Genomic DNA, 63,903 nt, shown 5'->3' on the forward strand with positions numbered 1-63,903 from the left:
AAAAAGATGATACCTGGATCACCTGGACAGGATTGATATTTTGGTTTCTTTGCACAGAAATGGTGTCCTGGGTTCTCATCCTTCACTTTCTTTTATAACTGTGACTGTTCTTCATAGTCATAACATTTCAGTTGGAAGTGAACTCTGTGAGCTTTTATTAGCTGGGTATTTAAACTGGAATTTTTGCAGCATTTGGATCATTTGAAACATGTCTACAAGTGCTGTGATGGAAGATTCACTACCTGTCAAGGTAGATCATTGTGTTTTTGGACAATGCTAACTGTTAGAAAGCTTTTCTACACATTGATTCAAAGTAAGCTTCTTGGAGCAGAACCAAGAGAACATTGTGCAGAGTAATAACAACACTGTGAGATGATCAACTATGATGGATTCAGCTCTTCTCAGAAGTTCAGACAGCTAGGACATCCCTGAGAGATCTGCTATGGATAATCCATCCACAACCAGAGGGGAAAAAACCATGGAATCAGAATGTGTACAATGTTCATTTTTTTAAAAATAAAACTTCTCTTATGTTTTTCCTTCCTATCTCATGCTTTTTTCTTTACCCTTAGTTGTAATTCCTCTTACATAAAATGACTAATATGTAAATATGTTAAACAAAAATGTGCATGCACATTTTTCCTACTGTTCAGTGCCATGGGGAGGGGGCAGGGAAGGGAGGGTGATAGAAAAAGATGTAACTAATACATTTTCAAATGGAAGAATGCTGGAAAATTATTATAGTATGTAATTGGAAGAATAAAATAAAATTTCAATTAAAAAAATTCAAAATATGCTTCACAAAAACTTTCATTCCTTCCTTCGAGTTTGCTTGTGGGGACAAGACAAAACAAACCTAATCTCTCTTCTATGTGACAACCCTTCAAATGTTTAGAGGCATCTAATATAGGTTACATTTTCTTCACTCTAAACATCTCTATTTCATTCAAATGATTTTCATATGAAATGGTTTTTAATTCCATTATTAGTTAGGAAATCCCTCTCTTGGTGTCCTTCTTATCAATCAATCAATTTAGCATCTACCATGGTAGACCATTGCTAAGCCTTATGAAGTCCAAGGGATGAACCAAACCCTATTATTCAGGATTTTATCTGTGTAGTCCAAATTGAACTCTGGACTCCAGATATGAGCTCACCAGGGTAGTGAGATTGTCACCTTTAGAGGGAGGTCTTTGTCCTTTGCCATGATATCTCCCAACCCTTGATTCCTATAGTATATGCAAAGAAAAAACCAAATGAAAATAAAGCTTCAACTGCTCAGCCTCCCAAGAATGCACAGTTGTCTGTCTATTTGTCTCTGACATGGTGGCAGGGTACAAGTGTGCTAATGATTCCTAGGACATGGAAGATTCTAAGGTTATGTGATGCCAGTTGGGTTGTGGCTCAGTTGTATCAGCTTTGAGAGAGACTGCCTTTGGACCAGGGTTAGAGACTATTTGCCTGGATGACATGCAGTATAAGGGGACTGAACTGTCTCTATGGGATTGTCCTGCAGAGCCCTGAGAAAGCAATGACTGTGGTCACAAGGAAGATGCAACTGTGAATTGCTCTGGCGAGTGATAGGTCTTGAACAGAGTGTGGGTTGTGTAAAAGATGATCACTACAGAAGAGTTTAACTAGGGTGGGGAGACTGGAGTTTTGAACCAAGGTGGATACATATGGGGGAGATCCCAATATCATCTTGCAAGACTTTTAATTTTGCTTCTACTTGTAGCTCTACTCCAGGTAAGGGCCTCTTGACTGGACATCATCCTCAGTGATAGTGCCTTTATCCCTGGACAATTTCTTTTACCTCTTTCACCCTCCAGTTCCCATCGCTTAGGCAAAATCCTTATACTCCTCTCCCCACTAGTAGACATTTTTTTAAGAATGCAAAAGCAGTCACCTCTTCATCCTGTGCATAGATCTGAGTTCAGGGCAGCTAGGTGGCACAGTGGAGAAGCACTGACTTTTGATTAAGGAGGACAGGAGTTCGAATCCAGCCTCAGACATTTGCCACCTATTGGCTGTGTGACCTTAAGTCATCACTTAACCTTGATTGTCTCATATCCAGGGTCATCTCTAGTCATCCTGGTTGGATGGTCCAGGATGGACCCAGATGACTCTGGAGGAGAAAGTGAGGATGGTGACTTAGCCCAGCTCCCCTTCACTTAAATACAATTCATGTGCTTATCCATGGCATCACCTCCCTGATTGTCATTGTCTTCTTTGAAACTGAAGGGCAAAAAATCCCCCCTAATTCATAAGATGTTAGTTCAGCATCTCCATCCTTCTATTCTTCCTATTTATCAAGGTGAAAAATTACTGTTTACTTATTCCACAATGATTGCTGCTTTGGATGTCTATATATCCACAGAATTATAAACTTAGGAAAATCAATCATCATTTATATAGTAAATGTTAGGTACTAAGTACTGGGATTCAAAAAGATGCAAAAAGCAGTCCCTGGCCTCAAGGATCATGGCAGAAAAATCTAAAATGAATTATAGCATTAAAGGCAAAATCTGGGTGACAGAGGATACTATGGTAGCTTTCCATATAATTCTCAATAGAAAATGATAAAGGACTCTATTCAGTGAGAGGGATTACCTACTGAAAAGACCTTAATGAGGGCAGTCAGCCTTTTAAGATGATGATAATAATGCTATTTAGCTGCTTTAGACATTGTTTCTACTCTCTCCTGAAGCATATGATTTATATTGCATGTGCAATATTTTAATAAGAGGCTTAATACTGTAACAAACAACACGGGATTGCAGACTTCCCAGGAATGAAGGATCTGAGACTCATGGAGCCAAGAGAGGTTACTCACAGTGCATCAGCCTCATAGAAACCCTGCCTTATAATGGAAATAAAGGTGATTTGGAGAGTTACTTTGGTAGGTAGAAAGGGACCATTATTCTTGAACCAAGGGTCTCTCTTGGTACTTTCTCATCTCCCTTGGATAAATTTCTCATCTCATTCTTAGCCTGATGTCATATGAATATTGAACTTGGAGTCAGAAGATCTGGCTTCTAACTGTGGCACAGATACCCACTGACTATGCGACAATGGCCAAGTTCTTTAACTTCTCCAATTCTTAGTTTTCCCCTTATTAATGACAGATAGTAATTTTAATAATAGAAACTCTTTGAATTGTAAAAGAAGCATTTTATAAGCCTTAAAGTATGTTATATTGTATTACATTTCATTACATTACATCATATCATATTACGTTATATCAGTAATTATTTTATTTCCATATTCATTCTGTAGTTAATACAAGTTTGGCTCCAGTGTGTACATAAAAGATAGAAATGGGAAGCAAGGGACTCATTTTTAATGGACAAAATTGTCTACTATTTTGAAGATTTCTTTTATGATAACCCATATTTAGTTATTCCTTCCATCAAAAATTCTACAGAAGAATGAATCTGGGGGGGGTTGATACAATAATACAACTATTTATGTATTCACTTATTTCTCATTGCTGCATAAAAATCATTTTTATTAAAATAAATTCCAATAAAATTTGAGATATTTTTTTAAACCACAGAAAAGGTCACCTTCTTATAGTTTTATTCTACTCTTTAAAGCTTTCTGTTTTTTTTTTTGGTTGGGATCACTTAAGGGGTGGTTTCTAATATAATTTTCCTATATAAGACCTCCTTATGAAGGAAATTCTGGTAATCTGGAACCTGGAAATATTTATCTTCTTTGTTAGATCAGGTGAGTATGAAGCTTAGGATAGGAGTTATGATTGGTTCTGGCAGAAGCCAGTTGTGTGATCTTGGTCAAGTAATTTTGAAGCTTTTCCAGGACCCTATTCCCCATAGCCTTCAGACTTTCTTTTCAATATTCTCACCTTTTTATGTCTTATCCCAAAGTTTGCTTATGTTAGCAAGTTCCTTTTCTTCATGCCTCTTCCTTCTGATCAAGTCATCAGACCCTGCTAACAACAGAATGGAGAATAGGTGTTAGTAAGCAAAATATGAAAAGGGGCATTGATGGTAGAAGATATAAAAATATAAACAATATAAGACCTATACAAAATATAAGACCTATACATTCAGATTGAGACTGAAGGGAAATGCTAACAATAAGAAAGGAAGACCATTGTACAGGGGTATGAGTCAAAGGAGAAAGAAATGTAGGGACTACAAAGTGACTAAGCAAATGGAGGAGAAAGAAGGTCACTGAGATAGGAGACAAAAATGGACGATAGGCAAAGGAAAAGAAGAGAGAAAGGGATAGGCAAGGGAAGAGATGTAAAACTTCTTGTAATTTTGAAGCCATTCTATATAAAAGAATGAAGGGTATGAATTTAGCAGAAAATTGAATTATATATGGGGATAAAAGTAAAGTTTGCTTTACATGAAATATGAATCAGGATATGCAGAGGCAAAGGTTGAAGGGTCTTCCTGCTTTACCTATATGGGTAGAACAAACAACTTGGGGACGTGTGTGTCTAGGGTATAGACTTGTCCAGGACAGCTCAAATTGTAAGATCTACAGAACTTCCAATGTCTCCCTGGGGATAAATTGGTCTCTATTGCCACTGAGTGGCATAATTCTCCTATTTTCTGATCATTTTTTCTGCATCCCTTGTCTTTGCTTTTATTGTTGTCATTTATGTGAGGCTACTCTTAGTCTCTTGATTGGCAAATGGTTTTCTGTTGCTATCTGCAGGGCTTCAGTCATTCACTTTCTGTGGGAATTTCTCCTCTCCAGGTTTACCTGCTGTTTTTTTTTTTAATTTCATCTATTTGGATGTTCCTCTAGAAAAGTTCTTTCAGGCAGGCAAGACTGATGCCATCTTAGTACAGACAGTTCTATCAGCTGTCACACCTACCTAGATGGGCAAGAAAAAGTGAGCAGATTGCTTCAAGTAAAATTGAATGTTTTCTTTTAATGACCACTCTATTGCTGCTGACTTGTGATTTATGCCACCGGACATCTTTCTATCAGTATTAAAACACTGTTTTTAATCTAATTTAAATCTTAATTATGAATTTGCAACCCCCAAACCCATTTTGAGGACTTTTATCTGCCAAATCATTTTTTTATTATTCTGTAGACTTTCATATCTCTGAAGAGAAGAAACCAGATATCATAGTTCTATAAGCAAACCATTTCAACTTTTCTAAAACAACATAGTGATTTTATATCACATTTCTGGGACTCTTAATCAAAAACAAAAATGTCAAAGGGAGAGCAGCAAGGTTTGTGCCAGGAGATAGGATGCACAAACATCATCAGTAGGTATGCATATGTTGTTTTAGAAAAGTTAAAATGGTTTGCTTATAGAACTATGATATCTGGTTTCTTCTCTTCAGAGAAATGAAAGTCTACAGAATAATAAAAAATGATTTTTTTGATCAAAACCTTATATTTTCTTTTTTCCTATCAATATATTTTTTAAAGTTCTGAGGATTCCTTTTTTTCTATGTATATTTCTCCCTCTTTCCTTAATACTTTTGTCAGAAGTAGAAATATGAGAAACAGTGCCTAAGTTTAGAATCATGGCATAGAAGATTTTTTGGAGGCTATAACATCCACATACAGAAATAGAATGGGAAAGTTTTTTTAAAGTAAATTCTATTCTAATTCTTGAGTTAATTTTTGTCTAACATTTATGTTTCCTTATTTTACTATTAGTTCCAAAACAATAAGCTGCTCACTGATGTGATTATAGAAATTCTTGAGTATTCTCTCTATGAAACTTATCACAACTTTATCTCTTTAATACTTCAGGTTAGGTTCCATACCACATAAGAATCAATGGCTTGCCTTGGATGGAAGAAGGTGACTCTTAGATACAATGACATTGAATCAAATATTTTAGGGATACCATCATAGTAAAGCAAAATTCAAAATTAAACTTCCTTTGAGATTGAATGTTCTGAACAGTTCCCCTTCTCACTTGCATCTGACCCATTTTGGAGAGTCATGAAATAGTACATTTTTTCTACTTCTCTTTAAAATTAAACAGAACTGTAATTTTTAATGAGGACTGCCAAATTGATTGGAAAAAGGACCACCAAGTGCATAATCTCACCAACCATGATCTGATGGATCTGTTTCTTCACAGCATATCAAAACGTTTTTTTAGTTTTTAATCATGTTCGATGATTTGGACTCATAAACTGGTTCTTCAGATTGATTTGTATTTATATTCTTTGATTAAAAGTAAGTTTAGTATTTTTTCAATGGATGAATTAAAAAAGCATTATATTCATAATTTTTGTTTGTAATTTCTGGAAATTACATATCCATCCCCAATGAACCTTATATAAAAGAAATCCATATAAGCAAAACCAAATAACATGTGACCACGTCTAAAATTATATGCAAGTTGTCTTTGGTACATCACCACCATACAGAGGGACATACCTCTACATCTCTTTTGAGGGTCTAAGATTGGTCAATTCCTTTCAGTGCTCTTACCTGTATTATTGAAGTAATTATGTATATATTCCTCTTGGTTCTGCTTACACCATTCCTCTTATTCTGAATGCTTTCTGTTCATTTTTTTTATGGCACCACAAAAATGCTTTATGTCACAATACATAAATTGTTCAGTCATTCTTCAATCTTTGGGTTTCTATTTTGTTTCCAGATTTTTGCTAATGAAAGTGTTGATAAGGATATTTTGGAAACCATGGGACCTTTCTGTTTTTGACCTACTTAGTCTATATTCCCAGGAATAAGATTTCTTGGTCAAAGTAAACAAACAACTTAATGACTTTTCTTATGTAATTCCAAATATTTTTTAGAATGGTTAGTCCAATTCATAGCTCTGCAATCAGTTCACTTGTTTGCCTATCTTCTCACAAACTTTCCCATGTTTAATTATCACTGACTTTTGTCATATTTTCCAATTTTCAATCGCTTCATGGTTGCTTTAATTTTTAGTTTTATTATTATTAGTTTTATTTATTAATTTATTATTAACATTTCAAATGATCATTTACAATTTAATTCTTTAAAAATCTATTGATTCATCTGTATGGACTGGTTCAAGCCATAGTCCCTGGTACTGGAGAGGCTGAGGTTGGTGGATCACTTGAATTTGGGGATTCTGAGATTTAGTAGAGCCAAAACCAATAGCGTATCCACTCTGTTATCATGAGTCTATGGGAGTGAAGGGCTATCAGAAGAAGGAAGAAGTTAATCAACTCAAGTCAGAAAAACAAAGCATGCCAATTAATCAATAGACCCATATTAATTAATTAGTATCTATCTATCTATCTATCTATCTATCTATATATGTTCAACACTGTGCTGGATTATGAGGAGACACTGGAGTTTATTAAGTAAAAGAATGACATTGTCACTCCTAAGCTTTAGGAAAGTAGGTATAGCAGGTGACCAACCAGTAAATTAAAGCTTTGTACATTCCATTGCTATCATGAGTGACTGCTGCACATTCAGTCTGGAGGAGATAGGGAATTTGTGTTTCAAATACCACTATCACCACTGTCACCAGTACCATTGTCATCATCATACTGTTGAATCACATGATCAAAAAGATGATGGAATTGTTTTCTTCAGATACTTTTCTGATCTAGATGTCCCAATAGGAAGAAAATGCTATCTCTTTAGAAGGATTGAGGTTAAAATCATGACAAAATCTCCCTTAAATATAGTCAAGTCCCATGAAATAAAATAACATCAGAAAACTAAAGTACTTGGAGCCCTCAATCAGTATCTTTAAACTTGGTGTGTGTGTGTGTGTGTGTGTGTGTGTGTGTGTGTGTGTGTGTGTGTGTATTTGGTTTGGATTTGCAGTTTCAAAGGTACAAGAAACTTGTTTGGCAATTCCTTTTGTCAAAGATTATTGGAAGTTTAAACATTTTTTTAGTATTTTAAAGCAGCTTAGGGTATTGAAGCATGAAGTGACTTGCCTCTGTTCACAGATCTTCTATGTGTCACTGGTAATACTTGAACTCTGACTTTCTGACTCTAGGATTGTTGTGTTCCACTCTGGGCAGCTGGGACTCAGCCTGAATTTCCACAGCTCTTCGGGGTGCCCCGGACATGTCAGCACATTCAATAATGAAAGTCAGCCAGTGAGAGATAAGCAAGGAGTTTATTGCAGGTAAATGCTACATCTCTAACTCACATAGTTGAGTAAGGGCATATATATGAGTAAGGGGCATGCCACAATAGGTGTGTATCCTGGCTTAAAAGAATGAAAGGCAGAGAGATAAGGACCAAAGCTCCTTTCTGAGACACTTACACAAGATAAGGATGCAAAGCTCCTTCCTGAGAATCTTCAACAAGATAAGGATGAAAGGCAGAGAACAAACAGAGAGAGAAGGGCCAGAGCTCCTTCCTGAGTTCAGAGCACTCTAGTATGGACATTCCTGTTGTCCCTGGTCTCAATGACTCTCAGGATGACCTTCTCATGGCCACATACTCTATTAACCCCTTACATAGGATCAATCTCTATAAGTTTTGCCAACTTGCTTTTAAATGTTATTATAATAATCATCATGTTTTCTACTCATTTTTTTTAATGAGATTCAGATTGAAGTGATGTAAGGAAAAGTCACTATTATTTTGGCATTTATTTTTTTTTGTAGAGAGACAGTGTGGAATTCTTTTTGGAGAGAGCAGTAGACTTGGGGTCAAGAAGATATGAGTTTGGATCCTAAGTATGCCTTGAGAAAGTCACTAAACTCACAGTCTCAGTTTCTTCATCTTTAAACAGTGATAATAAAAAAATCTATCTCACTGGGTTGTTTTGAGGATCAATTGAGATGTAGTGTGGAATAGTAGATAAAGAGCTGTCCCTGTAGCCAGGAAGACCAGAGTTCAAGTCCTGCTCTTTATACACACTTCTTGCCAAGACAAATCCCTTGTTTTTCATTCTTGATTTCATGAAAGGATATGCGGTATGATTTTAGGAGTCTGGGAAAGTCTAAGATGGTATTGCTTTTTCACTTTGTATCTCTCCCCAGTTCCTACTTCTGTGCTAGTCTTACAGAAATAACTTAACAATTGTTTATTAAATGAATTACCAGCTCTTTCAACTTCCCTACTTGGACTTATTGCTATCTAGTTTTACTATTAGTGATTAATTCCTTTACTCTTTGTTAAAAATGTAATTACTCCTAGAATGAGTAAGTTATTAAACTTAATTATATAGAGTTTTAAGTATTTTTTCATCATGAGACCAAGTTTTATTAGCAAGAATTTAGAGAGAAGATGGTTGTAAAAAGGAGAAGGAAAGGATAAGTGTACACTTTATTTACTTTGAAATTTTTCTGACAATTCCTTTTCATCTGTTTCTGCAAATAGCTACTTTCAATGAATAAAATCCCCCTTTATACATATCCTCATGAATTCTATTTTTCCTAATCTTCAGTTCCACAGTAAGAAAATCTAAAGAGGGCTTTTGCATGAAAATATATTTATCTTTCATATTTTTTTGGCATTTAAATTTAAATAATCTTAGGATTTATATTCACAGACTCATGGATTCATAAGCCAAGAAAGATAGAATGTTAGGAATCTTTGAACACAAACCCCTTATTCTACAGATGAAGAAATGATGACCTATTAAGGCAAAGGAAGCTGCCTAAAAATGACAGAATGGAAGAGCTAATTTAGAAACCTGGAAATCTAAATCTAATTCAGAAATTCTGATTCCAATCCCAGTGTGCTTTCTTTTCAATTCAATTCAAACAAGATTTTTTTTAATACAGCACACTATGTTAGCTGATGAGGATATAAAGGGTGAAATTATATATGGTCTTTTAATTACTAGATTATAAAGCATTTATAGGCATTAATATAAGATGGTATAGTAGCATGATCAGAGGAATCAGAGGAGGAATTGGAACCTGGTTCTGCTCCTTATTACCTCTGTCACTTTAGAGAAATCACACCTTCTCTTCGATCTAGTTTATTTTTAATCTATAAAATTAGGGATTTAAATCAATCCAGTTTATTTTCCCACTTATAATCTCTGATCATTAAATTATGGAGTAGGAGCAATACTGTAGAACTAGAAAAAACAAAATATCTAATTTTTCCAAAAGGAAAGTAGAATGACATCTAAAAATCATAGACTAGTGAACTTAACTTCAATTACCAGCACAATTATAGAATGTACTATTGTAAAGATGTTTACTGGGGCGGCTAGGTGGCATAGTGGATAAAGCACTGGCCCTGCAGTCAGGAGTACCTGGGTTCAAATCCAGTCTCAGACACTTAATAATTACCTAGCTGTGTGGCCTTGGGCAAGCCACTTAACCCCATTTGCCTTGCAAAAAACTAAAAAAAAAAGATGTTTACTGAACAATTCTAAAAACAAGTGTTGACTAGAAAGAGCCAGTGTGGCACTATCAAGAAAAAAATCATATCAGATTATCCTCCCTTCTTCCCTTCCTCCCCTCCTCCCCTCCTCCCTCCCTTCCTTTTTCTTCCTTTCACAGTTTTATTGCCCTTTGAGATAAGTTCCAAATTGCTCTCCAGAATGATTGAATCAGTTCATAGCTTCACCAACAGAGCACTAGCGTCCCAATTTTCTCTCATCCTTTCCAACATTGATTATTTTGCTTTTTTGGTCATATTGGCCAACAAATAGACATGAAGTGATTCTCAGAATTATTTTAATTTGTATTTCTCTAATCAAAAGTGATTTAGAATACTTCATATGCCTCTATCTAACTTTGATATGTTCATCTCAAAACTGCCTCTTCATATCATTTGACCATTTATCAATTGGGGAATGATTTGTTTGTATTCTTATAAATCTGACTCCATTTCTAATATCTTTGGGAAATGAGGTCTTTATCAGAGACACTTGCTATAAAAGATTATTTCCCAGCTTTCTTCATTCCTTTTAATCTTGGCTGCATTGGTTTTGTTTGTACAAATGATGTTTATTTAACATAGCCAAAATGATCTATTTTATATATTGTAATACATTTGGTCATGAACCTATCACTCTGTTAAACTTCTTTAGGAATTTGGATACTGCACAATTTGGAGCATATCTGTTTTATATTGACATTTATTCATTGGTACCTTTTAACCAGATGTACTTTCCTTCTTTATTTCTTTTTATTAGGTCTATTTTTGCTCTTTCTCTGTCTTAGATCAAGATTATTATCCTTGCTTTGTTTTTTTAACTTCAGTTGATACATAAGAAATTCTATTCTATCCATTACCTTTACTCTATGCTTGTTTCTTTGATTCAAATGTGATTTTTGTAAAAAACATATTATAGGTTTTTGATTCATTCTGCTATTCACTTTCATTTTATGGGAGAATTCATTCCATTCACACTTACAGTTACTATTACTTCTTGTGTATTTCCCTTCATTGTATTTTTCTTTTTGTTTGTCCTTTGTCTTTTTTCACCTGTTTTCTCCTCAACAGTGATTTGTTTCTGTCTCCTGCCTCCTCTAGTCTGCCCTCTCTTCTCTCAGTTTCTCTATATTTAGCTGATTGCATATATTATTTTCTCTTTGAGTCAATGCTGATGAGACTGTTTCAAGTGATGTCTATTGCCTATCCTCGTATTTTTCCCTTTAATGTACCAGATTTTATATGATACTTCATGTGAAATAATTTATCCCACTCTACCTCTCCCTTCTTTATGTACCTCTTATTTTGTGTGTGTGCGTGTGTGTGTGTGTGTGTGTGTGTGTGTTTAGATTTTTTCCAAGGCAAATGGGGTTAAGTGGCTTGCCCAAGGCCACACAGCTAGGTAATCTGAGACCAGATTTGAACCCAGGTACTCCTGACTCCAAGGCTGGTGCTTTATCCACTATGCCATCTAGCCACCCCTGTACCTCTTATTTAATATCCTTTAATATTTTTTAGTCATTCACTCAAATTCCCTTTATATCTAAACCCTCTGTCTTTGTCTAGTCATACTATTAGAGACAAGTCACTAAAACTGTGTTACAATTTTAAACAATTACAATTATCACCTTCCCATGTAAGGATGTAAATAACCTGTTCCATTGAGTCCCTTGTGCTTTCTTTTCCCAGTTTATATTTTTAGTCTTTTCTTGTTTCTTGATATTGGAGATCAGTTTTTTAAATTCAATTCTGTTCTCTTTAAAAGTTCAAAATTCTATTTCATTAAAAAAAAATCACATTTTTTCCTTGAAGCATTATGCTTAATGGTTTTTATTTTAGGGTTTTGCAAGGCAAATGGAGTTAAGTGGGTTGCCCAAGGCCACACAGCTAGGTAATTATTAAGTATCTGAGACCGGATTTGAACCCAGGTACTCCTGACTCCAGGGCCGGTGCTTTATCCACTATGCCACCTAGCTGCCCCAATAATTCTTAATTGTAGTTCTAGTTCCTTTGCCTTCTAGAACATCATGTCCCATGACCTCTTCTCCCTTATAGTTGTGGTTGTTAAGTTCTGTGTAAACTTGATTGTGGCTCCCCAATTTTTGAATTATTTCTTCCTGGTTACTTGCTGCATTTTTTTCTTGATGTGAGAGTTCTGTAATTTGGCTATAATGTTCCTTACAGTTCATATTTTAAATCTCTTTCTTGAGGTGATTGGAGAATTCTTTCAGTTCTATTTTACCTTTTGGTTCCAGAATATTAAGACATTTCCCCCTGATAATTTCTTGAGAGACACTGTATAATCCTTTATATTAAGACATAAAGTAGTCCAGTGATTCTGACATTTTCTCTCCTGGATCTAATTTCCAGATCAGCTGTTATTCAGTGAGGTATTTTATATGTTCTAGTTTTCAGTCTTCTCAATTTGATGAATTCTTGTCATCTAATAAAATCAATGACTTCTAATTTCCTAATTCAGATGTTTAAGAACTTGTTTTCCTCAGCTTTTATATCTCTCCCATTTGGCTGATTCTATTTTTTAAACAGTTGTTTTCCTTTTCCAAGCTCCTTTCTCTCTTTTTTCAGAATTCTCTTGCATCACTTTCATTCCTTTTCCCATTTTATCTTCTTCTATCTCTTGAATAATTTTTAAGCTCCTTTTGAATTCTTCCACAATTTTTCCTGGGTTTTAGACCACTTCTTATTTTTCTTTGTAATTTTGTCCATAGATGTTTTGACATTATTTTCCTCTTCTGACTTTGTGTCTTGATCTTCCTTGTTACTATAATAACTTTCTATGATCAGATTGTTTTTGTTGGGTTGTTTTGCTCATATTTTGGCCTTCTTCCCTTTATTTTAAATTTGAACTCAGTTCCCAGAATGGAAGGGGCACTGTCTCAGGCTTCTCTACTGTTGTTGCTTCAAGACCCATGGAGAACTCGTCTTGGGTGCTGTGCTGAGGGGTTGCAGTAAGAGGTGGCTGATGCTGCTGGAGGCTGTAGGGGTCTTTCAACTTACCTGGTGATGAACTGAGGTCTGAATGTGGTCTGTGATGAGGCTTGGTGGGGTGTTTCTGCCTTTTCCAAGGTCCAGACTGAAACAAGGGATGGTCTAAGTTCTAGAGTCTCCCTGTTTGCCTAGGAGTATTTGAAGCAGGTGGGAGATGCTGGTATTGCCCTCATTGCACTGGGGCTCAGTATCTTATACTGATTTGCTGAGGTGGGGCTTGCTGCTGGCTTGATGGGATTCTTCTTGTTATGGACTACACTCCCTTTTTACTTGACTGAAGCAGACTTTTCTTGTTGACCTTCCAATTTTCTTGGGCAAAAAGATTGTTTGATCTTAGCTTTTTATTGGTTCTGCTATTTTGAGATTTGTTTTGGGGGACTATTTTATTGTTGTTTGGAGGTAAAGTTCTCCCAGATTTCTGATCAGCATAACCTAGATCCTTAGTTAAGGTTTCTAAACAACAGGCAAAGGGGGTATACCTTCTTCGCTTTTGACTAGAATCAAATAATGTAATAAAGTTTTCTCACAATTCCCATTTAATTGAATAAAGTTTTCTCATAGGACAGAAATTAGATTAGGTCCATATTTAGAAAGAAAGGTAACTTACCTAGCTGTGGAATTAAGACACAAGTCAATGAGGTTTACTCAATTCTCACATTTCCCATAGTAGGTAGGAGAAGGACGGTGACTGAGCTTTTGTTTTTGAGACTGAGAAAGAACAGACAGGTAGAAGAAACTGAAGGAGACTAAACCTCAGAAAGAAAGAATACCTGGGAAATGAGGATGATCTGCAAAATTAATCACTTCAGTGAATTAACCAGTACTGAGAGTTTAGGGAATAGAATAAACATGAGCCTATCCATATCAGCTTTTCAGATACTTGAACTCAGTTATCATATTCTTCATGATTTGACTTTTCCCCAGGTTAAACATTTCAGTTCTTTCAATTGATCCTCACATAACATGGACTTTTTATTTTTATTTTATTTTTGAGGCAATGGGGTTAAGTGACTTGGCCAAGGCCACACAGCTAGATAATTATTAAGTGTCTGAGGCTGGATTTGAACTCAGGTACTCCTGACTCCAGGGCTGGTGCTCTATCCACTGCACCACCTAGCTGCCCCTACATGAACTTTTAAGGTTTCATCATTTTAGTTTTCTTCTTCTGAATGCTCTACAGATTAGGAATGTCTTTTCTAAAATGTGACCCTATAACTCCTATAATTCAACAAACTATTTTACTTTTTGCCTGGAAACTAGGTTTCTGTTGATACAGTCCCTGAATTCATGAAGCTTATGAATTAGTAATGGGAATATGTCATATACACAAACAATTATAAAATACCATATTAGTAAGTTTACAAAAATGTAGTAAAAGGAGGACAAAATTTTGACTAGAGAAGGCTTCCTGGGGAAAGTAACATTTGAGGTGGATTTTAAAGCCTTGGTTGAAGTTCATTAGACTACAACCTAAAAGGAAGACATTTCAGACAAATACAACTTGCACAATCCTATAGAGATAATAAAATATAGATTGTTTGTAGTAAAGAGAGTTAATCAGTTTATCTGCACTATAGAACTCTTGAGAAATCCTATGAAATAAATCATGAAATGTCACCAGATTGCAAAAGGGTCTTGAATATCAGTCATCTTTAAAAATAGATTCTTATAAGTAAAGCAATGAGTTCTCTTTTCAACCCCCACAAAGAAACAGAAAGCTGCCTATGAAGTTGTCTATGATGTCATTGATAAGAAATCACCAGATGAAAACTATGAAGACATTGAGGAGACAGAGCTGAAGACTGTTGATAATGCACAGAAGGCAATGCATGAGGTTGCTCCCCAAATTGAGGTTACTGATAAAAAAGAGAGGATTCCCTCTTTCTCAGGTTTGTAAAATAATAATGTGCCCTCCATTTACACTAAACAATGTATTTTTCTAAGTATTTACACACATGAAATTTCTTCATTCATCAAAACATTTATTATTAACTGTATATTACCAAAGAGGGCAGGTTTCAATAGTAGGAAAACACTGGATTTGTAGTCAATTGACCTGAGTTTGAATCTCAACTCCGTCATTTGATTACTATGTGGTCTCTGGACCTTAGTTTCTTCATCATACCAAAGAGACTTTAGATCTCTGGGATTTTCTTATTCGAAATTCTATGGTATAATGAATCTCTTAAGTTTCTCTATTTAGAAGTCTCCATCAACTGCTTACTTTGGGGAAATATCCAGTGGGATATGAGATTCTTCTTCTATGAATATGTCTTTAGTACAGTAAGTTTTTGTTGATCTTTGGGATGCTGCCAAAACCCAAGTCCTGTCCACTGAAGTCCATAGCATCTCAAATTCCATCTGAATATAAAAGAAACTTTAACTACATTGGGAAGGAATTTGGGAATATGGACTATATACTAATTTTGAATAGACTGGTAACTGATAAGTTTCAGTAATCTCACATTAATCAAGTAGGTTGCTATATACACTGAAATGGTGGCGCTTTCTCTTATATAGGAAGAAATGAAGGTCAAAAGCTTGTTTGCTTTCCCTCCTTCATTCTCACGTATATCAACAACCCCAAGTGGATGAAAATTTTAGGAAAAGACAAACAAACTTGTGTCTCTGTCCCATTGAATCTGATCAGACTCATTCACTCCCTACCAAGATAGCCACCTGTCTATAGACTTTGTCAGTCCTCATGATACAGGATAGTATATATTTTGAAACATATAACATCATAGAAATTAGGAACGTGTATTTAAATCATTTTGATTATAGACACTTCACTAAAGACCTTCAGTGCTAAAGAAGTCACAAGTGCCTAAGGTAATTCTAGCTAGGCTGGGTGCGTAAGGCAATTCACCCTACTTTGGACAGTTCTAGTTAGGACAGGCAGTTCTGGCATAGGGTTCAAGTCTAACCTTAGAAACTTACTAGCTGTGTGATCTTGGGTAAATCACTTATCCTCTATTTGACTCAGTTTCTCATCTGTAAAATGGAAATAATAGCAGCATAATCTTGGGTTGTTGATGTAATGAGATAATATCTGTAAGATTCTTATTGCAATGCTTTTCACTTAATAGGTGCTCAATAAATGCTCATTCGATTCTCTCTAAGGTATTTCTGGACAAATTAAAGGAAGTTTCTTTTAGATAACTTGGTGATATATGATGGCATTTCTGCTCTAAAACATCCCAGTTTTATGATTGAGAAAGGAAGAACTGAACTACTTACCCTTGTCATTAGGATAAATAATAATATGAGACTGTGAACACCTTCCACGGCTGTCCAACCTTACTTTTAAAAGTTTTTATTGGAACAGTAACAATTTATTTTGATTTGCCATTGTAGTGAGCTTTGTTTACTATTAATAAACCCAAAGGCAGGCCACATAAAATCACCCTGCAGGTTGCATTTTGGACAGCCCTCTTCTATTCTATCTCTGATCAAATTTCTGGTAATGTCTGAAGTTATGCTCTTATAACAACAGAAACTTTATATTTCTCTGCAATTCTCTCTCTCTCTCTTTGTCAATAGTAGAGGGAATCTGAGCAGGTGAGGGAGTATAGGCAGAGAAGCACTACAAAGGTAGAAGGTGGGCTTGAGAGAATCCATTGGGGGCTCCTCTACTCTTTGTCTTCTTGTCACCCTTGTAGGCGAGTCTTGCATATCTCTTAGGGTCTGAGTCTCTTAGGGCCAATCTAATACAGGGTTCTCAGAGAAGAGACTTAGATGGAAGATGTTTTTGTCTTTGGTGAAGAGGAAAATGTCTATCAATATATCACGAATATTTGTTTACCAAGTGAGTGAAATCAAGTTTCCAGTTAATTGTCATCTTTTGTTTCCAGGTACCATTTTATCTCTTCCTAAGGCACAATTTATGATTTTTCCCCTTCTTTTATGTTTTGCCTTGTCCTCTCAACATTGTTTCAAGAATCATGAACCCTTCATCTTCACCAGGCTCCAGACTTTCTCTATCATGCCACTTCAACCTTCTCACTTTGGTCATTAATTCAATCTTCCTTTGGATTTCTCATACTAGAAGTATAATCTGCCCTATAGTCCCATCCTCTGATTGGTTAGGTTTTCCCAGTGGCTCTATTTTAAAGAAAACTTCCTAGCCAATCTTGTTTTCATTCTTTTCTATGCTCTATTATCCCTTCCCCCTCTCATTCCTTCAACATGTTTCTTTAATTTATTATTTTCCTTGATTCTATTTGAAGAGCTCAAGGGACAGAAATCTAGTGACTCTATCCAAGCTCAGCATCCCATTTGGGAGAATTTAAATTTCTAGTAAGCTTTCCCATATACATAGGATATCTTAAAGTTTGGGAGACTTGTGACTGCTCAGGCTTACATGTAAAAGGTAGAAATTTTTAATAAATGGAATTATATTGAAGGGAATAGTCTCCCCAGATCCTAAACATTTTTCATTTTTGCCTTCCTTACTGTATCTGCATGGCAAGACCCAGAAGATATTGAAAGGGAGAGGTTGAAGTCCAGGTCTGTTGGTAAATGTTTAACAACTGGTTCTCTGAGGAAAAAGAAGAAACTTGACACACTTTAAGTTTAATCTGGAAATTAATCTTTTTTAAAACTATATTTTTAAGATGAGGAAATCAACAAAACTCTAAATTAAGCCCTGATTTATCACATTTATTGATTAATATCTAAGGTGTAAATAAATGAAATCTTGTGACCTAGCTCTAGAAAACTCTGGTAAGGTAAACTGTGGTGCCTCAGATCCCCAGAATTTTTTGTGGATTATTGGAAGTTAGCTCCCCAAATTTCTTTGAAGGAAAGGTAAGTTTATAAGCAGTAAAGAAATGTTCTGACTTTAAATCAGGTTAAAAAGTTTGAAGGATGGACTTCAAGTCTACTAACAGAGGAAAGTAAGCTAAAGAAGACAGACTAGATCCCTATGTACTCTCATTAGCTGTCAGTTTGTTCAGTGTTCTTTAAAATAAAAGAAAATTTAGTTACTGGGAACCAAGATTCTTGGAATTTATAATTGTTTTTCTTCTTATGGTGGAAAAATATCTGAAAAAATCAATATTTTAGTCTGATGAGGACCTGCCTTTTTCTCTAAATAGGATGAAATGACTTCTAGACTAGTAACTAAGAATAAATGAGAGAATCAGCTCTTCCCATCTAACAGCCAGGTTATAAAGAATATTCTTTAATAATATCTTATTTGGATATATAAATCAGTTTGTGAATGGGTCTTCACCTTCCCTAGTTGATTTACCTCATAATCACTCATTTTCAGACATCTTTACTACTAAACTTAGGAACTATGATCCCATTTAAAGACTTCCAGAACTCACAGAAATAATTCCCAATCACATAGTTGACACGAATAGCCATATTTTAGTTGGCTACAATGAGAACAGGTTAGTGGGCTGTAGAGACAGAGATGTAACACAGGCTGAGATAGCATTTAGAAGTATAAGCAGAAAATAAATTCGATAAAAGCAGTTCAATGACATCACCAGAAGATACTGGAGGTCCTCGAAAAACAGATGGATTTCCCTTCTGTGATTATGTTCTAGTCATATTTGTTCTGTTCATGTCAGTTCCTTTTCCAACTAGGGACTCTCAACACCCATATTCACTAAATGTTTCCTAGGCATGTCCATTCTTCCTTCTGATACTGTGTAAATTTGCAGCTGAGTTTACCCTAGATTTGTGTGAGATTCTCTATTGCTCACTTTTCTTACTATTCAACTTTATTAAATTACTTTGCTTGGAATTAATAATTTTTCTGATCTATTTTTCATCTTTTTTACTTGATAATCATTAGTACTGAGATATTTATGCTGTATGGTAGTTATACAAGATCAGCAATAGTAAATGGTAAATGGTAAAATCATAAACAGATTGCCAGAGCAATAATTTAATGAAGAGCCATATTTATTCTTAAAATTATAAAAAATTTTCTGAGATCAAGGGAGGTAGTTGCAGAGGTCTTCTAGTCAAATCTCCTCATTTTATGAATAAGGAAATTGAGGCCTTTAAAGAGAATATGACTTTCCCAAGGTCAAAAAGAGTGATATGACCTGGTATGTCATGGTATGTCAATTCAGGTCCCATTCTTCCAAATTCATTATACTTTCTACTAAAAATAGATGAACATAATTTCTCTTTCCTGTTCTGATGCAATTTTTTCTGCTTATAAATATGCTCAGTATATGCTAGAAAAACAGAACTATATATTCAATAAATAAAGGAGAGGTTGTATATGGTTCTCAAATTATGCATGAAGAATGGCAAACTTTCTAGCATTAAAAAGACCCCATCAAATTACATTTTGGTTACTTTGTCTATATGTGTATGAACACACATACACATATAATACCTAGTCTGTCTATATCAATTCCAGTACATTAGAGTCTCTTGATGATATTGTAAGATTATTTTAACCAATTTTTGTAAACAATTTTATAAATTATCATAGTCCTTAATTCATTGTTTTCCAAGAAGTGTATGTACACTGATACAATATTCACCTAAAAGTCCACAATGAATTTTTTTTTTAGGTTTTTGCAAGGCAATGGGGTTAAATGACTTGCCTAAGGCCACACAGCTAGGTAATTATTAAGTGTCTGAGGCTGGATTTGAACTCAGGTACTCCTGACTACAGGGCCGGTGCTTTATCCATTGCACCACATAGCGGCCCCCACAATGAATTTTAAACCATTTGTTAAGACACTCTACTAAAACCCAAGTTTCTTCATTTAAATGTGCTTGTGGGAGGCTACTTCTGTACTTTCCTGCAGATGCTCAGGATTCCCTAGATGATTCTGGTTAGCTGAATTTCTTTTCAATGCACTCAATACAGACTCTCTTCAGTTGATGACAAAATTTTTCACTTATCCCAAATATCTCCTTATTGGTTTACTTTCCCATGTTTTTTCCATATTCTTTTGAAAGAACCTTTTTTTAGGACAAGATAACTTTATATGTTTCTCTATTCTTATTACTTAATTCTTCTTATGTAACCACTATTCTCTTAGGACTTTCTTCCACAGTTGTATCAGGTCCTTGGGCATTATAATTAGTTATACCAATTCATTTACGGAAATACTGAAGGGAACTGTTTCATAAGGAGAAAAAGGACTTTCTTTTGCACTGCTTTCACATGTGAAAGGGTTCCAAAAGATGAATAAGCAGGCATTTTTTTACTCAAATCTTGACTTTTTGGAAAAATTTCCAGATGATTCAAGTCAATGTACCTGTTTCAGATTCAAAGATTCTCCAAGAGGAAAAATTTTAAGTCATTTAAACTTCTTTCTCTTGGCAGGTTTTCCAATTAGAATTTTTTCCAGAAAAGAATTCCATCATACAAGCAAATGCAAATTTAGGGCCAGAACCATATTTGGGGTAACTGGAAAAAAATTCCTTTAGCAATTAATCCCTGACTAACCAAAACTCTTCAATCAGAAAAGAAAACTGATCTATAATAGAATCTTTCTCAATTACAATCTTCTTTCCTCTTCTGATGGAATACAAACCATCCCTTTGTTAGGGAGACTTCTGCATTCTGCTCTGTCCCAGAATTGGTACTTCCATTCATCTTTCCATCCCAAGCAGGAACCAGGACCAGACTCTGGGGCAGGCCACAGAGTGGGAGGTCACAGTTTCTCAGAATGGATCTTCTCTGCCAGAGGCCCTGTGTTGCTTTGGGCCCATCCCTCTGTGGTAGAAATGCCCCTTCGATTGATTTTTCAAGTAAATTAATTAGTAAGGCTATAGTTTTGAGTGGATATATATCTTCAAAATATCTTGAAACTTTCAAAGAATTCATTTGTAAAAAGAGATTCTAAATATGTTGAACACCATTCTTAATTCCACTCATGTTTCCACATTAGTTCTAGTTCTGCCCTCACTCTCCTATAGATTCTCTAAAAGCTGTCTTCAAGAATCAAATTCTCTTGTATTTGGTCATTTAAAATAGTCCACCGATTCTGACATTTTGTGGATATGTGTGTGTCTATATATGAAATCATCTACGTTAACTTTTTGATAGAGGCAAAGGAGTGTTCTGTATGGAAATCGTTGGACTATAATTCTAATTTGGCAAAATTAGAGAAGGATGAAGAGTAGATGGATTTGATCTATACCTAGTATTTTCCCTTTCTGTCTGAAATGCTGCCTCAACAACTTAATGATGGAAGAGAAATAAGGGAGCAACTTTTGGATTCTAGGTTCTTCTGTAAAGGAAAGAGAATTCCTGAAAAAGAATCTTAAGAAAGAAGGAGAGTAGAAACTATAAGCATTATATTTCACTCACTTTGATGATAAAATCTAGAGAAAGAGACTAAGCAGGAGGAGTTCACTGTGGGGTAGTTAATTCTAAGAATTATGAATCTATGAATAATGAACAAAGACAGATTGAAATCTTGTTTTTAATTCTGGATTATTTTCTTGTTACAATGAACTAATTGACTGCAAGACTTTTTTGTCAGAACTTCCCTAATTATTCAGAAACCCCTTATATATGTAGAGTAATTGGATGTTACTTCAAATATGTATGTTATTGTGTATTGTCCTTATACATTGGGAGAAATGGATGTATATGACCTGGTAACTGAATTATACCAAATGAGAGAAGAATCAACATGACAGCTGTGGGGAATAGGCAGGAAGCTCTTTTAAGCTGAGGTCTTAGTACTTGATTTCTGAGAATCCCATACTAGAGTTCTAGCTATTAGGCATCCAAAATATTATTGGTTCAGAGTATATATGTCCAGAACTATCCCTTAAAGAAAGGGGGATTACCCCATTTAATACTTGAAAGCTTAACTGTTTCTCAATAAATGGACAAAAATAATAATAGCAAATAATGGGTAAATCTATTTTTTTCTAAGCAAAAACCATTAAAGAAATTGGAGAAGTCATACAGATTGAATTAACCACCGTACTGTGAACTAGCTAGCAACCTGTTCCATTCTTCTCATGACTTCCCATTGGATCAATATTCAGTAAGTTAGGGAGTTCCTACTGTTTTACCTGGATTATTATCCCCTATCACTTTCCATAACTACTTCTTGGCAATATCCACTCATTGGCTCTCCTTTATAAACTTTCTTTCCTCCTTCTTACTCACCAAAAATGAAGTTATGAAGAATTGGGTGAAAGTACAGACAGATTCCTATTGGATATCTTTTATCTTATCTTGAACCTGAACTAAGCATGATGTGACTGTCTCCTAGTAACTTTTATCCCCAAGGTGATCATTCACTTCCCTGATCAAGTCAGGTTTTGTGAACATTCTTATCTTTTCAAACCTATGGACTTTATGGGTGGGTTGGATCAAGGTACAGGTCTGATATTCAGAACCTTCTCCTCCCTTGATCCTTTGGACCAGGGTGAAGATGGGGTTATATCTGAAAGATTGAAATTGAGGTGTATCCTGTTCTTCTGACATCTCTTTAAAGAAGGGGTTCACCTTATTCAAATCTGAAGGCTAGATTAGACTTCAATGTCAATTATAGAAACACCTTTTATATATAGAAAATTTTGACATATAATTTCTTTTTTGTTTTTAGGTTTTTACAAGGCAGTGGGGTTAAGTTACTTGCCCAAGGCCACACAACTAGAGAATTATTAAGTGTCTGAGGCTGGATTTGAACTCAGGTACTCCTGACTCCAGGACTGGTGCTCTATCCACTACGCCACCTAGCCACCCTGACATATAATTTCTTTAAAAGATCTTTCAACTAATTCCTTAAGAAGTACTTCTACTTGCCAAGGCTATTTAGCCTGTGTTTCTGGGTTAGACCCAAAGTATCAAAGACAAAATTGCCGGCCTAGAGATGAGATCCTTCTTTAAAATCAATTTAATTTTTCTAACTTTGAACAGTCTATGCTGTCAGTTTCACTTATATAGGAATCATGAACAAATTCTCTAAACATAGAATCTTGTTTATATCATGAGGATAAAGCAGTCAAGCTTGAATTTAATTGATCCTTCAGAGGTTTTAGGTTAAGTTCTTTGGGAAATATTTCCCAGATGACCTCACTAAAAATACAAATTTCAGCCTTTTTAAAAGTAAAGGTCAAAATAAGAAAGGAAAGAGATAGAGGCAAAGACATTTTATTCATATCACTTCTCAACATTTCCAACAGATTGAGAAGGCTGTTTTTCTTTTAAGAAGGTAAGTTTCTCTTGGTTAGAGAGGAAAGAATTGGGCAAAATCTGTCACATTAATAGTAAATGATAGGAACATTTGATGTGGTATAGGGAGACCTGCACGCAAACTTGACTTTGCTGTTTATGACATGCATTATCATGGGAAAATCCCATGACTTCTTTGAGCATCACTTTACTCAGCTGAAAAAGGAATGAAAGGTTGAACTTGATGGTTTCTGAGTTCTCTTTCAGCTCAAAATCTATGACCATTCACCCATGTTTCTGTTTTATGTTTGAAGAACAATAAAAAAAACAGTAACAACTCATTGGGTTAATTTTTTAAACAAAATTATGGGAAAAATATTGCTGTGTCTGTAAAATGATTTTAAAGCTCCATTAAATAAATAACCCTCCTCTTCTCCTGTACCATAAAGCAGTACAAAGAGTAAACTCATTGTACAACAAATATCTGCACTTAATCACGGGAGGAAATGAGAGAGATCCCAGTACAATGTGGTTTGGGTTTTTAATATAGGTCATGGAGGTCATAAATAGAAAATCCCATACCAAGATTTGGTCTGGTTGATTCAGCAAGGAAACCTCCTTGCTGTATTTCCTGGAGAAATCTGGTGCAACTCAGTTTTGAGCTATTTGTCAAATTAGTCGTTGCAAGTCAAAGTAGTCTCAGTTACTTTTCTCAGTATTTCTAAGGTGAAAGTCAAGAAAGATATTACAGGGTCATAAATCTAAGGCTGAAAGAAACCTCAAAGATCAATTCCCCTAATTTTACAGTTGAGGAAATTGAGGCACAGGGAGACAATTGTCATATATGTAGGAAGTATCAGGAGTGGGATTTGAACACAGTCCCTCTGACTCCAAAGTCAGTGTGCTCCTGACAGTATGAAGTATGAAGTAAGAATGAAAGAGTAGTAAGTAAATATGGAATGATCTTGGAAACTTTATATTCACTTGATGGTGGGGGAATATTCCATTCTAAAGACAGAAGATTATCATCAATGATACAATATCAACATTTGCTAATTCACAAATTCATTGTTCCCCAACTGTTCAGATTGTTTAGAACTTGGATAAATACTTTCCTATGGGTGATGATAGCCATAGTGTTCAGATTTCCCATTTGTGCACAAAAGCTTATTTAACCTGTCATTCACTGGAGATATTTTTATCTTAAACTTAACCAAACCACTTTTTGTGATTTTTCCAGAGTTCTAACATCAGGAAGACATGCCATCTCTATTATTCCCTGATTGGAATTGGGGGCAATCACAGTTCAAAACTTGCTTGTTGTAGTGGAAATAACAATAGAGTTAAAGGATCAAAATGCACTTAACAATTTTGTTAGTTTAACCCCATGAAAATTTTCCCTCCTTAGTTGCCTCATCTATAAAATAAAAACATAAAATTATTGGGAGTTTCTTATCTTCCAGTTAATGAACTTTAAGAAAATATCTTGATAACTGTATTTGATAGAATTGGTTCCTTTCACTTCTCTATGTCTTTTATACATTGAAAAATTTTATTCCAAGAAAGGGTCCTTAGATTCTACCAGATACTAGGAAAGGGGTCCATGTTCTAAAAAAAAGGTCAAAGTTCAATGGATTTCTAAGCTTCTTTTCTAGTTCAAAATTCAATTATAGCACTATTATAGGCAGGAGTTTTGGGATTTGAAAAAGAAATAGGAAAGAAAGGACTATGAGTCTTTGATGATTTTGACTAATCTGAAATTTAGAGCCCCAGAGAACTGTCTGGAGGTCTGAGAGTTTGACCATTGTTCTAAAATTTGTATGTGGCAGAAACAGTGCTCCAGCCCAGGCTTTTAGGACTGAAATCTGACATTTTGTTTAATTTGCTTTGCTCTGTTTTAGGTCCTCTTCTTTTTTTCCCCCCTAGGGCTTCAGGATGAATCTCCCTAATTTTCTTTCTATATTAATGGTTCTGACTAGAATTTCCTTTTCATCCTCCCAGACCCGGGATCATGAATTTCTTTGAAGGTTTGTATGAGTTTTTCATGGGTTTAGAGGAAGGGGAAATAGATGAGAGAAAAGGTCCTGGGATAAATTGGAGAAAATACAAAAGGGGAAACCGATGTAATAATGGAATTCCATTATTATGGAATGGAATAGTATGAGGAATCAGAAAGCCTAGCCTTGACTCTGCTACTCTTTACTAGCCATTACTTTGGCTAGCCTTTACTCTGCTATTTCACAATCCTGAGCAAGTTATTTAATGCAGATTTCCATTTCCCACCTGTAAAATGGATAAAATGATAGCATTTACCACTCAGAGTTGTGAGGATGAAATGAAATAATAAATCAGCTGTGGAGATCTGATGTAAGATGGTTCACAGCTGTTCTTTGACAACCGTATGAAGTGTATGGTATGGTGGGGGAGGTATTTAACTAATATAGATGTTAAGAACACTTACAGTTATGTTATATGGCATTTAAAGTGTATCATAAATGCTAGCTATTAAAAATGCAATGAAATTTCTTTGTGTCTGGCTTCATCAGGTTTCTGAATGGGCTCACTCACATTGAATAATTTGACATATATTGGAGGTAGCTAGATGGTGCAGTGGTTAGAATACTGGTCCTAGAGTCAGGAGTCATCTTCCTAAGTTCAAATCTGGTCTCAGATGCTTACTAGCTGTGTGTCCCTGGGCAAGTTAGTTAACTCTGTTTGCCTCAGTTTCTTCAAATGTAAAATGAACTAGAGAAGGGAATGACAAACCAAAGCAATATCTTTGCTAGAAAAACCCTAAATGGGTTCATGATGAGTTGGATATGACTGAATACTCTTTTTTGAATTTAATACATTATTCTTTGGTAAAACAAAAAAGAATTGAGGATGCAAATTTGACTTGGGGATGCTATGGTTACCTTAAACCTCTAAATTTTAGGCAAGGCAGTGTCCTCTTCCACTTTCTTGGTTGGGGGGGGTCATTGGAAGAGGAAGGAGGACAATAATGTTTTTGCTTGTTTTTGTTTTTTGGTAACTTACAGAACAATAGAATCTTCTGAGCAAAAATTAGAAGAAGTTTTATTGACTTTTTTTGGAACAGTGACCCAGATTTATGGAGTATTTTAAGTTTTATAAAGCACTTTGCTCTAGATAATCATATAAGATATATATTATAATTATTATGACTTTTTTTGCCAAAGGGAAAAATCAAAGCTCAGAAAGGTCAAAGTCCTTTGTTCAGGACCACTTAAACTCGGATCCCAAATTTTGGACTCTACAATCTGTGTCTTTTCTACTACAATGGAAATAAGGGAAGCTGCAAGATAATGAAGACACAGTCCCTTTCCTTAAAGAGAATAACGATAATAATAATATCTAGTGTTTATTTGGAACTTTAAGGCTTTAAGGTTTACAAAACACTTTATAAATAGGATCTCATTGGATCCTCAAAACTAACCCTGGGAGATAGGTTGAGAAAAGTGAGGTAGACAGAAGTCATATAATTTGCCTAGAGTTGTACAACTAAAAAGTGTCTAAGTCTTCCTGACTGCAGACCCAGTATCTAGTCCATGACCCAGTTGCTTCCTGAGAGATAAAATACAAAACAGTAGAGACAAACAAGTAAAAATAAAATAAAGCAACAGAAGAAAAATGAGAGGATAAAGGAATCTGGGAAAAGTTAATAAGTATGGAAGGTGCTGGTGAAGGGGATCTTTTGGATCATATATCAGTTTTAGTATTCTTATTAGGTGAGTTATGAATTGTTAAAATTACCATTTCTAATTCCGGCATGATAACCAATGTTTCTAAAATTAAAACATTTTTTCAGCCTAAATTCAGACCTTTGCATCATGTTGCTGCTAAAGCTCAGTTGAATTGTCCAGGACTCTATGGGGGAGACCCCACTCTGTCATATGTCCTCTGGTTGAGTCAAGACGAATATCCAGGTCAAATGGAACTGAACAATCAAACACTGGTGACAGAGTTTATTCTACAGGGTTTTTCTGAGACACTTCAACTCCAACTATTCCTGTTTATATCTTTCCTCTTTCTTTACCTCATGGCACTCACTGGCAACATGCTTATTGTCATGGCCATCTGTTTGGACTCAAATCTCCACACTCCCATGTATTTTTTCCTTGCCAACTTGGCCATCATAGACATAGGCTGCACATCTGCAGTCCTGCCCAAATTGCTGGAGAATCTTGTTGTGGAAAAGAAATCTATTTCATACAATGGCTGCATGACTCAGTTATATTTCTTCTCTTGGTTTTTGGGGACTGAACTTCTGCTCTTCACAGCCATGGCTTACGATAGGTATGTGGCCATCTGCCACCCGTTACGTTATAGTACCATGATGAACAAGATGGTTTGTCTGCTCTTAGTGGGCAGTGTATGGGCCACTGGCACTCTCAGTTCATCACTACAAACTGGATTGATGGTTCGATTAACCTTCTGTGGTCCCAATCAAATTAATCATTTCCTGTGTGAAGTCCCCACTCTGCTACTACTCTCTTGTAGCTCCACATACCTGAATAACATCATGATAGTCATTGCAGATGCATACTTTGGAGTTGTCAGTTTTGTGCTTACTATGGTATCATATGGCTTTATAATCTCCAATATCCTGAAGATCCGCACCATGGAAGGGAAGAAGAAAGCCTTCTCTACCTGCTCCTCCCACCTCATTGTGGTCACCATATATTACACCACAATCACATACACGTACATGCTTCCAGGTTCCAGTTCTTCAATGGATAATGGCAAAGTGGTGGCTCTCTTGTACACCACGGTCAGTCCCACCTTAAATCCTCTTATCTACACCTTGAGGAATAAAGATTTCAAAACAGCCCTCAAAAAATTGTTTCCCATCTATTCAGTAAATAATTAGAATTGACCAAAACAGTCAATATTAGAATATTATTTCTAAGCACTACTATGAAATTAGATACAAGAGAGAATCTCTTTGAGAATGTCTTTATTCAGATTTACATATTATTTTTCTTATAATTGCTTTTTCTTATAAATTCCTTGTTAAACTCTTCATAATCTAATGCCTTCTCTTCCCTACCTTTCTAAGTTTCTTAAAACTTGTATTGTGTTATTTTGTTCAGTTGTGTCCCAACTCTTCATGACCCCGTCAAACATATCGGCCATGGGGTTTTCTTGGAAAAGTTACTAGAGGGGCAGCTAGGTGGTGCAGTAGATGGAGCACTGGTCCTGGGGTCAGGAGAAACTGAGTTCAGATTTGACCTCAGATACTTAATAATTGCCTAGCTGTATGACCTTGGGCAAATAACCCCATTGCCTTAAATGAAAAAAAAAGATATTGAAATGCTTTGCCATTTCTTTCTCCAGTGGATTAAGGCAAACAAAGTTTAAGGGATTTTCTCAGTCACACGACTAATGACATTTGTCTAAGTTTGGATTTGAATTCAGGTCTTTCTGATTCCAGACCCTATATTTTATTTTTGTATACATCTTAAACCTAATACTTCATTAAATACTTTTTAGTCCAGAGTCACTGGCCTCCTTGTTATAGGAATAATCCCATCACTAGGCTCTGGTGATTATCTCTGGCTAACATCCATTCCTGAACTAAGATTCTGGCTCATCTCTAACTCCTGACTTCCCTAGATTCCTGCAAGTTTCAACTAAAATTCCACCTTCTCCAGGAAGTCTTTTTCAATACCTTTTCATTCTAATGCCCTCTTTTTTATTGATTATATCCTATTTATCCTGTAGAGACTAAGTGGCTAGAGGGGAAGGCCTGGAATCAGGATGACTCATCTTTCTAAATTCAAATCTGGCCTTAGATACTGTGTGACCTTGAGCAATTCACTTAATCCTGTTTGTCTTGGTTTCCTCATCCATAAAATAGAGAACTGGAGGAGAAATTACACCATTCCAGTTCTTTGCTATAAAAAATCCTAAAAGGGGTCATGGAGAATTTGACATGATGGAAATGACTGAATTACAAAATCATAGCTTATTTATTCATTCACATTCTTTTTTGTTTTCTCCCCCTCTTACATTAGATGGTCATTCACATTTTTTGTATCCCTAGTGCTTAGTACAGTCACTGACCTAATTAGTAAATGTTTATTGACTAATAAACTTTGGAGATTATGCTTAAATAACTCAGCATTCATTACTTACCTGTAAGAAATCATAGGAAAGCATATTATGACTTTCTAGAAGTTAAATATGCTGTTAAGAGGTAATGGACTCCTGATCTTTGGGAACCTTCAAGTAGAGGCTTGAAAAGTGAGTTCTGGCCTCAGAGATGAGTTGGATGGAATAGTCTCTGATTTTATCAGCTTTGTTTCCAAATTCATATCTTTCCTTATCTTACTCAAGAGTCACTCTTTAAAAATATATTTTATCATGACCTTTTGTTTTCCAATATGTATATTTTTCAATATATTCCTTTTAAAATATTTTATTTTTTCAAGGTACTCCTTTTTCTTCCACTTCCCAATCTTTTTAAGAGAGAAGAGAAAAAAGAACACCTTACTAACACTCTGAAAAACTCTGAGATACACAGCTTTACATTTATATCCTCCCCACATCTTTGCAAAGCAGGGGATGAAGTGCCTTTCTATATCTTCTATTCAGATTCAGTATTGGTCCTTATATTTTATTTTAAAAATATTTTTATTGGTGTCATTATTTTACATCATCAAAATTCCCTCCAGTATGTCCATCCCTTTCTCTTCCAGAGAGTCATCTTGCATAGTCATATTTTTAAAAACAAAAAAGTCAAAAAAGATAAAAAAAATTAGGATTACCAATAATGCATGAAATTTGTATAAATTCATTCTTTTATACCTCCCACATCTGCAAATGGATGGGATTTATTTATCTTCTCATATCTCTTTTTGAACTATGTTTATTTTTTTATCATTTTACAGCATTAACTTTTTATTTTTTTTTGATGCAGTGTTTCTATTTTCATTGTTTCCATTTATGTTGTGCATGTTGTTTTCTGGACTTGTTTCTCTTCACACTGCCTCCAGTCATTTTGCTCTTTCTAGGCCATTTTCTTTCTGATGTTTTAGGCAGTAGCTTTCCGTGTGTTTTTGATGGGATTTTCTTCTTGAGCTCGGGACATTATTTCACGAATTTCAACTGCAATCAAACTGTTGTTATCCTTCCTTATTGCAGCTGTTAGGCATATAGCTTGTTTCCTCGAATATGCTTCCCTTATATTGTAGCAGTTCATGTCTTCCCAAGTTTTTCTATTTTTCTCCTATGTTTTGTTTCTTACAACAAGATAATACCATTATGTACAATTTGTTTAGTAATTGCTTAATAAGGGGCCATCTACCTTGCTTCCAGGTTTTTTTTTGTATAATAGAAAATGTTGCTGTAATATGGAGTCTTTTTTTTGGGGGGGGGGAGACAAGGAGACATATAAGACCTTTAAAAATAATTAATTTCAGGGGTGGTTAGGTGGCGTAGTGGATAAAGCACTGGCCTTGGAGTCAGGAGTACCTGGGTTCAAATCTGGTCTCAGACGTTTAATAATTACCTAGCTGTGTGGCCTTGGGCAAGCCACTTAACCCCATTTGCCTTGCAAACCCCCCCAAAAAATAATGTAAGTGTTCTTTTGAAAACAATTCCTTTTCTTTGACTACTTGTCTATTGGCAAATGGCTTTTGGACTCATCTGTTTCTATTACCTATAGAACTTGGATAACTATCTGACTCTTGTTGGAGTGATGAGATTCTTTTTCTCATTTTTCCGTATAATTTTTATTGCATTAATATTCTTGGTTCAAAGGATTCAATTTCATATAATCAATTTGAAAAATGTATCTTATGTGGAAAATTAGCTCTGCTTTATTGACGTTCAGGTAAAATTGTTTCTCTTCTCCTTATAAAGACACCATAATGTTTCCTTAACTCCAAAGCCTTTGTTTAGTAGGAAATAAGTTGTCTGATTCTAAAAGCCCCTATAAGAAAAATATTTAGGAGATGGATCACTGCTATTATAAAAAGCAATTAAAAATCCTGTATAACTCCATTGACACATCTGGAAAAGAACAAATATTTTCCATAGTAAGAAAATCTGTGTTATTGCATATATATATATGTTCATATACATATATATATATGTATATATATCTTACCAAAATGATTTAAAATATTTAGGAGGGATAGCTAAAAGGCAGATTTTGTAGCAAATAGAACTAGGTTCTCTTAATTGGCAATTCAAATGAATCAAAATGAGTAGCTCCACATTTCAGTCATCTAAATCTGATGAATTATGGTTGGAAGTCAAGTCAAATACACAAGTGATGAATGATCATTCATTATGGCTGAGCAGAGATAGTGAGTTTCCCACCATTGAGGGTAAGTCTTTAATCAGAGATTTGATGCTGATTTGTATAGCAATTCTCCAAAGTAGATTTCTGCTCCAAATATTGCAGAAGATTACCTCTGAGGTCTCTTTCCAACTCAGAGTTTCTATGATTCTGCCTTGATCTCAGGATTCATTAATATCCTTAGATGTACAGGGAGATATTTACAGTTAGGATGGCATAACCATTGATTTGCTTTAGATTTCTCTCTTCCTTTTCACATCAAAAAAGGAAAAAATACATTAAATAATGTAAATGGTAACTATCATAAAAAGAATGGGAAAGAGGTTCTCTCAAGGTAAGTACTGACACCATTAATTGAGGTGTCTTTGGAATAAACTTGGGTAATCTACCCAAGTTTATTCCAAAAATGATTCAGTTCCATTATACAGTCCACTGTGTAAAGCTAGGTCATGATTCTAATGCAAAAGCTGCCCTTATGTCAGAGATTCAAATGTGAAGAAATATACAATCCCAAGGTTGCTAAGGTCTCTGAGCCATAGGAAACTATTTAGTGAGCCACCCAGCTTTAGGTCTAGCATGCAAAGTGAAGCTATCTGGGTTACTGTTGGTCCCAGATCTCCCATATGCTGTGTGTTATTCCCTGTCAAAGATTTCTCAATCAGGAAATGCAAAAACAAAAAGCACAGTCTTACTGAGACCCAGACTCCATATGCAAAATTGCCTTCTAATACCTCTGATGTGGCATCAGCAATCCATGAACCCTCTTCCTCTCCCCAGTCCAAATCTCCTTCCTGTATCTTGAATGTCACACAGTACCTGATGTTAACATGCAGCTCCAAAAATTGAAGAAACTAAAATAAAAAGAAATGTTTTCTTACCAAGAGGCTGATCATTGGAGAGGACCCAAAGAAAAGTCACCAAAAGAACTGAAAAAATTGTAAGTGACAAACAAAAATCATGAAAAGGAGCCAAAATAGTAAGTACATTGTGGAAAGATAATAATTTTGAAAATCCACAATAAAGGAGAAATTTTTGCAATATAGTCGTGTCTCAGAAATGACACTGGAGCAGGTAAAAGAAGATCTAGAAAAAAATTAAATAAGAAATAAGGATGGAAATCTGAATTGAGATTAGTTCTCAAAAAAAGAAATTGGTAAGCTAAATAACCATATAAAGAATTTAGAAGAGAGAAGAAAATAGATTGCGACAGAATTTTTTTGATAAAGAGATCAGCAGTAAGTTCAGAATAAAGATATTTTTGGATAAAATCAAAAGTCAAGAACATTGGAAACAAATATATGACATTTCCACATGCCAAGAAAACTGAAGTGGGAAGGAAGAGTAAAGGAAGAGAGTGCAAAGATGTAATATAACTGCATTGCTTCATAATCTCTGCCTTACCCTCTTCTTTCTCATTATCCATAATCTTTCAGAGATGATTGATAGTCTCTCAAAAAAACCAGTTATATCTGTTTTTCCCTCCCACTACTTGAAAATGAAGTTCATCTAAACCCAGTGACTTGACTTCATTAGGACACTCAGTGTTCTTCAATTAGCTCCTTATATAACTTGTGATTAAATTCCCAATTAATGGCTTTCTTCCAACTCAGTCCTTCCCAGTCCAGATAACTTCCTTTCTGGTGAAAATTGATGCCAAATATGAGTTCAGTACCCCTACATTTATTTATTATTAGTTACAGTATACTATCCATTTCAACTTATAGTCATATCACTTGGCCCAATCTATTCCTTCCCCGAATATAACTAAGAAAAAAACCAAAACACCTTTTGTGTTTTTTTTTTCATTTTCCCTCCCATTTTCTTTGCTTTCCTTGAACCTTGGCTCATTCTAAGCTCTTTCTACTAATCTGATAGTCCGATACTATACCTTATTAAAAAGAAATGTCTTCTCTCATCTTCTTTCCTTTTGCTTTACATATCTTTTTAAAAGTTAATGTTGACTGGTAAATTTTCTGTTCATTCACTCAAGAAGTCTTTCTTTTTAAAACAGTTTTTTGCAAGGCAATGGGGTTAAGTGACTTGTCCAAGGCCACACAGCTAGGTAATTATTAAATGTCTGAGACCAAATTTGAACTCAGGTCCTCCTGACTCCAGGGCTGGTGCTCTATTCACTGCACCACCAAGCTGCCCCCAAGTAGTCTCTTTCAATGATTTTTCTTTCCCCACCTCATAAAATGTTTTTCTCCTTGTATCCTAAATATTTTGAGATATAACTCTAATATTAGACATCAGTCATTCCCCTTTTTAAAAATCATAGTCAGTTTTATTTTCTTTGACATTTTGTTCAATTAGTCCAGTATTTTCCAGTTGTTTTCTATAAGAAATTGTTAAGGCAATGCAGGTAAGATGTGTCTGAGTAATTTATAAAAGTTTGACATTTTTCATGTTTTCTCACATATGTTACATTCACTTCCCTTGTGCCCACCTGCATATTATACTTATTGAGGTTCAAACATGTTGATGTGGTTGGGAAGAGCTTTTATTAAACCCTATCCTTGGGACATAATGGCCCATAATTTGCAGTAATGTATGAAGGTATGTTTGGACTTATATCCACAAATGCTGCATAAGATAGCAAAGTGTTCATATGAAATACTGTTTCATGTTGACATTATAATATTTCACAAGGACAACATGAAATATTTCACGTTAATTTGTTCTTGATTCAATGGAATTATGTTTGATGTATTTTGTTTACCTCTTCAAGGAAAATCTATGAGCCATCCTTCCCTTTGGTTGCAATTTCCTTTCTCCTTAAGTTTCATTTATTGTGAGATTAAAATATTAATTTAGCTTAGTTCTCCTTCTGTAATGGCAAAAAGGGAAGTGAGGTTAGTTTGCTATGATTTGTTTTTTTATGAATATACCATCTCATTGAGATCACTGTTTCCATTCTCAGTTGGTCATAAATCATACCTATAATAATATGTACCAGAGTTTTGTCTAGAATGAAAGTCAAGCATATTACCCTTGAATTCTTAGTCAGTCAACAACAGAGATATTAGGCATTTCTAGGTGCTGGGGGGGGGAGACAAAAATAATCCCTGTCATCAAGGAAATTATTGGTGTAAAATTATACTTCATCTATACAGGTATGCATACACATGCACACATGAGTAATGGCATTTTTTCAGTGCTTTTAGGTTTTCAAAGTGTTTTTACAAATATCAATATGACACAGTTAGTGATGGAAGGGATAGCAGTCAGAGGGAAGAGAAAGTGATTTTCATTAAAGGTTGTTTAGGAGATGTGTCTTGAGGAAACTGAAGCATTCTATGAGACAGAGCTGAAGGTGGAGATTTTGTGATGGACAGTGCAAAGGTTATGGGAGAGAGAGAGAGAGAGAGAGAGAGAGAGAGAGAGAGAGAGAGAGAGAGAGAGAGAGAGAGAGAGTTTGACTGGAGGGAGAATGTAGGAAAGAGACTAAAGGATAATGAACTTGGAAAGGTAGATTGGGTCAAAGTTGGAAAAGACCTTGAACAGAAAAATTGCATTTTATCTTAGCAGGAATAGGAGCCACTGTTGGTTGTTGAGCATGCTGATATTGTCCCTGTGTTCTTTAGAAAGCTCACCATGGCATCTCTTGGAAGAGTCCATTAGAATGGAGAGAAAATTGAGACAGGAAGAGTATTTAGGAAGGCATTGAAATAGTCCAGGAAATGAGTGATAAGTACCTAGAAAAAGGAAAGAAATGAGAAAGATTTTCTGGAGGTAATGTTAATAGAGAATGAATAAGGAGTAGACGATTATACTGAGGCTATAAGCTTGGAGGCCAAGAAGAAGGATAGAATGGAGGTTCTGATGTGGGGAAAAAAATAAGAGGATGAGACCTATTGCTGGCATGCTGAATTTTAGATATTTCTGGAATATACATATTGACATGTCTAATAGGGAATCAGTAATATAGGACCCATAGCTCAATTCAAGAAAATGAATGTTGGGGGCGGCTAGGTGGCGCAGTGGATAAAGCACTGGCCCTAGAGTCAGGAGTACCTGGGTTCAAATCCAGTCTCAGACACTTAATAATTACCTAGCTATGCGGCCTTGGACAAGCCAGTTAACCCCCATTTGCCTTGCAAAAACCTAAAAAAAATGACTATTGGGGGAGGAGAAAGGGTAGGGACTGATATACAGAACTAGGAATAACCTATAGAGACATAATGCTTAAGCTAAAAAAAACTGATCTGGATGATAAGGGGTCAAGAGATCTAAGACAGAGACTTTGAGGATGATAGAGATGATAATTCAAAAAAGTAACCAGAGAAGTATTTAGAAAGTAAGAGGAGAAAAAAGAAAAAAGATTGGTAGGAGAGGGTGGACTCTAGTGTTCAAAGTTATGGAAAAGCTGGGAGGATTGAGAAAGACCATCAGATTTGTCAATTAAGTGATTATTAGTGACTTTAGAGATATTTCAGTTGAATGATGATAGCCAAGGGTTGGGGAATGAGTGAGATGAGAGGATGAAGAGGCAGAGTGAAGAAAGTTTTTTTTTCTTAATTCTGAAGAAAAGAAGTGAGAGAGATATAGGTTGGCTCAACTGTGATAAATCATTAAACCACAAAATCTCACCATTTTTATAGAAGATCATTTATCAAATTTGAGCATGGATTGTGGTATATGGCACTGAAATAAGATAAGATAAGAAGTAAGATAAGAAAGATAAGAAAGTAATTAGCACATCAATTGCTTGCCTGTATTCTGGCACTTCCCAAAGTTTTAAAAAAGGTTTAAAAATTCTGGAATTTTAATATCATAGACTGTTCCCTCCCTCTCTCAGCAGCTGTCTAAATTTTTTCATGTTCTTTTCCCATAACTATTAAAATGAGGCCTTGGACAAGATGTACTGGTTTCTTTCCAACTTTGAATGTATGATTCAATAAAAATTCAACAATAAAAAGACTGGGATTTGTAGCAGAAGATCTGGTTTTAAAGTCAGTTCTGCTGTTAGTGTATTTTATGACTTTGGATCAATTACTTCACTTTCCTGTATCTTTTTATTCCTCTCTAACAAGAGAGGGTTGTATTCTAATTCTCAAGATCCCTTTCATATCTAAAGTTTGAGGAATGCCTCTGCAAATTTTCCCCTAGAGCTCTGCCCTGGCAGCAACATCTTTGTCCCTGTGGCAGTGATGGTACAGACACCACCATCTAATTACTCCTTTAGATACTTCCTGTGGAACCAGGCCCAACAGAATCCCATGAGAAAATCCTCAATCTAGCTCCTTCAGAGACTGCTGACTCTTTCGTTAAAAATTGGCTCATTTATTTACTTCTTTTAAGACTGTTGTGAGGATGGTAAGAATTCTTAATATCATTATATGCTTACATGACTTAAGGAGTGAATACACAAATGTCTTTTCCCCAACTTTCCCAAGGGGGAGAGGAGAGTTCACTATTGGCATCCAGGACACTGTAAGAGAAATTTCTGCACTTTTGTAGTGTTTATATAAGAGCACCTGTTGAGCATCAATCTTCATGGATATTGTATTTTACAAAATTTACTGCTTAAAATGAATGCTAGCAAAAGATAGAGAAGTAGCTGTGGACATTAATTTGGGAGGTCTTAATTTAGCTTTAGATCTGGCACTAATTCTTTTTATGTCTGAGCTTTAGTTTCCTCTCTAAAATAAGCAGTTGGGGGGTAGATGACCACTAATATTCTTCCGAACTTTAATATTCTTTGTTTAAATATATTTTTGTTTTAAATATATTTTTTCATTGTTGGAGGTGTTGACTAGGGAAAAATTGTGCAAGATCCCTTTGTTTCTTGTCAGATAGATTCTTATCTCCTCATTTTTATAAAATGACTGAATACTCCTTTCTAACCATTTTCCTTTCTCTAAGATGTATAATATCAGGTAAGAAAATGCCATTGCCATTCAATTTTCTTTTTTTGTAAAATGAATGAGTTGGATAAGATGGCAACTAACATCTTTTCCAGCTCTCAGGTTTTATGATTATTTCTGCTGGGACAGCAATGTTTGGTTATCTGTGCTTGTTATGGAGTCATTGCCCCAGAGGGTCATCTTAAAAAGACAAGGTACAAGGGGAACTACGGAGGTAGTGATTATTTAAGTGTCAACCACCCTTATTCTTGGGGGAACCAAAGCCATGTTCATCATAAATTCATTGTCCTATATGAAGATGGCATTTAAACGACCTTTATTGGAAGGGTACAACATATACCTTAACATTCTCAAGCTTCTTTTTGGATAAACCAGACTTTTTCTTTTAAAGCATATTAATAATTTTCCCATCATGGAAATTTTTCATACTATTTCCTCCATTTTAAAGACTAGATCATGACTCTTATACATAATTGTTTGTCTGTTCCACATAACAGATATAATATATCTCAAGGCAATTTATTACTTTTCCAAGCAGCATTTTGTTAGAGATTTAAAGAAATTGAACATAATCATTTTGTACACATCTCTACTGCTATTGAAAGCTCCATGGGATCAATAACTTTAGTTTATCTATCTCTGCAGTCATGATGCTGATTTTCAGAGGATTTTTAGAGTTACATGAGTTAAGGATGTTGGGAGTCAGTCCAGGTTTCACATACAGTATTTAGATGGGCTCATCCTTTCTATTCATATCAATTAGCACACAGCCTCAATAGTCATGAAAAGCCCATAGAATAGTCAGGAGGTTACACTTAACCTCTTGTATAGAGAGTTATAATGAGCTTCAGGGAAGTTATTTCATAGAATACCTTCCAGAACAGGAGGGAACAAGGAGATTCCAGGGGTAAGAATTCCCCACTTGAATTATGCCATCCAGGACACTAAGGTTCCTGGCAGTTTCTCAAAGCTCTCCTAGGGGAGTATCTGCTTCTTCAATAATAATGTCTAAATTTAAACAAGGGATTCTTTCTTCCAAACACTTGAATTCAGGTAACTGGGGTAGCAATTCCTGATGTCAGAGTAGAGCTAAGGATTTTCTAGGTCTTAGACTTCAGAGTGGGTACATTCACCTTGACATATTTGGGGTGGAACCGTATTGGGATATCATACTCCATTTGGGAAGTACTGTTTTGGTTCAGGAATTGCTATGGTGACCCTGAACTACTATTAAAATGTGACTTCTCTTTAGATTTGGGGAACCATCTTTTGAAGTGATCTAACATCACCCTTGCCTCCTTGGGAAGGCTAGTGAGAAAACCATGATGATAACCTGGTTAAATGATCTTCTTTGATAAATGGAGATAAACTCTGAATATGGGTGTAGGATTCATAATGAGCCCCAAATAGCCCCTTTATATTTTCTGTGGCTGGGAAGAATTAGGATTATTTCAATGATTAATAATTGCCAATAAAAAAAAGATTCTTGCTGTTGGATATTTAGGGTAACCAAGGAAAAGTAAACTAAGCCCAACATGATTATTTTTATTATAATCATATCTATTTTAATTGGGATATTAATAATAACACATTTTATAATTTTCTGGTTGATACTGTTGTCACAACTCTGTGTGAAAGACAGATATCCTGGAATTCTTCATATTGTCTGCCTGAAGTCAAGGGCTAAGGTTTTCACTTTGGTGATTGAGGGTAAATTATTCCCTCTTGATGGTGATAAAAAATTCAAAGTATGTAATTTTTTCAAAATCTTGTGAACAATTTTCAAATGTAGTTGTGGAATTGTACTTTGATCACATGAACTGACATCGGTAATAACTTGAAAATAGAAGGTATATCTTTCTTAGGATTTAAAAGACACATATGGTGAGTTCCTTATGTGATTATAAGCTAGTTATTTATGTTGCATAAATATAGAAATAAATGTGGAAAATGTAGAATTTTAAAAAGATGAAAATTCAAATCCATGCTAAATAGCAATATTAAATACATATATTTAGAGTTTATAAAGAATTACCTTCACAAGGATCTTGAGAAGGAAGGACACCAACCATATTGCTTGCATTTCATAAAAGGCAACACAGATTAAGGGAGACGTATGACAAATATGTGTGTAAATATGAAAAAGTTTTGGGATTATTCATATTATAGAGAAGTCCTAGCTCTAGTATAGAAAAATCCAAGGAAATTTCCTTATCAGTCTATGATTTTGTTCATAGTCACTAAGTTTATAATTGTCAGAAGATTTAGAAATGAAAGATTCTTGACTCTCAGGACAGAAATTTATCAAGTTTTCCACAATCTTTAGTGGTTTTGTGCCAAGAAAAAATATTTCTACCATACTCTACATTTTTGGCCTTAGTCTACCACAAGAATTTTTATTTAATTTAATATCACTCTTCATTTAAGTCATTTCTAACTTAGTGAGAAATGTCCAGGCTGATATAGTTTCTCCAATGTCTTCCTATATTTTTCTATCTCAAAACAACTTGGGGTAATAAAGGCATCATGAAGAAAGAAGATCACAGTACGTATAAAACACAGTTTTGGGTTCACATTCCATTTCCTCCTTATAGCATTCTCTTTAAGGATTCAAAGTTACGGGGCGGCTAGGTGGTGCAGTGGATAGAGCACCGGCCCTGGAGTCAGGAGTACCTTGGGTTCAAATCCAGTCTCAGACACTTAATAACTACCTAGCTGTGTGGCCTTGGGCAAGCCACTTAACCCCATTACCTTGCAAAAACCTTCAAAAAAAGGATTCAAAGTCACTCCTCTCAGAGATAAAAAGAATTTCTATTGAATGGAATAAAAGGCCCTTCTTTTGGGTCGGTCATTGACCAATTCCTTCAAAGGACAAGGAGGACAAGAACCAAAAGGAAAGAGGTCTTAGTTCGACACTCAGTTGTTGTCCTTGATCTATCAGTCTCTTATTTGGGTTTGGAGGAAAGTCTAGAAATGGCTGTTAGAACATAGAAAATCCTTCTTAACGTTTTAGATTTACTAAAATTGTATCTTTAAATATTCTTCCACAATAATTAAAGGGCTTATATTAGCTAAAGAAGATACAATCCCTACCGTCATAAACGAAAAAAAGAGGTAAAGTAAAAACTATTTTTAAAAAAAGTGCACTATTGGGGCAGCTAGGTGTTACAGTCAATAGAGCACCAGCCCTGGAGTCAGGAGGACCTGAGTTTAAATCCATCCTCAGACACATAATAATTATGTAACAGTGTGGCCTTTGGCAATTCACTTACCCCCATTGCAGAAACTGAAAAAAAGTGCATATTAAAGAGAAGAATATAAAGAGAATGGGGGAGAAAGTATCTGTTTTGGGGAAGGAATGATGTGGATGAAGGTAACTAGTGAATGACTGAATTTTCTATCAGTTCATTTTCACCTGTTTCCAATGTTATTTTTATTATGTGATTCTTGGTCAGTCAGCAAATTAACATTGAGTCAGTGTCTACTATGAGTCAGACCATGGACTATTTGCTGGGGACAGTTGAGGATTCTCTCATAAATTATTATATGTGGTTGAAATATACTCTTAACTTTAATGTAATCTCTTACATTTTTTTCTCTGTTAAAAGTCTGGCTGATTTATTCACCAGTCCCATAAAGGAGTCCATGCTGTGTAAAACTTCCTTTGAGGAATACAAGAGACATCATCTCCTTTAATGGCATTGAATAATCAAACCTTGGTGACAGAATTTTTTCTTCAAGGTTTCTCAGAGACACCTCAACTCCAGTTAATCTTGTTTGGCACTTTCCTTTTTCTTTACCTCACAGCTCTCACAGGCAATATTCTTATTGTTACAGCCATCAGTCTGGACTCGGGTCTTCATACACCCATGTATTTTTTTCTTGCCAACTTGGCAATTTTAGATATTGACTGCACATCCACAGTTCTTCCTAAACTTCTGCAGAACCTTGTTGTGGAGAAGAAATCTATCTCCTATGGTGGGTGCATGACCCAGCTATATTTCATCACTTGTTTTTTGGGGACGGAGCTTCTACTTTTCACAGCCATGGCTTATGATAGATATGTGGCCATCTGTCATCCCCTCCATTATAGTACTATGATGAGTAGGATGGTTTGTATGCTTTTAGTGAGTGGGGTGTGGACCGTTGGGGCCCTAAGCTCGTTGTTGCACACTGGACTAATGCTGCGATTAACCTTTTGTGGTCCTAATGAAATTCAGCACTTTCTGTGTGAAATTCCTTCTTTGTTACTGCTCTCCTGCAGTTCCACTTATCTGAACAACGTTATGATCGTCATTGCAGATATGTACTTTGGGGTGATCAATTTTGTGCTCACTATGGTGTCCTATGGATTCATCATCTCCAATATCCTGAAGATCCGTAGCATGGAGGGGAAGAAGAAAGCCTTCTCTACCTGTTCCTCTCACCTCATGGTTGTCAGCATGTATTATACCACAATTATATATACTTACATATTTCCAGGTTCTGGGTCCTCAATGGATAATGGCAAAGTGGTGGCTCTCTTGTACACCACAGTTGGCCCCACCTTAAACCCTCTTATATATACTCTGAGGAACAAGGATTTTAAAAATGCCCTCAAGAAAATATTTACAAATATTAAATAATTGGAATTAGCAAAGATACATTTTGAGTACCTGAATGTAAAGGATAATATAAAATGTTTTAATTTTTTTAATTCAATTCATAGAATTTTCACTGTAATTATTTATGTTGCTGTAGATGAATGGATCAGCAGGGTGATGCAGGGAGTAGAGGATAAGACCTTCAAATCTTGCCTCAAACACTTAAAAGCTGTGACCCTGACAAGTCACTTAACCTTGTTTTCTCTAAGTTTTTTCATCTGTAAAATTACCTGAAGAAGGAAGTGGCAAACCAATCTAATGTCTTTGTCAAGAAAACTCCAAAAGGAATTACGAAGAGTTGGACATGACTGAAAATGTCTAAAGGCCATAGTCTTCCAAGGCCATAATCATATTCTACAGTAGTGCATGTATATATAGGGAAAGTTGGGACAAGAGATGAGAGATGTCTAAAGACAGAATTGATTTTCTAAGGGTATAAGGAGTTCCCAATGTCTAGACAATCAATGGGGTCATAGAGGGACTTCTTGATTCAAGCTGGTCTTGATGACCTCTAAATGTTCAATTTCTGAGATATTATGATTCTATGAGAACAGTGGGATATAGGATTATTAAAGGAGATGGACCAGTCATGTAGTGAGAGGAGGAGATAATAAAGTGTGCCAAAGGCAGAAAAAAAAGGTAAAAATGGCCGCAAGGAAGGCCTTAAATCAGATAGGATGGACTTACTTTCTATGGAGGATATAAGAATGACTATGAATAGAAATCATTATGGGTGGGCTGTGATCTTTATTGTGGATGCAAAGAATGCTCACATCAATGCCACTATGGATTCACTGAAGAAAGATTAGCGAAGAAGGACTTGTGAAGAAAAAAGAAGTAGAAAATGAAGGAGGTGAAGGTCCTGAGAAGTTGGAGAAAAATAATGACAATTGTCTTGACTTGTACATTACATGAATGTAAATGAGGTAGAGCTGTATAAAATCAGAGACTTCAGTATCTCCTCCAGAATCATCAAAGTCCAATGGCAGATAAAAGCCAGGACAATAGATGGTTTATTGTATTAATAGGCACGGCATGGAATTAAGAGTGGACAGAGTGTGTGAAAAAGCCACAGTGCTGTGCTGGAAACGAAGTTCTTTTAGTTTGCCAGAGCATCTCTGAAGAGGAGTTACAAGAAAGAAAGGCAAAACTAAGAACTCACTTCTAATAAATCTGAAAAATTGAAAGAATTTTTTGACATATTTTGTTCATATAAGGTTTGAATGTCTGCCATTGCAAAATAAGTATCATCTATACTGAAACAGTCAACTGATTACTGCCTTATTAAGAAAGATAAGGGTTTCAAAGGATAAATCTCATCTACATATTATAGCTTCAATGATATTTTCCTCTAAAATAAATTTGAAAAGGTTTCAGTATAAAAACGAATAAGAAAGAGTATCTGAAGAGACAGAGGGGAATCCTCTGTATTTAAATGTGTAAAAGGTAATTGGAGAAAAGAAAGAAAAAAAGAGCAGTAGAGAATTTACAAAGGCATTTAAACAGGTAGAGTTACTCAGTGTCTTCCCCTCAATTTCTTAGCATCTTTAACTTCCCTTAAGACTCCACTTAAATGTTTTATTAATGTTGCTGTTTGTCCTTTCTTTTTGAAGAGGATCATGATATCTGGGATGTTAGTCCACAATATTAATGTGAATTCCATTTAATTGAGGGATGACTGTGTAAAGTGACCAGTTCATGCTCCTTTGGAGCCATCTGAGTCCAGTTACCAGATAAGAATCAGAATGACTGGAGATGGCACTAGATGTAGTGAGAGATCAGTTTACCTGAGGCAGCACCCATTCAGTGATTAAGGCTAGTTGAAAAAGAATGAGGCAAAAAATAGGAGCTAACTCTTACAGGAAACCTTTTTGTCCCTTCCATCTCAGATAAAACAAGTAAACAGAAAACAAGACAGCTAGCAGTCCTTTCCATGCTCAAATTACTTGGGTTAGATGAAATGCAGCCTGAGATACTGAAAAATGAGCAGATTGCAAAGCTGATCTTTGAAAGATTGTGAAGAATGGGCTAGGGAAAGCAGACCTGGAAAAATGAAAATATCCTAATTCTGAAAGAAAGGGGAGTGAAAGACTCCTTTACACTAGAAGTCAGCGAATTTAATTTCCATTCCTGATAATTTTCTGAATGGAACAAATAGTTATACAGCAGCTAGAAAAAGAAATAGTGAATACTAACTAGAATGACTTCATTTAGATTAGGATGTCAGACTTTTCGATGGGATTATTAAACAAAATCAGGGAATTCTGCAGATGCAGTTTGCTTAGCATTTAGCAATATTCATGGCTATTTTTCCTCATCCTATTTTTATGAAAAGATGGGAAAAGTCGGCCAGTTGCTTGTCTAAGGAGATATATTCAGAACTGGTTGATGGATGTCACTTGAACTTTTAACTGAGTGGTTCAATGTCAACTTCAGCAAATATTTAAGTACTTACTAAAAGATGGGGATGCAAAAAGAGGCAAAAGAGAGCTCCCACCCCCGAGGAACTTGCAACTTAATGGAAGGAGACCACATGCAAACAAAACAAACTATATATAACTATATATGGGATATAGGATAAAAGATATAGGAGATCTATCTATCTATCTATCTATCTATCTATCTATCTATCTATCTATCTACATATATAGGATAAAAAGAAAATAATTAGCCTAAGTAGGGGGCTTTCAGTGAGACTGAGGAAGACCTTTTTGGATGTGGGATTTTAGTTGGAACTTAAGGGAAGCTAGAGATATCAGTAGTCAAGAATGAAGAACAGAAAGCAATCCAACATATGAAACAGCCAGAGAGGATTCTCAGAACCATGAAATGGAATGCGTTGCATTTAGGAGGCCGGTGTCATTAGAGCTAGTAATATATGTTGGTGACTCAGGTCTAAGAAAAGTGGAAAGGTAGCGGGGGAGACTAGGCTATGAACGATTTTAAATGTGAAGCACAACATTTTGTGCTAACTCCTGGAGATGATAGGAAGACACTGGAATTTATTGGGTAGGGGCTGACTTGACCAGATTTCCAACTTGGGAAAATCACCTTAATACCTGAGTGGTGAATGGATTAGAGTGGAGAAAGACTTGAGGTTGGCATACTCACCAGCAGACTATTACAGTAAGCAAAATGGGAAGTGATGAGGTCCTGAGCTAGAATGTGGCGATATCAGAGGGGAGAAGGAGAAATGTTCAGGAGATGGGGAAAAGATGAAATCATCAGAGCCGGACAACAACTTGGATATAGTGGAGGAGGGGAAAAGGTGCAAGATAGTGAAGAAGTCAGGCTGAGGAAGGTCTCCAAAAGAGTTTCTCAGGAACTGCGTTCTTATAGATTTTACCATTGAATTACAAGAACACATCAAAGTCATTCTTATCAGATTTACAGATAACAAGAACCTGAGTATATCAAACCCACTAAAAGAATCAACACTGGGACAGATTTTGATAGGCAATAACAATATGCTAAATAAATTATATGGAATCCAATAGTATAAATGCTGTCTTATTTTTAATGAAAAATGACACAATACTCAATTTTTTTCATAGCATTTAAGTTTAGGAAAAGCATATAAGAAGGTAGACCTAATAAAAGATAAGCTGTGATCGAAACAAAGATAAAATACAATAATACATTTTTTTTATTTTTGCAAGGCAAATGGGGTTAAGTGGCTTGCCCAAGGCCACACAGCTAGTTAATTATTAAGTGTCTGAGGCCAGATTTGAACTCAGGTACTCCTGACTCCAGGGTCAGTGCTCTATCTACTGTGCCACCTAGCTGCCCCTATAATACTTTTTAATATTTATTTATGGATATAAATTCTATGTGGTCTATATGGACATATTCATGAAATAATTAAGAAATTCCTATATTCCTGATATTGTTACATGTTCTATGATTATAAAACCAAAACAGGATAAAAGTGTCAGTTTTAAGAAGATGTCATGCTTTGAGGTGGTAGTGAAATGAATATGTAACTTTAATATAAAATTTTAGAAATTAGGAGAAAAAATTAGCTATAAGAAATGGAAAGAAAAGGTTTAATATGACCTTTAAAGTGGAGCCTTGAGGGAAGTTAAGGCTTCTAAGGGTTGTAGTGAGGAGGGAGGGCATCTCTCTCTGTGAAGAAAATAGTTTGAATTATGCCCAGTAAAGGCAGTGTAGAAAGTGGCAAGTCAGTTTGTGAGTAATGCAGCTAGAACATTTATAGTCCAGTGAAACTCTAAATACTCAGGGAAAGCACACTGATATTCATTCTCTAAATTGGGTCTCATCTTCTTTCCTCTTAGCTAAACCCTTCCTTAATTTCAACTCATTAAAAATGCTTCCTTACCTAAGACTATGGAAAGCAGGAAAAGCTGGCACCACAATATGCTATGATTTTAAAAAATGATGATGGATATAAAGTCATGGTGGCAGATGGTCCTTCATATACCACTTGTAAAGAATTTGCCATATTCTAAATTTGCACTTTATGCAGACTGTGCAATATATTTAGCTTACAGAATAGTTTTGCAAATTATAAACAAGCAGAAAAGGGTAGAAACTTTAATAATGAAAAATTTATTTAAGCACAATTTAATTGCTACTAAAGGATTGCCTGTGGAACTCCTCAGAATAAAAATCTTGAATGCACAAAATAAAATGCATGGGATTGCCAAGGAAATAATACTGAAATACTTATCAATTAAAATAAAATTCAGACCCTAGGTCAATGACCTCTGTCTTTAGGGAGGAAAGCAGTATAAGAACTAGCTGGATGGAGGGAATGAATTCTAGACATGGAAACAAAACAGAGAGAAAAGAGATGAAATGAGAATTTGGGTAATAGGTAGTAGAAGACTCTGAATAGAATGTGGAGTATGTGAAGCAGAGTAATATGAAATAAATCTGGAAAGGTAATCTGGATGCAAATTGGAAAAGTTTATGAATTTATCTTTATTTTTGGAGAAAATAGGGAGTCACAGATAATTTTTAAATATCTGTGGAATAGGAGGACATGCCTTAGATTATTTTGGAAGCTGGGTTGGAGAGAATTGTAGTGAGGAAGGAGATGAACTAGGGATAAAAGGAATTGAAAGAAAGCAGTCTAAATAAGAGTAGTTCAGACAACAGATGGTGAAAGCTTGAACTAAATTTATATCTGACCAAATGGAGAAAAAGGGCAGATTCAAGGACTATTCTAGAGATAGAATAAGTATAACAGCTACGTGAGGGGAAGAAGGGTGAATAAATCACAAGAAAACAAGTAAGGAGGTTTTCAAAAATTGAAACCTAGGTGACTTGAAGAACGGAGAGAAAACCAACTGAAATAAGCAGATATTTAGATGATGCTGATTTAGAGGAGATTTTTATTTTTGCTCATTTCAGCATGAGAAGGGCCTGGGAGAGCATTGTGATTCTGGCAGTGTCCAACGAAATTCAGCTCTAGGGAATGTACTAATTGCATATGAATGGCAATCCAACATGGTCTAGTATTAAAGCTATTAATAAATAAGTCAATGATAGAAGGTTTGAGGGGAAAGGTCATACTGATGATTAGCCCTTTAAGAGGTAGTTTAGAATTTACCTGGCTGTCACATTCAGTCAGATAGCATAGACTAGTCCTTGCCTAACATTGATGATATGCCATGGTACTTCTGACATGGAAGGAATGAAAACTAATTTAAGGCCAAGAGCCTAAAACAGATCATCTCCAAGAGTTCTGTTTCCTATTAATTAGGTCATGGAGTGGAATGATTCGGGAAAAGGCAAGTAAGGATACTTTGCACAGCAGATTTCTCAAGATAATAAACATAATCATACGACTCACACCTCCAAAAATTTGGCTGACTGTTGTGGTCCTCTTTGATTCCAAAAGACTACTAGTAGTAGGCTGGTAGGATATACAGGTAAAGGAGCCCAGCATAGAAGTAGAAACAGGGAACTTCATATGAAGGGCAGAAATTTGGAACTTTCAGTTAGTTATGATGAATAGCTCTGAATAGCAAATTAAAGATATGGGTTAGATGAGATCACCAGGAGATGGTGGAGAAGAGAAGCACACATAGGACAGATTATTTTTCTTTTCACTGTTTTGTTTTCATGGAATCATAACAACTCACAATTGGAAGAGATCTTTAAGGTCATAATATCTAGTGTGAAACCAGAATCTCTTTTTAAGTCATTTCATATCTTGTATATCATTCTTGAAAGGTGATTACCCAGACATAGGAAATTAATTTATACCCTTAGTTCTAATTTCAATCTCTAGACAGTCTGTTTCCAAAATTGTCCCTACTTATATGCACTACTATGGGATTTAAATGTAGCATTCCAAGAAAGTGAAGTTGTCCAATTACAATTATTCAATGAATGAATAGAAACATTTCTTGTGGGATGTTTTTAAAGTGAAGAAAAGAGAAAAGAATCACCTTAGTCATTATCCATGCAAGTGCCAAAACTCAGAAAAAATATATGTATATGATTTTGATTGCCTTGGAGTGATGAATAAATAGAGAATGTTGATTGTTCTCCTCTGTGGTTCAGAACTTTATGATGCTGTGCATGATGAAAGCAAAAGACACCATAGTGAGCACAAAACTGGTCACCCCAAAGTTCACATCTGTTGTGCCTATCAGAAAATTTTATGTGGAGCCACAAGAGAGCAGCAGTAAAGAGGGGATTTCACAAAGGAAATATTTAATTTCACTGGGATCACACAAGGTTAATTGTACCATCAAGCCAGAGTGTTCTGATGTGAATACTGAGTACAATTGGAAGAGAACTCTGAAGTCATAAAATCTAGTATGAAGCCAGAAACTCTTTTATGTCCCTTTATGTCTTTTAGACTTTAAAATACACAAGCCACCCTACTGAAATATAGTACAATAATGGAGGTGATGGCAGACGGCCAATGGTCACATATCCGTTAAGCTCTGCTTGTAAAGACCAAGACCTCATGATCCAAAAATCAAGAGAAGAAAAATAACTGTCTCATGCAACTATGCAAAGAGATGCTTTTCCTCTCCATAATAAGGTTTTTTAGCAAATCTAAAACGGTCAATGTGGTAAGCATGTATCAGTCTAGATGATGGCAAAGAAAATTAGAATATTTTCTATGAGAGTTGTAAGATAAAGAAAATGCAAAAAGCTAAATAGGAACATTTGGAGTTGAAGTGTCTCGAGGAATCACTGCAAGACACACTGTGTCACTAGTGTTTGATTTTTCATTTGCATTTGACCCTATCAGACCTCTCATATGATTCTGAGAAAGGCTTATAAAGAAGTCAGTTATGATACTGAGTGAAGGGAGCAGAACCAAGAGAACATTGCTCACATTAACACCACTGTGAGTTGACCAGCTTTGATGAATGCAGCTCCTCTCAGCAGTTCCGAGAGCTAGGACAGTACTGGGAGATCTGTTATGGACAATGCTGTCCACATCCAGATGAAGAAAAACAAAATAAAACTACATCACAACAACAAACAACAAACTACAGCATCTGAATGAACAATATGTTCACGTTTTAATAATTCCTCTTATCTTTTTCCATTCTATCTCATGTTTTTTTTTCCTTTTCCCTTAACACCAATTCCTCTAATCTGTAAACATGTTAAACACTAATGTTTAAGTACAATACTCCTCACACTGTTCATTGCTGAGGGGAAGAGTGTGCAAAGGGTGGATGGAAGAAAATTATGTAAGACAACAATGCAAATGCATGTGGATGAATGTTGAAAAACCTTCAAAACATGTAATTGGAAAAATAAAATATCAATTAGGAAACCACCCCCCCCACCAATCCCAACAAGGCAGTTGGGTTTTAGCAAAGAAAAAAACACATAGGTTGCATTGTTTGTCCTTCGTTTTTGAAGGCCATGACATCAGGAAGATAAGGCCATGATAAGCTTGTGAATTGGGATTTCAGTGAGGTGTGTGTGTGGGGGTGTTGTGCTAAGTCACCAGTCTCACTTTCTCATCTGGAGACATCTAGGTCCAGGGGCAGATATGAATCAGGATGACTGGAGATGGCCCTGGATGAGAGGCAATCAGGGTGAAATGACTTGTCCAAGGTTACACAGCTAGTAAGAGTCAAGGGTCTGAGGCTGGATTCAAACTCCAGTCCTCCTGACTCCAAGGCCAATGCCATATCCACTGTGCCATCCAGCTACCCTACAGGCTGAATTAAAAGTTTAAAATGCAGTTCAATAGTAGACAAGATGGTTTTCCCCTACCATGTTTGCTCAGCCTTGACTTTGGGCACTGAGGTTTTCCCTGCTTCCCTGCACAGCCGACACTGGAGCAGATGATGCCAAAACACTGCTACTGCTGCTTCTGCTGTCCATATCCTTGACCTTTTGTGCCCTCTAAGCCAACCAACCATGAACACCATCAAACACATCACCAAACATCTTGGTGCCAATTTGGGAGAGTGTTCAGGAGATAAATGAAGAAACATGAGTTGAAATAAAAGAATCTGTTCATGGTCAAGTTATCTTCACTATACATACTATATCAAGAGCTGTAAACATGACTGTAATGGAGTTATTATTGGAGACATCATTTACTTTCCCTACAGCTAGCAGAGCAAAATAAGAAAGAAAAGTTCCATTGTTTGCAAGCTCCTAGCTTCTATGTTAGCAAAGCAGGTTTCATACACATTATAATTAGGGATCTCCATCAAAAGGAAATACAAGGCTTTTCCAGTTTTCCTGTGGGTAACCTTTCCTATTTCAGTATATGCAAGAAGAAATTCCAGATTACTGAAATGCAGTCATTGCAGTCAAGTCTACTGGTGCTACCAAGAGCCCAAACATAGGCTGAAAGACTTCACTTAGATTTAGTTGTGAGACATGGAGATGTTTAGTGTACAGAACTTGATATTCATGATAGACATCATTCCACCCTGATGGTCAAAAATGCCACTGTCTACCGTGATCTTGAGTTGCCTTTGATGATGGCCAAAAAAACCCCATCAACCACTGTAGTTGAAGATATTGGAGGGTGTTTTGCCATCATAATGAATGACATAATTGATGTCATGGAAAGTTTTCTTGCTGCTGCTAAGATACTCAAAGACCAAGGTACCTCCAAGATTTTTGGCCATTTGAGGCTTCTTCTAGACGTATCCCTTATAATTGATGAAATGATGATGTCCAACACTGTTCCTTAAGAAGTACAAAAGTTGGAGTGTCCCAAGATAAAAAGACTATCGATATCAGTTTGATTCTTCCAGAAGTAATAAAAATCCACAATGGGGAATCCATGACTTACCTATTTGATGACCAGAATCCAGAATTGCTTTTGGAACTTTAGATGAAAAATGGCATGACAATCAGTTATGTATAGCAAATGTTTCATTTGGGGAAGAAGAGTCCTGATGGTTTCTTGGAGTGAAAATGGAAAAGCAAAAAAAAATTGAGCAGTGTTTATTCAGAAACTTTTTTTTGCCACGTGGAGAATCATTATGACAGGGATGGTGAAAAAGAAATAGGTCAACAGGCTGAAAGATCTCCTACCAATCCAATTATTTTTATGAAAACTATTGAGTACTGTACTTAAAATCAATCTATTTCAAAGAGTTATCTGGAACCAACTAATTGTTTAATTTCTGGGAAAATGGATGTTACAATGAAATTGCTTCCCAAAACTGAATGTTTACCTGAAGTGTTTATGAGCTAAGTATCTGTTTTCTTAAGAAAGGAGAAAGCATTTAGTTTCTTGGTTGTTGTTACTGTTGTTTTTGATTTTTGCAAGGCAATGGGTTAAAGTAACTTGCCCAATGTCACACAGATAGGTAATTATTATGTGTCTAGCTGGATTTGAACTTAAGTCCTCCTGACTTTAGGTGGGTATAGTATTCTGTCTCTTAAACAATAATGCGAGATTTCATGGGGCTAAATACAGTTTACATGTAGGGTACAAGAAATAGTACAATGATATCAAGATAGGGCTATCTAGTCTAGGAATTTGGTCACCTATCCATGCAGGTTTTCCTTAAGTTTTAAATTAAATAACTTAATCTATGTGGTTCTGATTAATGTACAGAACTTGATTTGGATGATAGACATCATTCTACCCTGATGGTCAAAGATGGCAGTTTGGAGGAGGGTCTGGGGTCCTGGTGTAAACAGCCTGGAGACAGTTGCAGGCATTTTTACCTTTTCCAATAGCCCAGGACAGTTGAGTTTCCAAGAGCTGATGTTTGATTCAAAAAGGAAGTCCCTAGGGTTCCTGTGCAAACAACTCAGACATAGCCCAATACCAGAGAACCTCTGGCATTTCTACTCTGGTCTGTCTAGCCCAGTGACCGGGTTTCTGTAGACAATCCAGAGACAGCTCCAGATATTTCCACTGTAGGGAGTGGGTTGCTGACATATCCAGAAAAGATGACCTGGAGACAGAGAGATTCACATCCTTCCCTTGCCAGTTGGACCACTGAGTTACCCCTAAGATTTCCTGACATCAACAGACCAAGGCAGCTAATAAACCTCCAGGGCTGACTACAACTAAGCCCCTCCTACAACACAAGATCATTGGGATAGGTAACAAAACCAAAAATAAAGGCCAGAGAAAAGCCCAATCTATTGAAAGTTACTTGGAGATAAGGATAGCAAAACACAAACTCAGAAAAGAAGAGTAGAAGAGGTACCATATGTGAGGCTATGGAGGAGAATATGAAACCAGCCCAGAAAAACTTCTTAGAAGAATTCTCAAAGGATTTTAAAAAGTAAATAGAAAAATTAGGGAAAGAAATGTAAGAGAAAAAAATCAACATCTTGCAATAAAAAAGTGACAGAAGAAAACAAATCCATTAAAAATACAATTAGACAACTGAAAAAAAGATAACAGGTCTTTTTAAAGAAATTGACCAAATGAAAAAGGAAATACAAAAGCTAAATAAGGAATATTTCTCCATGAGAAATAGAATGGAATTAATTGAAGTTAATGATTTCATGAAAAAACAAGAATTTGTTAAAATTTAAAAAATCAAAAATAGAAGAAAATGTTAAATATCTCATTGGCAAAATAACTAACCTGGAAAATAGATTCTGAAGAGATAATTTAAGAATTATTAGACTACCTGAAAGCCATGATCAAAAAAAGAGCCTGGACTCCAGTCTTCAGGAAATTGTTAAGAAGAATTTACCTGACCTCCTGGAACCAGAGGGCAAAATAGTCATCAAAAGAATTCACTGATCACTTCCTGAAAGGTATCCTAAAATGAAAGTACCTAGGAATATTGCAGCCAAACTTCAGACTTATTAGATCAAAGAGAAAATCTTGCAAGTGATCAGAAAGAAGCAAATGAAATACTGAGGAGCCATAGAGGATTCCACAGGATTTGGCTGAATCTTTGCTGAAGGATATGATAATCCAGATGTCAGGGGAGCTTGGATTACAACCAAGAATCAACTACTCGGCAAACTTGAGCATGCTTTTTTCCAGTGGAAAAAGTTGTATATTTAATGAAATAGGTGACTTTCAATCTTTTCCTGATGGGAAAAAACTGTAGCTGAATAGAAAATTTAATCTCACAAAGAGGAGTTTCAAGAGATACATGAAAAAGTAAACAGGGCACAAAACAAAAATACTGCTATTCAATAAGATTAAACTGGCTATATCCCTACCTAGAAGGAAAATTACTTCAAAAGATGCTGAATGATTAGGAGTGCAACAAGGATTGAAAGGTAATTTTTTGATACTTTTATTGGTAATTTAATTCAGGTAGAATTGTCCTTTTTTTTTATTAGATTTGCTTGGCCTTCGCAAGAGTGATTGAAATTTACCCAGTTATTTAGATCTGATTTTATTTGTATAAATAGTGTTTTATAGGTATTTTCATATAGTTCCTGAATCTGCCTTGGCAGGTAAGACTTCCAAGTATTTTATGTTGTCCACCATTACTTTGAAAGGAATTTCTCTTTCTATTTCTTACTGTTGTGTCTTGCTAGTAATATATAGAAGTGTTGATGATTTTGTAGGTTTATTTTATATATTGCAACTTTGCTGAAGTTGCTAATTAATTCAAATAAAGTTTAAGATGATTTGTTAGAGTTCTCAGAGTATTCCATCATATCATGTACAAAAGAGTGTGTTTTGTTTCTTCGTTACCTATTATAATTCCTTCAATTTCTTTTTCTTCTCTTATTGGAAAGTCAATTGAATAATAGTGGTGAAAATTGTCATCTGTTGCGAATGCTTCTAGCTTCTCCCTAGTCTATGTAATGCTTATTGTTGGTTTTCCAAAGATATTGTTCATTGTTTTAAGGAACATTCTATTTATTGCTATTTTCTCTGGTGTCTTAATAGTTATGGGTGCTGTATTTTGTCCAAACGTTTTCAGCATCTATTGAAATAATCATAAAGTTTCTGTTAGGTTTGTTATTGATATGGTCAATTATGCTGCATTTCTAGTAAAACTTCTACTTGGTCAAGTGTATTATCCTAGTGACAATTTGCTGTGAGAAACTATTCCCTGTTCTACTAAGTTGGCAATTTTTATCAAAGAGTGAGTTCTATAGTCATTTGCTGCTGTCTTTTTTGCACCCAGTCTTTCCACTATTCCACCACTCTATTTCTTATGAAGAAACAAAAGGTCAAGAATATCAAGGCAAATAATGAAAAAAAAATGCAAAGGAAGGAGCCCTAGCCTTACTAGATCTAAAATTATGTTATAAATCATCAGTCATAAAAATTACTTGATGCTGGATAAGAAATAGAGTAGTGGATCAGTGGAATAAGATTAGTGGAATAATGGAAAGAGACTGCAATACATGAGTATAGTAATCTGCCGTTCAATAAACCCAAGGAATCCAGATTCTGAACTAAGGACTCACTTTTTGATAAAAACTGCTGGGAAAACTGGGAAACAGTATGGAAGATACTAGGCACAGAATAACCTCTTACCCTCTATACCAAAATAAGGCTGAAATGGGTACAGGATTTAGATATAAAAGGTGATATCCTAAGTCAATGAGGAGAAAATTGAAATTTGTCAGGTCTATGGAAAGGGGAACAATTTATGGCCAAAAAAAGAGATAGAAAATATTATAAGAGACAAAATGGATAATTTAGATTACATTAAAATGAAAATATTTTGCACAAACAAAACCAAAGCAACCAAGAGAAAAAGGAAAGCAATAAATTAGGAAACAATTTTTACAACTAACATTTCTGACAATGGACTCATTTCTATAATATATGTAGAGAGTTGAGTCAAATTTATAAGAAAACATGTCATTCACCAATTTATAAACATCAAAGGATATTAAAAGACAATTCTCAGATGAATAAATTAAAGTGCTCTATGTCTTATGAAAAATTTCTCTAAATCATTATTGATTAGGAAAATGCAAATTATAACATCTCTGAAGTACTGCCTCATACCTATAAGATTGGTCAATATGACAAAAAAGAAATGATCAGTGATGGAGGGCATATGGGAAAACTGGGACACTAATGCATTGTTGGTGGAATTGTGAACTAATCCAATCTTTCTGGAGAGTAACTTGGAATTATGGCTAAAGGGCAAAATACTGTCCATATCCTTTGATCGAGCAATACCACTACTGGGTCTGTAACCCAAAGAGAGCATGAAAAGGGTTTAAAAAACCCCTGTGTACAAAAATATTCATAGATGCTCTTTTCTTGTATTGACAACAAATTGGAAATTGAAGGAACATCCATCAGTTGGGGAATGGCTGAGCAAATTGTGATATATGAATGTGATGGAACACTGTTGCTCTGTAGGAAATCATGAGGCATGGGACTTCATAAAAGCCTGGAAAGACTTACATGAATTGAGGCAGAGGGAAATGAGCAGAACCAGAAGAACATTATATACCCTAACAACTTTGGGTAATTATCAACTATGATGGACTTGCTCATTTCAGCAGTACAATAATCAAACAAAATTCCAATAGGTTTGTAGTGGAAGATACCTTATGCAGAGAGGGAACTGTGAAATTTAAATGTAGATCAAAACTTACTATCTTCAGTTTTTAAAAGTTGTCTCATGTATGTGATTTTTTTTCTCTGTAATGTTTTTTTTTCTTACATTTGGATTTGATTCTTCTTTCACAACATGATTAGTATGGGTCTATGTTTAGCATAATTTCACATATGGAGCTTATTAGATTGCTTTCTCTCAGGGGATGGGGAGGGAAGGGAAGGAAGGAGAAAAATGTAAACTGCAAAAAATAATTAGAGAAAACTGCTGTTGCAGTTGTTGGGGAAGTAAATAAATAGAAAAAATATTTAAATTTAAAAATGGAAGTAACTTTGGCAGTTGAATTGAGGATAGATTGAACTAGAGGCTTAATACACAGGAAATTAATTAGAAGGCTATATCAATATTCCAGATTAGAGATAATTAGGATTAGGGAATTAAGAAGAATGGTTGAGTGATAGGGTTGAGTCAGTGGAAATAATGAGATTATGAGTTTAGATGACTGGATCATGCTCTCAGCAGTAAACAGAAAGTTCTGAATGAGAAAAAAACATTGATTCTCTTTTGCACATAATTTATTTAAGAAATCTATGGAACAGAAACTGGCATTCCTCAGAAGCTCCTCTTTTCTTTTAGGAAGCTTGATTTAGGTTCTTAACTTGTTTATAAATTCCTTTTGTGACCATGAAGCTTATTCCTTGGCTTCTACCCCTTTTTGAGGGAGCAGGGACCCCAAAAATATTTTCATACACTTTGTAGCCATGTGTTTCTCTTTTTACCTATTGCCACATGATTCACTGAAGGGTTCCCACAGATACACGCCTTTCTCCAACAAGGGGATTCATTTCAAGAAACCCATTGCTTGGGTCAGCTAGATGGTGCAGTGAATAGAGCACTGACCCTGGAGTCAGGAGGACCTGAGTTCAAATTTGACCTCAGACACAAAAATTGCCTAGTTGTGTGACCTTGAGCAAGTCACTTAACCCCACTGCCTTGTAAAAAAAATAAAACAAAGAAACCCATAGCTTCTTCTCTGTACTTCATTGTTTGGTATCCCATGATCCTAATGTTAATTCGATGCTTATTCTTTCCAAAGGCATCCTCTAAGGAGTGAAATTCAGCTTCTAATCTCCATTACATACTCCCCCTTCCTCAAATATTTAATTCAAAGCTTTTATAAAAGATTTGCCATGTGCCAAAGGCTGTGCTAGTGACAGAAAGATAAAATAAAATGGCCCTTGCTCTCATAAAGTTAGCATTTCTGTTGGAATGTAATAACTAGGTCAATAGGAAAATATATCTTTATTCTCTGCAATAATCTTATACTGACTCAGCATGCCAATATGATCCTTTCAGATTTTTTCTTACAACCAACTTTGAGTGATCTTTGCCTACATTTTTTATAAGTTTAGAAAGATACTTAAAGAGAATGTCAGAGATATTCATAGCTGTGTAACTGTACCCTAAAATTGCAGTCAACTGAGATATGATAGTATACAAAATTTAGGAGAATGCTTTATACAAAGAATCAGTAGACAAAAATCAGAAATAATAAAATTAATGTCTGACACTCATATGATAATTTTCCCTTGTTATTCTATTTGATTTCCACAAAAACAATATGAGATTGGTAAGAAAGATATTACAATAAGGGGCGGCTAGGTGGTGCAGTGGATAGAGCACCGGCCCTGGAGTCAGGAGTACCTGAGTTCAAATCCGGCCTCAGACACATAATAATTACCTAGCTGTGTGGCCTTGGGCAAGCCACTTAACCCCCTTGCCTTGCAAAAACTCAAAAAAAAATATGACAATATCAGTTTTCATTATGAAAAAGAGAATAAAATGATTAAACAAAATTCTGAAGGCCTTTTGGCTAGTAAATGGCAAAGTCAGACTGAAATCATCTTTGAAAAATGTATAAAGGGGGCGGCTAGGTGGTGTAGTGGATAAAGCACTGGCCTTGGAATCAGGAGTACCTGGGTTCAAATCTGGTCTCAGACACTTAATAATTACCTAGCTGCGTGGCCTTGGGCAAGCTACTTAACCCCATTTGCCTTGCAAAAACCTAAAAAAATGTATAAAGGCTGAGAAAGTCACATACAAATAAATATACAGGGTAAAACATAATAAAATTTCAATTCCATTAAAAATAATTTGGTTAATAATTTTAGCACAGTAGCTTGGTTAAAAGCAAATTCACATAAATCATCAACATTCTTTTTTTAATCAAAAACAAAATTCTACAAGAAGAGACTTTGAGAAATTCCTTATTTAAAATAACTACACACATTATAAAATACCTGGGACTATATCTGTCAGAAGAGAGCCAGAGATTATATTAAAAATTATTTAAAATTTTTTTATACAAATATAATCACATATATAATTGAAGAAATGATCATTGTTCATGAGTAGGGAAGTTTAAACTAATACATTTGAAAATTTTACCTAAACTAATTTTTGTTCAGTGATATACTAATTAAATTACCAAAATTTTTTTTTATTGAGTTGAAAAAAATTTGGGAGAAAAAAAACTGAAGCATATCAAAGGATCTGAGAAAAAATGAAAATGAAGGCAGTTTAGTAGTACCAGACCCTAAACTATAGTATGAAACAGTAATTATCAAAATTATCTGGTTCTAAGAAATAGAAAGATAGATCAATAGTAGAGAGTAGACATGCAATTTAAAGCAGCAAATAAATATAGTAACCTTGCATTTGACAAGTATAAAGACTCAGGTTTGGGGGGATAAGAATTTGTTATTTGTTTAAAAATTATGGATAAAAATGGGAATCAGTATAGCAGAAATTAGGCTTAGACCCATATCTTGTATGACCTACCAAGGTAAGGACAAAATTGATAAATGATTCAGATATTAAAAATTGAAAGTGAACCGAAAGAACATGGAGCATATTGCTTGGCAGACCTCTGTATAGCTAAACAACTTATGAATAAAAAGAGACAAAGAATAGTGAGTTATTGAATAGATAATTTTAATTACTTTAACTTTAAAAATTTCTGTACAAATAAAACCAATGTAACTAACATTAGAAAGAAAATAGCTAATTGGGGGAAATTTTTATAGATAGATTCTCACATAAAGGTCTTATATCTCAAATAGATGAAAAATTTTGTCAAGTATATAAGAATACAAATCATTCCTCAATTGATAAATGATCAAAAGTTTTCTAATAAAGAAATCAAAACAATTTATAGTAACATGCAAAAAGCATTTTAACTCATTATTGATCAGAGAAATACATATCATTTTACAGCTATCAGATTGGTTAAAATGACTGAATGAGAAATCAACAAATGTTCATGGTTGAATCAAAACTGATTCAACTGTTTTGAAGAACGATCTGGAATTTTCCAAAGAGTTATTAAACTGCTTAAACCTTTTGGCCCAGCAATGCCAATACAAGGCTTATTTCCAAAGATGATTAGGGGGGAAAGGAAAAGAACAAAAATGATTTAAAATATTTATTACAGCTTTCTTTGAGATAGCAAAATTTGGGAAATTGCAGAAATGTCCATCATTGGGAAATGATTGAAGAAATTGAGTTATATTATGTGATGAAATACACTTATGCTATTAAAATGATGAGCTTAGAAAAACATGGAAAGACATGCAAAGTAATAAAGTCCAAAATGAGCAAAATCAAAAGAATGTTGTAGATAGTAATAGCAGTATTGTTTTAAGAACAATTTTGATTGACTTAACTATTTTGCCTATTATAAGTATTAAAATAAACTACAAAGACTGATGATTAAAGACACTGTCTACACCTACAGGAAAAAATGATAGAGGTATGTACAGAATGATTTTACATATATTTATATTTTTTGTGTATAATGATAGATAACTCTAGGGTATGAGGAGAAAAGAACAAGAAAAAATACATTATAACGTATTTTTTAATGAATCGCAAATTGTACATATTTTTGCAGTTTCATGTGCAATTATCTTTTTTATTATTCCATTTCATGAAAATGCTTCTTTATTTCATAAATTAAAAATAAGTAAAATTAAAAAACAGCAAGTAACTGGTTTATTCCAAGGTAGTTCATTTGGACAATGAAGAATGCTTGAGTTATAAGCATAGAAGAAAACAGCCTTTTCTTTTGATTTTTTGAGGAAAAAATAAATAATTAAATGTTCAGAATATAGCATGGTTCCATTTATGGGACTGAAATAATCTTGATCCACCTTTGAATATTGACAGTTCAATGTCTTGTACCAATCATCCTTAAAATATAGGGTTCAAGGGCCGGCTAGGTGGCACAGTGGATAGAGTACTGGCTTTGGAGTCAGGAGCACCTGGGTTCAAATCCAACCTCAGACAATAATTACCTAGCTGTGTGGCCTTGGGCAAGCCACTTAACCCCATTGCCTTGACAAATCTAAAAAAAGAAATATAGGGTTCAGATCTGAAAAGAATTTCAGAGTTTATGTAATTCAAACTCCTCCTTTTATACATAGGAAAACAGATCTAAAGAGGTTAAATTGGCTTCCCCAACTACCATAGATAGTAATATAATTTTAATTTATACCCAGATCACTTTATTCTAGGGGAAATCATTCTAGAAGGAAGGTCATTTAGATCAACCCTCAACCAACTACTTAATATACAGTTTGTTGGATTTCAGCTTAAGTCACATAGGTATTTTTCTAGAATTCTCTTTTTATAGAAAATAGTAAGCATTTTGAGGTATTTACATTGTTCCTGTAAGAACACAAGTAGTAATTCAGGGAAGCTTGGAACAATTTGCATGAATTGATGCTGAGTGAGATGAGCAGAACCAGAAAACAATTGTACACCCTAACAGCAACATCGGGGTGATGACCAACCTTGATGGACTTGCTCATTCCACCATTGCAACAATCAGGGACAGTTCTGGGGTATCTGTGATGGAGAATGCCATCTGTATCCAGAGAAAGAATTGTGGAGTTTGAACAAAAACCAAAGACTGTTACCTTCAATTTAGAAAATAAACCCATTTTTTTTTATGTAATTTTGCTATCTCTTAGAGTTTATTTTTCTTCCTTAAGGATATGATGTCTCTCTTATCACATCCAACTTAGATCAATGTATACCAGGGAAACAATTAACAGATTGTCTTCTGTGGAGGGTGAGGGGAGGGAAGCAAGATTGGGGAAAAATGTAAAACTCAAAATAAATACAATCTTTCAAAAAAAAGCACAAATAGTTTTACTGATAACACATAAGGTCTTTATGCACAAATCACATTGTGAAAGATTAATTAGTCAAACAACCAGTCTTTTGGCTTCATTGAATTTGACATTTTAGTAAAAGAATTTCTCAGGCTGATTATATTATTGATGATTTTTTCATTTCAGTCATTGTGACCGAAAGATCTATTATAGCTAAAAACTAGCATATGTTTGTATATACATACACACAAACATGACTTTATATTTTACAGATACCTCATTTTATTCTCACTATAATTGCAAAAGCAAGTGTTATTATGCCCAATTTATAGATGTAAAAATCGAGGCAGAAAGAAAATATGTGGCTTGCAAAGACAGGGTCACATAGCTTATGGGTATCTGAGGCAGGATTCACACTCAAGTCTTTTCTAACTGTTCTGACTAAACTACCCTATGCTACAAGTAGGGATAAAGCTTGACTATTGTTCTTTGTGTATCTCTGGACACTAGGTCAGAAGCTTTGCCAAATGTGCCCCCTTTTTTGAGTTCTTCCTACATTGATGAATGGATAATGTGTAAATATTATTAAATCCAACTATATTGTTGGTCACTTTTATGAACAGTCTCAGACATACAAGTGGGATTCAAGATATCCAATTGGTTTTATGTAATTAGGGCAGTCAACCACTACCATAATTGATCCTTTAGGGCCCAATATAACAGTAATCTTGAAGTGATATCCCAAGTGACCTCTACAGATGAATTATTAACATCCTCCCAACTAATTTTATTTTGCCCATGGCTCAAATGCCCACTTAATACTTTCGGTCAAAAAGTTGGCAGGTCATTTATTAGGAATGAAGGAAGCTACTTATTTAAATGAAAGCCAGGGACTGAGTAAGAGAAGGTCTTTTTCTCCTTTCCAGTAGTTTAAAAAAAGTTTATTCTATATAATGCTTGTGTTTTAAAAAGTAAATGAAGTCCTATTAGATGACAACGTTAGACGTTTCAATTTTTGGTCTGAAATTGGAAAAGCACATTACTTAAGGTTGCTTTTTTTTCATTTCCAAGGAACAAACATTAAAGAAGGAACATTCTGTAGTCCTTATGAAGAAAGAGCAGTGTCATGGACAGAAAACTGGATCTGGAGTTAGAGAATCTGGTTTTAAATTTCTATTGTTCTGTTACATGTTAATTTTGCAATTTTGGGTAAGTCCCTTAAATTTCTTAAGCCTCAATTTCTTCCACTGTGAAATAAAAGAGTTTATGAGGTTTAGAGATCATTTCGGTTCTGAGTCTTATCTTCTTTTTTTTTAATTTTCAAAATTTATTTATGGCAATGGATTAAGTGACTTGTCCCAGGTCGCACAGCTAGGTCATCATTAAGTGTCTGAGTCTGGATTTGAACTCAGGTCCTCCTGACTCCAGGGTCTGTGCTCTATCCACTGCACCACCTAGCTGCCTCCCTGAGTCTTATCTTCTTAGAAATATAAAACATCCTGGGAAAAAAGTAAGTTGGAAAAATTGTATGCTTTCAAAATCATGAAAAGCATGGGGAACAAATACATTATTTGGTTCCTTCTAATTAAGAATTCCAAGAAAAATGTGAACTTGCTTGCTCTTAACATTGTTCTTAAGATTTATTAATTTGGAAGACAAAGGAGTAAAAATAATCTTTCTACTATTAATTACAAAGGCCTTAAAGGTGCGAATTGGAGAACTTCAGTCTTTACTATCTGAGGTGGCAAGAATATACATTTTTATTATTTTTATTACTGTTAATTCTAAAACTCCAATTAGAAAAAAATAAGTTAACCATACACTATGAACCTGAAATGATCCAAAATGAGTAATTTTTAAAACTCAGTACATCAGTGCCTAAACATAAATTCAAAATAAATTATAAAGTAACCTTCTAAATAATTTTTTGACAATGAACACAGAAATTTAAGGTTTCATCACTCCTGGTGGTGCTCTTTCCTCTCTCTCTCTCTCTCTCTCTCTCTCTCTCTCTCTCTCTCTCTCTCTCTCTCTCTCTCTCCCTCTCTCTCTCTCTCTCTCTTTAACTTAGAAGAATCCAAAGGGAAGACAGTGTGGGTTTGGGTAATTGTCATACTTTTTGTGTTTCATAACTCTATTCATTTTATACATATGGAGAACCAGATGCTAAACAGAGCAGAGATGGAAAAATTAATTTAAAAATGTCACATATATAGACAGGGTGTCTCAAAAATCTTGTTGAAATTTTCAGCTTTAAATGATGAAGAATGAAAAGTACATAAAAAAACTTTTAACTCTTAAATTATTTAAAACCACACTAAGACTTATGGAACAGCTTGTATATGGGAAACAATTTATTTCCTGTAAAAGTAATTTTTTTTAATTTTCATACAAATTGTTGTGCTAATGTTTTCCCCTTTAACCCTTACAACAGCCATTGAGCAATGGCATACTGAAGGCAATAATTTTCCTGAACTCTCTCTCCTTTTTTT

At 35.2% G+C, this 63,903-nt stretch overlaps 2 protein-coding genes and 2 pseudogenes across 2 annotated transcripts; 3 read left to right on the forward strand and 1 right to left on the reverse strand.

The window, feature by feature from the left end:
* Window positions 1–20,227: 20,227 nt before the first annotated feature.
* Window positions 20,228–20,914, reverse strand: LOC141522629 (OCIA domain-containing protein 1 pseudogene; annotated as a pseudogene).
* A 6,493-nt stretch (window positions 20,915–27,407) lies between these two features.
* Window positions 27,408–28,346, forward strand: LOC141522630 (olfactory receptor 13A1-like). The gene has a single exon (XM_074236172.1). It carries the CDS (start codon window positions 27,408–27,410, stop codon window positions 28,344–28,346), a length of 939 nt encoding a protein of 312 aa, XP_074092273.1.
* A 12,994-nt stretch (window positions 28,347–41,340) lies between these two features.
* LOC141523043 (olfactory receptor 13A1-like) lies at window positions 41,341–42,276 on the forward strand. The gene has a single exon (XM_074236330.1). The coding sequence runs from the start codon at window positions 41,347–41,349 to the stop codon at window positions 42,274–42,276; it is 930 nt and encodes a 309-aa protein (XP_074092431.1). The 5' UTR covers window positions 41,341–41,346.
* Window positions 42,277–50,664: 8,388 nt separating this feature from the next.
* On the forward strand, window positions 50,665–51,598 carry LOC141522631 (phosphoribosyl pyrophosphate synthase-associated protein 1 pseudogene; annotated as a pseudogene).
* The last annotated feature ends 12,305 nt before the right edge of the window (window positions 51,599–63,903 follow it).

The sequence above is a fragment of the Macrotis lagotis genome, chromosome 4 (assembly GCF_037893015.1).
Source record: "Macrotis lagotis isolate mMagLag1 chromosome 4, bilby.v1.9.chrom.fasta, whole genome shotgun sequence".
Classification (NCBI taxonomy): Eukaryota; Metazoa; Chordata; class Mammalia; order Peramelemorphia; family Peramelidae; genus Macrotis; species Macrotis lagotis.

Excerpts from the sequence above, each read along its gene's own strand:
- LOC141522630 (XM_074236172.1), top strand. The coding sequence starts at position 27,408 with ATGGAACTGAACAATCAAACACTGGTGACAGAGTTTATTCTACAGGGT.
- LOC141523043 (XM_074236330.1), top strand. The coding sequence starts at position 41,347 with ATGGCATTGAATAATCAAACCTTGGTGACAGAATTTTTTCTTCAAGGT.